Here is a 72,089-nt window from a genome sequence, read left to right as displayed (position 1 = left end):
AGGCTTTGTGTCCCCACCTAAATCTCATCTTGAATTGTAATCCCATGATGCCCATGTTTCAAGGGAGAAATTGGGTGGAGGTAATTGAATCATGGTGTTGATTTCCCCCAAGTTGTTCTCGGGATAGTGAGTGAGTTCTCACGAGATTTGATGGTTTTATAAGGAGCTCTTTCTGCTTCGCTCAGCACTTCTTCCTGCCATCTTATGAAGAAGGTGCTTTGCTTCCCTTTGCCTTCTGCCGTAATTGTTTTTGGAGGCTTCCCCACCCATGCATAACTGTGAGTCAATTAAACCTCTTTCTTTTAAAAATTGCCTAGTCAAGGGCAGTTCTTATAGCAGTGTGAGAAGGGACTAATACACAGGGAATAATTTTTACGACCCCTGGCAATTGACTGTTTTTATTCTGAAAAAGAAGAATAAAAAGGGAATAGGCTAGATTAAAATAATGCTGCAGTACCTAGAAGTGAAGGACAACACGTACATCTTAATACAAAAAAGAATTGAAAGTCAATCCGGAATAAAATTACTCCCTCAGTATTCTCTAGGTTGACTGGATTATAGTTATCTTTTTTATATGTTATACAATCTTATCAAGTAGGGCTACAATCAGAATCGAGACAGGAACTCTGTGTGTGTGTGTGTGTGTGTGCGTGCGTGACTAGTGAGAGTGTGTGAGTGCAAGGGTATGGGCTCACGCCTGTTATCCCAGCACGTTGGGAGGCCGAGGCGGGCGGATCACGAGGTCAGGAGATCGAGACCATCCTGGCTAACACGGTGAAACCCCGTCTTTATTAAAAATACAAAAAAATTAGCCGGGCGGGTGGCGGGCGCCTGTAGTTCCAGCTTCTAGGGAGGCTGAGGTGGGAGAATGGCGGGAACCCGGGAGGCGGCGGAGCTTGCAGTGAGCCGAGACCGCGCCACTGCGCTCCAGCCAGGGCGGCAGAGCGAGACTCCGTCAAAAAAAAAAAAAAAAAACCTCCGCGTATACAAACTACCACTACACCATATTTTGAGTCCAATCACTTCCTGGGAGAGATAGTTGTTTATAAGTGGGAAGGAAGAAAAAAGAGAAATGAGAAAAGTAAGAAAGAAAACGATAAAACAAATTACCACAGGGATGCAGAAATGAAAAGGCAGGGGATGAATGAGAGAAAGAAAACAGAGGAAATAGAAGGAACAGGAGAAGGAACAAGAGAAGGCACTTGGCAAAAGAAACAATGTAGAGGATGTAAAGGAGAGCAAGGGAGGAGAGCAAAAGGTTGCGTTCTTGACAGATTTCTCTATGTCCATGTTCTACCTGGAGGACGAAGGAAAGCGGGAAGAACCGTCTCACTGTGGCATGAAAAGGTAACTGCAACGTCTCAGCACCAGCATCCCTGTGACTGTCAAAAGGCTTTCGGTAATGGTAAGAAAACACTGATATAGAGTCACATTAATAGGCAATAAGCTGGTGGTGAAAATGAAGCATTGCTTCGGTATGTGTTTGCCTATTTTGCTACTGAAAGGGTGATTCAAGAACTGACCAGCAGCATGGAGATCTCCTAGGAGTTTATTTAAAAATAGGTAATTGAATGCCCCACTCTGGACCCACTGAATCCACATCTGTGTTTTAATAACATCCCCAGGTGATTTGTATGCACATTGAAGTTTGAGAAATATTGCACCATACTCTATGCATCCCTGGGGCAACATTAACATTGCTTTACATTCAAATAAATGAGGAACCAGCCACTGGGGGGCTGTAAAAGCAACCTAATAGCTAAGTCAAATGACATTCTTGGGAAGGTGGTAATTTTTGAGAATGCCCTAGAAAATGAGGGCCAGTCTTACCGTATAGACTCATGGGGTTACATTGCCTGGGAAAATTGTTAATGCTTGTTTTGGAAGTGGTAGTGAGAATCTACCGTCAACAATACTGATTTCCATTGCTTTTATATATATACACACACACACACGTGTATGTATACACACACACATTATATATACACAAATATACACACAAGTATATATATATATACACACACACTATATATATACATATATACACACACACGTGTATGTATATACACACACACACTATATATACACAAATATACACACAAGTATATATATATACACACACACTATATATAACATATATACACACACACGTGTATGTATATACACACACACATATATATACACAAATATACACACAAGTATATATATATACACACACTATATATACATATATACACACACACACTATATATACACAAATATACACACAAGTATATATATATACACACACACTATATATATACATATATACACACACACGTGTATGTATACACACACACACTATATTACACAAATATACACACAAGTATATATATACACACACATATATATATACATATACACACACACGTGTATGTATACACACACACTATATATACACAAATATACACACAAGTATATATATATACACACACACTATATATATACATATACACACACACGTGTATGTATATACACACACACACTATATATACACAAATATACACACAAGTATATATATACACACACACACTATATATACATATATACACACACACACTATATATACACAAATATACACAAGTATATATATATACACACACACTATATATATACATATATACACACACACTATATATACACAAATATACACACAAGTATATATATAACACACACACTATATATACACATATATACACACACACGTGTATGTATATACACACACACTATATACACAAATATACACACAAGTATATATATACACACACACACTATATATATACATATATACACACACACGTGTATGTATACACACACATATATACACAAATATACACACAAGTATATATATATACACACACACTATATATATACATATATACACACACACGTGTATGTATACACACACCACTATATATACACAAATATACACACAAGTATATATATACACACACACACACTATATATATACATATATACACACACACGTGTATGTATATACACACACACACTATATATACACAAATATACACACAAGTATATATATATACACACACACTATATATATACACATATATACACACACACGTGTATGTATATACACACACACTATATATACACAAATATACACACAAGTATATATATATACACACACACTATATATATACATATATACACACACACGTGTATGTATATACACACACACTATATATACACAAATATACACACAAGTATATATATATACACACACACTATATACATATATACACACACACTATATATACATATATACACACACACGTGTGTGTATATACACACACACACCCCCATAATCTGATTCTGGGTTTTATTAGCAAATGGTTTTATTACATTTTTAATAGGAATCCCTTCATCTACCAAGAGAGTATTTTCCAGGAGAGTGAAATTAAACTGATGTTGGAACATCAGTCTGAAACTTAAAAAATACTCTATTCCATTGATCTTGTGAGAGGAGAAACACATTACCTTGTTTACCTTGTTCCCATTTGTATAATGACCTTACATGTGAAAGAGACTATTTAGAATATCTTATTATTATGATTAGATTTACAGATCGGGAGCTAAGATCTATTATCAAATCACAGAATGGTCACTTTATAGCTACATTTTTAAATAAAATGAATAGGCTCCAATCTGTACCTCACTAAGCAATTGAAATAATAATGAAAAAGTAGTTCTGAAATTCATGGTGGTTATCTATATGAAAATCAGAATAATTGAATTATTCGATTATTCTCCTTCATTTTCCTATGTGGACACTTACTTTAATTCCAATTAATGACAGTTTTTTATTTATTTATGCACTTTTTTAACTAGAAAATTTGGTAAGACAGTTATATGTGAAGGATCATGAAGAACATTTCTGCTTTTTAAAAATACTATACAATAGTTAATAATAAATATCATTGGTTTTTTTTAAAGCATTTATACTTCTGTGACCTGAAAAAAAGGTAATGAAAATCATATTTTTAGATGTCCATGTGGATCCAAAAGTATTAATTATCACTTAGCAATCAGGGAAGTGAGAATTGCTATGTTAGTGGAAAAGGGAAATTTTATTCTCAAAGAACAATTCTCACCTGCTGACTGGAGACTGAACATTTAATGTCATGTAATATGAAATGCAATTAGACATGGCAGATTATTGTCTGACAAAGGTTTTTACACTATTACTAATCTATTTTCCTAATTGTTTTCATTTATTTTGTGGTTTAGAGAGTAGTAGCTTTTAATAAGCATGATTTTTAAAAATTACTCTGCCTTATGCTATATGTAGGCTTTACCTAAAAATAATTAATCTCTATCTCTATTGCCACTTGATTTCTAGATGCTACTATACTTTTACATAATTTTTATAACTTTATTAATCAAAGTCAAAGAAATAAAATTGTTTCATGAATCATTCATTCTGTCTCAAAGTTATATAATTTTGGGGACAGATTTTTTTTTTTTTTTGAGGGGAAATCTTGCTCTGTTACCCAGGCTGGAGAGCAGTGGCACAATTTCGGCTCACTGCAACCTCTGCCTCCAGGGTTCAAGCGATTCTTCCTGCCTCAGCCTCTCAAGTAGCTGAGACTACAGGCCCCCACCACCATGCCTGGCTAATTTTTGTATTTTTTAGTAGAGACAGGGTTTTGCCTTGTTGGTCAGGCTGGTCTTGAGCTCCTGACCTCAGGTGATCGGCCCATCTTGGCCTCCCAAAGTGCTGGGATTACAGGCGTGAGCCACTGCACCCACCCAGAATTTTTTTTAAAGCCCTCTAACAGGAAATAAACAATATTTAGTACTTGTAAACTTGGACATTTAGCAAGTACCAATAGAAGTAAATGTAATATATATGATTGTATGTATATGAACATATGTAAATATGGATAAACAAAATGTGTATTAAGAGATTCCAGAATATATGTCATATGTCTAAATGATGTGTATATATTACTTGCTTTCAAAGAAAGATTCTCCAGGATTAGATGTCTACAAATTGTATTGGGTCAGGGGTTTTTACTGGAATTTGGCTGATTTATTTATTTATACTGTAGCCATTAAAACTATGTTTCAACAATCTACTCAGAAAAGCAGATTAGATAAGGTAACTTATCAAGAATAATATTGGATACCCGAAAGGAGACAGGGATATGCATTTGAGGTGCTTTTCTATAAAAGGTTCATTTCATTTGCTTTCTGAACTTAAAGTTCTGCTCCCGTGTTCTCTCATTTTGTTTTTGACTAGATCTTCTTTCTTAACTTTAATCTCTTGATTCCCATGTAGTTCAGTATCTTAGTTCTACTTGAAATGTATTTCAGAAATTAATATTGAAACTGGCTCAGAGAAAAGCTTTTCTCACTTACCCTAGCTGCAAGGACATGGCAAACTTGATCTCATTTTGTTCTCATTGAAATGAAAACTTAAGAAATAGTATATTGCATATGAATATTTATAATTTAAAATAATTGTATAATCTCACTAATATATACATATATTTTATATACAAAATTTGAAAACACAGAAAGACAAAATGTGATAATTCTCCTTTCTATTTTAGTATGTAACATTGCATATTTTGTCTTGTGAAAACAGAGCACCCAGATAAGAACAGAGACAGATTGCTATAGCCACCCTGACTTGCATTTGGCAGAGACTCAAAGGCATGCAGAAAAATTAGAAAGGTTCATAGTGACAAAACAAAAAGATCTAGGTATGTTTTGACTGGAAGGCTTTGACATGACAAATTAACTAGAAGAGGGGCTTCTGTGATTCGTTTGGGATGAATCCGACATTTTCTGTTTGGTCCTGAGTTGGAAATTTGGGGGTGAATATAAGGAAGCTGACAAACATTGATCAAATCCGTTTGTATATTGTTTATCAATCCTCTCATTGGTCAGTTTCTCACTAGGAAGAGATTTGTCAGTTCAAAGGCTAGAGATCCAGATCTTCTCAGAGATTGTTCATTCATTTCTATAATTAGTTTTATGATGATTTCTACTTACCTTTTGTTGTTGCATCATCATGTACCAAAGGATGATAAAGAAGTGTTTAATACTCAAATACAATTCAGTGGGCCATTATTAGGACCACTATGACAAAAACAAGAATCATTAAAAATCCAAGTAAGATCCTCTAGAACCAGGAACCCCAACTGTCCAACAGAAAAATTCCAAAGACCATTAGGATGAACCTGAGAAAGCCAAGTAGCTTTTTCCTTAAGGGAATGCATAGCCTCGTCTGCTTACCTGCTTCATTGATCCAAGTACAGTAAGAAATAATAGCCATGGCACACATGTCATCAAGACTAGCCAACAAGAAACCTAGAGCAATGTGTTATGCATCACTCTTCATGCTCTTGAGATTGATCTATATTCCATCTAGGACAGCGGTGTTTCTATTAATAATGTAATAATTTCTCTGCAGTCTTTTCTACTTGTATGAATTCTACCATTGGAAACGCTACTTGTTCACATGAAAAATGAATCAGTTCACATGAAAAAATGAATCAGTAATTTCTCCAGGTAGAGTGCCTGAATAATCAAGGTGACCTCATTTTAGAAATCACATTTGTGTCAGAATTTATAGTTTTGGTGTTCAGAGAAGTGTGGTCTCTTTGTATAGACACATCTCACAATATTGTTCCTAAAGCACACATGTTAGCATGAGGCAAACAGAACCAGATATTTTACCACAAACAAAAGAGTATCCAGTAGGGGTATGTGGGAGATCAAACTGAGGCCTTAAGTTAGCTAAGTTATATATTTGCGTCTCCATTAGTCTGTCCCAGGTGGCAAATGTTTAGTGTAGTACCCTAAAATGGAAGTTGAATTCAAATTTAGCATTACTCAGGGTATGGACTTTAGATTGTGATTATTGGTTCTTTTTTTTTTCTTCTTTTTTTAGAGGGCAAAGGGATACTAGAAAGTCACAAGTTGATTTGTTAAAGGTAATTTGTCCATATCATGAAAGTGGAAATGCCATCTGCTATAGTTTGCTGTGATTTCATTGTATGAGACTGGGTGTTTCTCATGGGAGTTTGGTAATGGGCTAAGACTGAGCGCAGGACTAATGATAGGGATAATCTGAAAATGACATTAGAGTGAGTATCTTCTGACCTAACAATTACAAACATGAAGATGAAAAAAGCAAAGGGTTCATTGTGTATGGAAAACAATCAGAGGTCTATTTAAGAAAAATGTTTATAAGCAAGTGGATATAAAAGAAAACAATAATTAGACGGGGCCTTTGTTCCAATGTCTTGGAAATCTGTCTGAGGCCATCTGCTTCTTCCAAAGGTTTTGCATCACTGTCTGCTTCCAAAGACCTACTGCTTCTAGAGGATCTCTGTGAAGCCACAGTTTGAAGTCCCCAATTGGAATCAACTTCCAGTTGTGTGGTGCTCTAAATTTCTTCTTTAGTTATGAAACGTGAACTAGGAATTGATTCGTTAGAGTTCCACTAATGTATTTGTTATTAACAGTACCTGATGAGATCCACTTCAACAGTGTTCAAGGGACGTTTTTCTCTGGTGCATCCGTCAATAGATAAAATTTCCTGCTTAATAATCATAAAGAAGTTGTTTAGGAAAATGTTGTGCAAAGGTAGCCTTACCCTGTTGGTCATAGTAAATAAATACCTGGTAATACTTTTTCACATATGTATTATATATTATATATACATATGTCTGCTTTTGTGTGTATGTGTGTGTATATATATGATATTAAGATATGATGTGATTATATAATATATGGCATATTATACTATTATAAAATATTCATTATATAATTCTATACAATTTAATATAATATATTTCACAGTATATTACATTACATTATACACACACACACGCGCACGTGCACACACACACATAAAATAAGGAATAGTCTTGTGAAATAATCATAAAGGTTGGCAAATTCCAAGATTTGGAGAGTGAGACAGCAAGCTGGAGGCCAAGGAGAGTGAATGGTTTAGTTTCAGTCTAAGTCCAAATGTCTGAGATCCAAGAGAATTGACGGTGGCATTCCTGTCCAAAGGCCAGTAGGCTTCAGACTCAGAAGAAGTTGATGTTTCAGATTAAGTTCAAAGTCAGAAGAAAGCTGATATCGCAATTTGAAGGCAGTCAGCCAGGAAGAATTCTCATTTTCAGCAGAAGGTCAGCCTTTTTTTTTCCTATTATTTCTTTCAACTGGTTGAATGAGGTTCACCCACATAAGAGAGAATAATCTGCTTTATTCCAGTCTACACATTTACATATGTATTTACTGAGACAGAGTTCTTCTGTGTCACCCAGGCTGGAGTGCAGTGGTGCGATCTTGGCTCATAGCAGCCTCCGCCTCCCGGGTTCAAGTGATTCTTGTGCCTTAGCCTCCTGAGTAGCTGGGACTACAGGTGCACACCACCACTCCTGACTAATTTTTGGATTTTTAGTAGAGATGGAATTTTGCCATGTTGACCAGGCTGTTCTCAAACTCCTGGCCTCGTGATTCACCCACCTCAGCCTCCCAAAGTGCTGGTATTACAGGCATGAGCCACTGCTCCTGGCAAGTCTACAAATTTAAGCATTAATTTCAACCAAAGCACCCTCACCCACACATACATAATAATGTTTGATCAAGTATTTGAGCATCCCATGGACCAGTCACATCAATACATAAAATTATTCATCACAATTCCCACAGATATGCGCCGCAAGATGAAAACACAAAATCAGTCAGCCTTTTAACTACTATGAAGAGTATAGATTTTCACTAAAGAAACCCTCCACCTGATTCTTAAAATAGGTATATGATGACTAAGTCATATTAAAAATCTCTTTGAGGGGATGAAAGTCAGATAAAATTGGCAAGAAAGTGTTCAAGATACTCTTGGGGCTTTGGATTCTGTTCATGTATGTCTTTACAGTTTTTCTTAGGCTGCTGACAAATGACTCATGATTTGAAAATAATGTCAGCTGTCATTTCAAAGTTCCTCTACCAATCCTGACTTAAGATAACAATGAATTTGTCTTTACCATGGTGAGTAATTTTGTGAAGAAATTTAGAGAATATCCATTTGAAATCATTGGGTGCTACCAGGCAGCCATCTTGGGAGGGTCAGAGATTATCTGAGTGAAGAACGCAACCATATATATAAAGATATAATATATCTAATATATAAAGATATAATATGTATGTTATATATATGTTATGTTATATATGTATAACATATATCTCTCTCTATATAATATATATATTCATTCTTTCATTCCCAAATCAACTAACTATTGATATCTTATAATGACTTATTTGAATTATTCCAAAATGTATCCTTTGATGATTAAGACAGAATCCTAACCTTTGATATAGCTACTCGTTGGCATAATGCTTTTCTATATTTCCTTCAGCTTCCATGTGTCCACATCTGGATTTGCCTAGGCCTCAAACTTTATAATGGCCACCTCTCTAAACAGTAGGCGTGCACTTAAAAGTCCCTTAAATTGTTGTCCGTTTTAGATAAGGGTTACGTCCATTGTGTGGACTCTAATTTATATACTTCTCGAAAGACATACTTGTCATCTGTATAGATAATTTTTGACTAGTTGACAAGCTCTAGTATATGCAATAAATGCTGCCATCTCAGCTAATTTTACTTCCATAGAGGGCTATAGTTTAAAAGAGAGCTTGAATTGGTAACTATATCCTGCTTAAAAATCTCAAATTTTAGTTCTGAGATAAGGCCCATTAAAAATATAATATATTATTATTTTCAATGACAGTCAACGATAAATATAAGAGAGGCAAAGAATATTCCGCAACCGAGGAAAACAAACTATTCTGAACTTCAGGTTTTGAAGTGGTGAAGGGTAATGAGAGAGGGAAAGATTAACAGCATCTCAGAAGAGGTTCATGGACTGACTGAAAAGTGCTGTGTCCTTCTCAGCAGTAATATCTGTACTGGGTAAAGAACCATGAGATCAAGCAGGCAGCCTAGCATTGTTTTTAGCAGAAGTACAAACACGTTTTGCACCACTGTTTCTGTTTTTTACTATTTTCCTGAGATAAAAGGTAAACCCTAAGGATTGTCCATGTAGCTCATGGACAAGTAGATTCAAAAAAAAACTTTTGGTAGACAGAGATGCTTAGAGAAAAAAGCTGTTGAAGAAGTCTCTTCGGGTTACCAAAAACATTCATGTTTAGGTTACTATAGGCAAGGGTCTCTTATTAAGGACTTAGTCAGTTCATAAAGAGGTGTTGTAATCTTATAACACCTTGGCACTCATTGCCAATTAAACTTAGAAATCCTATCGTTTATGATTTTGTAATGTGTCTTCAATAAGTTTGGACAGTCTTTGGTTAATTAATAGAGAATATTTCTCCTTCATTAGATAGGATGTTCTCAAATAATGAATTGTGTCTTGGCAAAATTATAATCTCTCTTGGAAATTTGAAGTTTTGTTTCTTCTAAGGTTGAGCCTGAGAAGATGGAATCATTTTTAGAGCCTTCACTGTTCTATGAGGAAAGTAAGGGATCATCTATACGTTACATCAGAATTGAACTAAAAGGGAAATTTAGCTGTGTTAAGTTTTCATTGGGGAGCTGAAAAACTTAGGAAGGAATTTTGGTGAAGCCCAGGTCATCATGTTCCAGGTACATTATTGTCCCCAGTGGGAAGTCAAAGGGATAATGACTGTTCTGATATAGATGTACGTGGAAAAAACACAGGGAAGGTTGACTACAGAGAAACAAGATGCTTTCCACTGGAGTTGCTACCAAGATGATATTCCAGTTATGTACTTCTAGGAGTCTGGGGTAACAGTTTTCTGATGATTCTAAAGTCTTGAAAACAAATACAATATTTTCATCCCTTTGAATTCTTTACTGGAAAAGTATGAGAAATCTACATGTAAGTTCTTCAACTGAGCTTTTCCTTCCTTTGGCTTTAAAGGATAATGGGTAAGTTTGGGCAATAAGTTGGTAGAATCTGTCTAAATTTTAATGGGTTTACTTCACATATATTTTCTGTGTAGTGAAAGGTTTAATTGTGATGTTAGAGTGTCCATTTTAGATCTCTCCTGCTTTCTCTTGTGGGCATTTAGTGCTATAAATTTCCCTCTACACACTGCTTTAAATGTGTCCCAGAGATTCTGGTATGTTGTATCTTTGTTCTCATTGGTTTCGAAGAACATCTTTATTTCTGCTTTCATTTCGTTATGTACCCAGTAGTCATTCAGGAGCAGGTTGTTCAGTTTCCATGTAGTTGAGCGGTTTTGATTGAGTTTCTTAGTCCTGAGTTCTAGTTTGATTGCACTGTGGTCTGAGAGACAGTTTGTTATAATTTCTGTTCTTGTACATTTGCTGAGGAGTGCTTTACTTCCAATTATGTGGTCAATTTTGGAATAAGTGCGATGTGGTGCTGAGAAGAATGTATATTCTGTTGATTTGGGGTGGAGAGTTCTATAGATGTCTATTAGGTCCGCTTGGTGCAGAGATGAGTTCAATTCCTGGATATCCTTGTTAACTTTCTGTCTCGTTGATCTGTCTAATATTGACAGTGGAGTGTTGAAGTCTCCCATTATTATTGTATGGGAGTCTAAGTCTCTTTGTAGGTCTCTAAGGACTTGCTTATGAATCTGGGTGCTCCTGTATTGGGTGCATAGATATTTAGGAGAGTTAGCTCTTCCTGTTGAATTGATCCCTTTACCATGATGTAATGGCCTTCTTTGTCTCTTTTGATCTTTGATGGTTTAAAGTCTGTTTTATCAGAGACTAGGATTGCAACCCCTGCTTTTTTTTGTTCTCCATTTGCTTGGTAGATCTTCCTCCATCCCTTTATTTTGAGCCTATGTATGTCTCTGCATGTGAGATGAAGAGAAACAAGAAATGGGGAAAGGATTCCCTATTTAATAAATGGTGCTGGGAAAATTGGCTAGCCATAAGTAGAAAGCTGAAACTGGATCCTTTCCTTACCCCTTATACGAAAATTAATTCAAGATGGATCAGAGACTTAAATGTTAGACCTAATACCATAAAAACCCTAGAAGAAAATCTAGGTAGTACCATTCAGGACATAGGCATGGGCAAGGACTTCATGTCTAAAACACCAAAAGCAACGGCAGCAAAAGCAAAAATTGACACATGGGATCTAATTAAACTAAAGAGCTTTTGCACAGCAAAAGAAACTACCATCAGAGTGAACAGGCAACCTACAGAATGGGAGAAAATTTTTGCAACCTACTCATCTGACAAAGGGCTAATATCCAGAATCTACAAAGAACTCAAACAAATATACAAGAAAAAAACAAACAACCCCATCAAAAAGTGGGCAAAGGATATGAACAGACATTCTCAAAAGAAGACATCCATACAGCCAACAGACACATGAAAAAATGCTCATCATCACTGGCCATCAGAGAAATGCAAATCAAAACCACAATGAGATACCATCTCACACCAGTTAGAATGGCAATCATTAAGAAGTCAGGAAACAACAGGTGTTGGAGAGGATGTGGAGAAATAGGAACACTTTTACACTGTTGGTGGGATTGTAAACTAGTTCAACCATTATGGAAAACAGTATGGCGATTCCTCAAGGATCTAGAACTAGATGTACCATATGACCCAGCCATCCCACTACTGGGTATATACCCAAGGATTATAAATTACTCTACTACAAAGACACATGCACACGTATGTTTATTGCGTCACTATTCACAATAGCAAAGACTTGGAATCAACCCAAATGTCCATCTGTGACAGACTGGATTAAGAAAATGTGGCACATATACACCATGGAATACTATGCAGCCATAAAAAGGATGAGTTTGCATCCTTTGTAGGGACATGGATGCAGCTGGAATCCATCATTCTTAGCAAACTATCCCAAGAAGAGAAAACCAAACACCGCATGTTCTCACTCATAGGTGGGAACTGAACAATGAGATCACTTGGACTCGGGAAGGGGAACATCACACACTGGGGCCTATCATGGGGAGCGGGGAGGAGGGAGGGATTGCATTGGGGAGTTATACATGATATAAACGTCATGCACATGTACCCTAGAACTTAAAGTATAATAAAAAAAAAAAAAAAAAAAGAAAGGTTTAGTGCATAGAGTGTCAAGTATGGTGTTAAGTTCCTGATCAGGGATGTGTATCACATATAATGGAGAAGCCAAAGTATATCCAGAGCAGAAACAATCCATGAATTGAGGATTTCTAGAGTCCTCAAGAAGTCATTTGTCTGGTGTGCATTTAATATTGTAATTCTATTTATAGATTCTTTGACATTATAGTAAGAAAATACATTTTATTAGATCATTATTACATAATAGATTATTACAAAATGTTAAATACTTCAAAAGTTCTCAAATAATCTAAAATTCTATCTGCCTAGAATGGTCAGGAGTAGGTCAAGAACTGCCAGCTTCCCTATTTTTTGTCTCTGATTCCATCCAACTCAGGATCAACCAGAGAAGCCCAAATATGTTCCCCAAGACAATTACATGGGATCCCTTGCTTGTAGTTAGCCTGCGTTCAACTTCCCTTGTCAAACTCCAGTCACAGCAAACCTGAAACCCTACCTCATTTCACGACCAAACTTTCCCACTCCCTTGCCTGCTTCCACTTTGTGTCTCCCACAGGTGATGATAACTACCTCCATTATACATTAAGAAATCAATAGAAAGAATTACCTTCCTTTTTAAGCTTTTGTGCGTGCATTAAAACAAAACAAAAAAAAATAGGCTGGATATGGTGGCTCATGCCTGTAACATCAGCACTTTGGGAGAGCAAGGCAGAAGAATTACTTGAGTCCGGGAGTTTGAGAGCAACCTGGGCAAATAGCAAAACTCCATATCTATCTAAAATTAATACACCAGGCAGGCCTAGTGGCGTGCACCTGTAGTCCCAACTACTTGGGAGTCTGAGGTGGAAGAATGCACTGGGCCTGGGAAGTGTAGGCTGCAGTGAACTGCGATTGCACCACGGCACTCCAGCCTGGTCAAGACAGTGATACCCTGTCTGAAAGAAAAAAAAAGCAAAAAATTAATCTTTTAATTTATTGAAATGAGAATAACAAGCTCCCTGTTTATATTTACCTATACTATATTTACGATGATGAATAAAATACATCAGCTTAGATTTGTTGTTCAGATTCATCTACATTTCCATTTAACCAGTATTATACTATATGCCTTTTAAAGAGAACAATAACCACTTTATTAAGTTAAACACAAGATGAAATAAAAGGTTACTTCTGGAATCTCAATCACTTACACATAAGTTTCTTTTTCTGTGCTTACATAAAGTTCAGTTAGTGGTGGAGATGGTGGATTGGGAAGAGTTTCTGCTCTGTCCAGTTATTTATGCATACAGGATAATGGGGGCTCTTTCATTTATGCAAAGTGGCCTCCAAGATCACTGTGAATGTCCTCGCTTTGCCCACAAATAGGGGAGAAACAGCATGGGAGATTCCTAGAAGATTTTTCTATAAGTGAAGCCTAGAATTAATAAACTTTCTTTTACACTTGAATTTTTTTTTTTTTTTTTTTTTGGCCAGAATTAAATTCTTCAGTTTACCTACATGCAAGTGGGAATAGAAAGTGTAGTCACTGGCTAGACAGACACATTCCAGAACAAGTCTACTTTATAAAAAGGAACACCTGACCAACATTATGAAATTAAAGACAGGATTCATCATTTAAAAACGTAAAATTATTTCTTTGGGTTATAATACTGACTTTAACACTGGATCAATGTTCCTGTTAGGAGAGTAAAAAGCAAGGCAATTTAACAATTTGCATAGTATAGATACACCTTTGATCACCAAAAACTACAAATGTTACTCTCTAGCTCATAAGATGCCAGTAAAGAGGCTACAGTGAAGTAAAAATATGGACACATATATGGCCACAAATTCCTCACGTCTTAGTTCACATGTCAAAGCAAGATGACTGCCAAGACAGAAGCTTGGATAGATGGGTTAGACGTGTAGACAGAAAAGTTTTAAGAGTACCCTTAATTTTATTTTTATTTTTATATTGTTTGAGACAGGGTTTTACTTGTTGACCCAGGCTGGAGTGCAGTGACACAATCATAGCACACTGTGGCCTCCACCTCCTGGGCTCAAGTGATCCTCCCACCTCAGCCTCTAGAATAGCTGGCACTATAGGTGCCAGGCACCACACCTCCCTAATTTTTCTATTTTTAATAGAGATGGGGTTTCATGATGTTGCTCAGACTGCTCTCGAACTCCTGAGCTCAGGCCATCCACTCACCTCAGCTTCCCAAAGTGCTGGGATTGCAGGCATAAGCCACTGTGCCTGGCCACTTTAAATATTATTAAAGCCTAATAGATGATTTTTAGGGAATTATAAAAATGTAAATCTTTTTTAACATATAGAGTCTGTAGTAAGGACCACAATCAAAATGATAAGGATTATACTAAAACCAACTTAAACAATATTATCAATGCGATAACATTTCCTAATCTTTTCTATTAAAGAGCATGTAAAATAATTTAACAAAGGAAGATAGGCTTTTATTTTAACAATGATAAAAATCACAACATTGTATGATTATCTGTAAAAATTATGTAATTTCTTCCTCAAAAATAATTCCTGTTATTTCCTAGAAATTCAGAAAATGTAACATTTGGAATGACAGACCATCCCTCTATTAGGGCTTGTGTTCATATTACAGTGGTAAAGTGTCTAAAGATTAGCAAATATTATAATGTTAAGCATGTATAAACTATGGGATATTCTATTTTAAGTGTTTCATACAGGAAATAGACAGCAAACATCCTTATGGATTCCTGAATAAATCTTCCAAACAACTAAAAAGTAAATGACTAAATATTCCATTGAAATTACATATAAAGGGACCCACCAAATCACCTGCCTTTGACAAAAGCTCAAAGGCAAGCGTTGTGTGAAAAGCTTCATACTAGAAAACAAAAGAGAAGCCATCAAGTGTTTTCTGACAGGCTTGCTGGCTTAGGAAAGCAGAAGGTGGCTAATGAGAAATTATGTGGTTGGTTTCTGTAGCATACTTGAGTTTCTGTAGTTGGTACTAATGTGAAAATGGACAAAAATTAGAAAAGCTGCCATCCATTTACCAAATCCTGACCTTTGTAAGCTGACTGCTGTAGAAGTTGCATGTCAGAAATCTATTTCATATATGATCGGGTATTGTCCATTTGAATGTTAAGTTTCTCAGTTTACATATTACTATATTCTATATTCATAATGTGCTTTACCAAAAATACAGAAAAATTTGTATACAATGTTACAAACATTTTCCTCAACAGCATACAATTTTCTATTTTAAGTTCTGGGATACATGTGCAGGACATGCAGGTTTGTTACATAGGTAAATGTGTGCCATGGTGGTTTGCTGCACCTATCATCCCATCACCTAGGTATTAAATTCTGCATGCATTAGCTATTTATTTTGAGGCTGTCCCTCCCCCACTTCACCCCACAGGCCCAGGTGTGTGTTATTCCTCTCCCTGTGTTCATGTGTTCATTTACCCAAGACAATCCTAAGCAAAAGGGCACAGCTGGAGGCATCATGCTACCTGACTTAAAACTATACTACAAGGCGATAGTAAACAAAACAGCATGGTACTGGTACCAAAACAGACACATCAACCACTAGAACAGAATAGAGATCTCAGAAATAAGACCAAACATCTACAACCATCTGATCTTTGACAAACCTGACAAAAACAAGCAATGTGGAAAGGATTCCCTGTTTAATAAATAGTGCTGGGAAAACTGGCTAGCCATATGCAGAAAACTGAAACTGGACCCCTTCCTCACACCTTATGCAAAAGATTTTCTTTAATAATCCCTTATGCTATTATAAGCTCTCTTCCCTAAAATCTGCATGTGATTCCTGTGGACGAACATATTGTAATGTATAGAACTGATTTCCTACTTGGACTGTCTATAACTTTTGCTATGTAAAGTTTGCCCATATACTCTCTCATAAACTGTGCATAAATTAACACCCATTTCCCTACACTTTCCTAATACATGACATTATCATTTTAAGGAACTGGGCCTTAGACACATATAACACTGTCATTTCCAAAATACACAAATGCTAACCACTAATGACTATGTTTCAAGATTACAGCTCCATTTCAGAATCATCAATTAAAGACAGAGACTACAAAAAAACTTTTGAAAATAAAAACTAGCCCAATTTCTTACTTCCTTAATATATTCAAACATAGTTCTAAAAACTAAATTAAGAAGGATCAGAAAGGATATTTTTAAAAACTTATATTGTAGTTTAGATACAGTGTATTTGGGAGAAAAGGAAATTTCCAGAAAAATATATTGGCGAAATATTTTCTATATTAAGATGTTCACAACAATCACTATCTAAAACTGATTTTCCCTTTGTGTTTCCATTAGCTGCTGGGTAAGTGTCTAATCACTAATCTTAGGTAACCATGAACTATTTTCTTTTTTACCTTCAGTGGGTAATGTAGTGGCTTTTTCATCTCTACCTGCTCAGGAGCAGCTCGAAGTTGGTCATAGGTTAGTGGCCATTGGGTGTATGGGTGTTACCTGAATGACGGAATCAATATATAACTGAGAAAAAAAGAAAATATTTTGAGAACCCTAGTATTTATTTTTTACTTTTGACACACTTCCCAAAAACTGTATGTGTGTGTGTATATGTATATATATAATATATGTGTATAAAAGATATATAGATGTGTGTGTATAAAAGATATAGATACATGTAAAATTCTTAAAACTTCCTGGTCATTGATTCTTTCCAGTAATAAAATTGAATCCTTTAGTTTGATCTTTTACATATGTCTACTATTCTCTCAAACAAGACAATAACCAAATTTGAGCCTTTTTTTTTTTAAAGGTGGGGGGGTGGTTAAAAAAGGGAAGAACAAGATAAAAGCATGGATGCATCATTAACCAGGTCAATTTTTGCTTAAAAGGAAATTTACTATATGCTTTTGAAACTGCTATAAACACTGACCAACTTTTCATTTCCCTCACGATGAGTTTTTAAGTTGTGAACTAAATTGCCTTTTATATGTTTCGTACCCATGAATTTAGTTTGACAAAGCCACGAGACGGCAAAATGGGTTTTTCTTTCCAAGTCTTTTGTATAACTTTGTATCAGTATTTAGACATTCTTACTTGAAATAGCATGCAAATTTCTGAATTTTCCAATATATTCATTCATAAAGTATGAAATGGATAATGAAGAACAATTAAAGTATAATAGGTTTCTATTCCTGTTTCACCTGTGCAGGGGCCATTGAAAATAATATGCTGAGAATAGATAAGGCTCAAGGACAGTATCTCTAGCTAGTTGCATTTTCAATGAACTCCAGTAGTCAAGGACAGTATCTCTAGTTGAACTTTTAATGAACTCTAGTAGGCGCCAAGAAGGCAGACAAAATAAGAAAGAACTTAAGAGACAAGGAACTAAACAGAAGGTTATATCTGGGTGCAGAAAGTTTGTTTTGCATTGTGTTATTGTTGCTGACGTGGGATTTATGGAATATAAATAAAGTGAGGCGGAGGCTCTAGGCGCGGCCGCCATGTTCTCTGTTTGTCTTTGTCTCTGGTGTCTGTTCATTCTCCACCACCCCCGGCGCGGGCCCCAGTAACCTGACCTTAGCTCTGTTCCTCAGCATGGCAGACAGGAAGTCATTAGTGCTGTGAATGTCACATGACCTCTGACTCCATCCCCTGCAAGGTACACTGATTGACTTTCATTAAGTAGTCCATGAATGTAATTTGATGAAGGTAATAAACTACTATGGACTTAACAGTTAGCAGCAACTCAATTGTTTAGTTTCAACATTGTGGAAAAGTCTTGAACTTATACAACTGAATACATAAATATATTTAAAGGTACAAACATATCTGCCTTTGATTCAAATCAATGTGAATAAAAACCATTTATTTTATTTTTCATGCTTTGTTTTCTTCACTTTTTGAAAAAAGATATAGTTAAATTGTGAAATGCATTTTTAAAAAATTACATAATTGTAAGTAGTAATTTTCATAATTCAAAGGGATCTTCTGACATCTCACGCTATCAATCTATCCATCTCTCTCAATATCTCCCTATGCTAAGAGACGTTTAATATTGGTTTTACAGGACATACAGTAGAATTCTTGTTAATGTTCCATTAAGAAGCATCATTAATTAAAATAAACCATTTTTAAATATATCTGACTTTTCAGCAGCTTTCATGTGTAATGTTGAAAAGCAAAACTTGGTTTTGGTCAAAGCCAACCTTTCATTTCTAAAATAGTGTTGTTTAATCAAGAGCACTTGACTCAAGGCAGAAATTGGAATGGACTTCTTGTGGAAACATGTTATGCTGTTTCTGCTCAACCTTTCCAGTTAAGCTTCAATCATTTGAAATCTTCAAACTCTTGGTATGAAGGAACTGTGGGAAAAAAGAGTGGGTGTAGTTTTACCAGTTCTGACATGAGATACTGAAGAATATAGGATAACAAGTAAAAATTAGACATTCACAGACATTACCATTACTTCCCACTTCACTAATTGATAGTGTTACTAGTTTCTGACATGCTAATTTGTAATGACAAGGATGACTTTTGAAATGATTTAGTATTTGGTGTAACAGCATTGAGCTGACTGGTTAATGCATTGAGCAGGCACAAGATAGCTAAACCTCAGTGCTACCTAACAACGCATTGCTGGAGCAATGTTTCTATGTGGCACGATCAATGCACTGTAGCTTTTTCAGGTAATGCTGAACCTCACTGACAAGCTGACGATCGGTAGGCCAGGTCATAGCCTTGAGAGCCACCCTCCAACCAATCCAATCAAAAACGTGCAACCCTGCAGCATGACTGAGAATGGACTTTAGAAAGTTTGTCTGAATCAATAAATACTCTTACACAATACCTCTTAGTGCCTCTTCTAGGCTTGCTTGTTTCCCAGTGCACTCAAAGCAAAGTAAGAGTTTATGAGACAGGAAAGCTGTCTCCATATAAATAATACACCAAAACTTTTATGATCCATTTTATGCCACAACTTAAATATGCACTTAAAGAGGGCAATGCTTCATCTTGATGGCAGGATAGTTTGACTTTGTATCTATCTTTTTATTGATTTTCTTCTATGATATCCAAAAAGAATGAGGCTGTAAGGTTCAGAAGCATTTGATAACACAAAACTATTCTTGCTTCTGTATATTCAATAAGAAATGATGAAAACGTCCCTCTAAACTAGAAATCCACTTTATAAAAATAATCTCAAATATTTATAGTCCCCAAATCACTCTATTTTATTACACTAAGCAGTCAATTGCTGAACTCAGAAGATTATAGTTAACATGAACAAATGTGAATGCAAAACAAAATATGAGCAACTTTACTCAAAAATGACTTTTTCTATTCTTCAATATAGTTGTTCCTCAGGGCTTGTCATTCAGCTTTTTTCAGAATTTCAGTTGGCATTATTTGTTATCATCTGGTGTCTTATATAAATGGAAACCCAGGAACAGTAAAGCATCATTCTCTAAGAATTTGCCATTGCCTTAGTGTTCGACCTTCCTCATGTCTGCGCTAAGACCATCTCCTCAGCTTTGCTTTTCTATTCATTTCATTGTCTAATGAAAGCAAATATTGCCACTTATTTTTATTTATAGTTTTGTGTCTCATTGTTTTCACCTGTTCATAGTTTCTTTAATAAGGCTTTTATGACATTTTTATATCAAAATTCAGGAGGCTGCATGAACATTAAAAAAATGAATATGAGGAAAGTAGGTAGGAAAATATGTCACTTTTCTTACCACGGAAGCAGATACACTTGGGAATATATTTCTAAGAGATTAGGGTGCTGATATAAGGAGGTGAAGTCGGCTTGTGTAGAATATAACAGACTTAGACTTATAATTTTTAAAAAGTTTACTTTTGGAAAATAGAATTTCTAGATTTTTGGATGACTGATTTAAAGTGCAACAAAAATATAAATATTCCAGAGATGATACGGTTGTTTAGAGACTTGCTTCTTATAGTGTCTGCAAACCGCTTGCAAGAGAATCATCTTGGATGCCCATTGAACAGCTATATTAATATATGTTGGGATATGGGTTCTGAAGCTTTATGCTAAACAATCAGGCTTCAGAAAGATTTTTATAAAACAAGAACAGAATACAAAAATTAGCCGAGTGTGGTGGTGGGGCGCCTGTAATCCCAGCTACTCAGGAGGCTGAGGCAGGAGAATCACTTGAACCCTGGAGGCAGAGGTTGCAGTGAACCGAGATCACACCACTGCACTCCAGCCTGGGCAAACAAGAGTGTGAAACTCCATCTCGAAAAAAGAAAAAGAAAAAAACAAACAAACAAAAAAAACAGTAAACTACCCTGAAAGACAGAATATTAAAAATATTTACTTAGCTATTCAAACATTTGACCACATTTACAATATAGTAAATGAATTTATCCCCTGTACAATTAGAACGGCCTGTAACTTCAATTATTTTACATTTTTACCCAAATTTAATTTGGATACTGGCTATCAGCACTGAAGTGAAAATCCTATTTCTGTAAAGATTTTTGTGCAGTGAAAAGTTGTTGTTACTAGAATAGTTAAAATATTTGTGTATGCTCAAAATATTAGGGAAAATAGATTTGTACAACTATTTTTGTTTCCTCACTAAATACTGGGCTTTTCATCTTCTACCTGAAAATGAAATGGTTGTTTCTACATGTAAGTTACAAGAATTTGGAAAATGACAGAGGGATCTGTTTTAAGAACACTGGAATTAAACAGTACCTTAGTGCAGGGGGTAAAAAACTAGAAAGTGTTATTCACTGATTTAAATAATAAAAGTCAATTTTATTTTTTTTTCAAAATGCACAGAGCTCCAGATCAAAACAAACAAACAAAAAAAAAAAACAAAACGCTTTTACTCCCAAACTTACATAGCTCAGTGTTATATATTATGACCTAATATCTGAAAGAAATTTTCTCCAGGGGCACAGTGTTGTATAGATAAGAGACCATGAAGTGTATTATAAACACATAGCAATTCAGAGACTACACTAAAGAATAAATAATAACAATTGTTCTATAGACTCTGCCTACTAAAGAATCCCTGTATTATCACGAGTAATGCTGTTAAGTACAATGATTAATGTTATTAGTAGATATATATTTGACCAGTTTTTTAACCTGCCAGAGCTCTAGGGACACTTACTGTGGATGATATATAATAGTCATGAATTAATTAGTGTTCTCAATGCCAAGAAAAAAAAGAGATGGTGTCAACAAATGCAATATATAAAATGGTAACCATATGATAAATGGGTCATTCAATGTTTTTTATTAAATTAAATACATCCATGACAGAAGCCAACACTGCAATATTGACTGAATAATTTAATCTTGTCATTTTATGGGGTAGGCTTCAAAATAATAAATTGTTCAGGCTGAGTAAGCTATTGAATACTTTCAGACACAAGAGAGTTGTGGGTTTAAAACAGACTCCTGCTACCTCATTCCTCAGAGCTGACAGATATTAGAGCATTCATAATAAACCTGCCATTAGGTGTACTCATCTTTTCTTTTTTTATTTCACTGACAGAAAAATAACCATTTTTGGTTGAAATATTATCTTTCAAGAGGCCTAATTTATGAGTACCAAAATAACTCATCCCAAAAGGTCTACTTACACTTTATTTATTGGAAAATATTACAGCTTTCATGACATTTCTTGAATTATGTTAACTAACATAATGGTAATGAGTAAATGATAACACAAGGTAGATTAGAAGAAGGCTGAGAAAAGTGAGTGCAGTTAAATGATTATAAAGTCCAAGATAAGAGTAGGGTTTAAAACATAGATTTATCTAGTTAAGCTAGAGATTCAATATCATCCATTAGTAATTCTATATGAGCCTCAGCTTTTCCATTATTTTCTTAATAAAGGAAACACACTCAATTCATTAGAGGCAGAAATCAGATGCAAACATCAGCATCGGGGGGAAGTGAAAACAGACATACATCTCTACAATTTCCAATGTTTAATGTACTTCCATATGACCCCTGGAGCATTGCAAATACATACAAGCTTAGCTGTAACCAGGTGGACAAAATTTCAGAGGGCCAAAATGAGACATTTTCTAGTTATTCCCTTATTCTAACTATGATGCTATAGTTAAAGAAGGGGATAATAAGCTAATAAAGGAACTATTGGGGTAAGATTATCTTTGCAGAAGCAGAACACTATACCTATGAAATGTTTATACATGTTCAAGTATACATAGAAAACAATTCTTTAGAGCTTATTATTAGCAATTCAATGATATGATTTGGATCTGTGCCCTCACTCAAATCTCATGTTGAATTGTAATCTCCAGTGTTGGAGGTGTGGCCTGATAGGAGGTGATTGGATCATAAGGGTGGCTCCTTCATGACTGGGTTGGCACCGTCCCTTTGGTGCTGTTCCTATGATAGAATTCTCAAGAGACCTAGTTGTTTATAAGCGTGTGGCACATCCCCCATCTTTCTTTTCCTTCTGCTCTGGCTATGTAAGACGAATCTGCTTCCCATTTGCCTTCTGCCATGATTGTAAGTTTCCTGAGGTCTCTCCAGAAGCTGAACAAATGGTCAAGATAATACTTCCCGAACACCTGCGGAAACTTGAGTTAATTAAATCTCGTTTCTTTATAAATTACCCTGTCTCAGGCATTTCATTATAGCAGTGCAAGGACAGACTAATATAGCCAGCATGATAGCAGAAAAGCAAACTAAGATATTAAAGGCATACTAAGAAACCAGCACTTCCTCCTTCCCCGGTACCTTCTCTTCCATACTTCTTTTCTTCTTTTTTTTGCCCAAATATTTGTTTATGCCTACTATATGTCATGTACTATTCTGGGTCTTGGTAAATTATTTATGAAGACATGTAAGACTCCTAACTTCAGGTAATATGTATTCTAATGAAAGCAGAAAGATAATAATTAAACAAATGAACAACAGATACATTTATGTTTGTAATAATTGCAGTGAAGATACAAATAGGGTGATGTAAAAAAATAAAAGAGGTAGATAATAGGAATTTATTCGAGATGGCATCATCAGGAAAGGCGTTTCTTAGAATGGGTCATTTAAGCAGAGAGCAGGGAGTTGGTATTTCAGATAAAGCAAGATGCAAATGCAAAAGGGACAAATAATGAATATTTATTACTGTTATCTAATGATAAAGTGAACACATGAATCATGATAGATATTGAGCAGGTAGTTTAATATTAAATAAATTGTAAACATGAAGATTTAAGGGAGGTAAATGTGGGATGGCAAGAGATGGAATTACTGAGACAGAGATCACATTTTGGGAGTGGGGAAGCTTATGTAACAACGTTAGGGATTCATGTTTTTTTGTTTGATGTGGAGATATGGTATATTTTTAAAGTAGGGAAATTAGCTATTTCTATTACATTCTAGTGACTCTGAAAAGATAAGAACACTTTAGAGAACATTGTAGCAATTCAGATAAGGCAAGACATAAACCTGATTCCATTGAATTAGCAAAAATGGAAAGAATTACATTCATATAAAAAAGAATATTGACTTTTTCATAGATGAGATATGGGTACAACACAAGGGGAAAACAGAATTTATGGACTCAATCATGGATGGTGGTACACTAGTATATAAGAACATGCTTCAGAGAGAAGGTAAAGTAAGTGTGGTCTTGGAGACATTGTGTTTACAGTTTCCATGAGACACGTAAGATGAAATACATGTAGGTGGTCATTAGGAGACTGAGAGTATGTAAAATTAGACTGTGGAAGCCAAGGTAGTCTAGAACTAGTGGAAATCAACAGTGCTGAATGCCTGAGAGAGCACGTTGAAGAAGAAATTTGAAAGTGTTTCAGTTCTAATTCTTACCCACTGTGTTGAACAATTCTATAGTATGTTTGAACAATTTAAGGAAAATCAGAATCACTGATTAGCAAAAGGCAGTTAAAAATATAAATAAATAAATACATATGTTTGGAAATGTTTAACATCATTCATCTTAGAAACAAGCCAGATAATTATTCCCCAAATGATATACCTATGACGTTGCTTATCATGATTTTTTTAAATTCAAAGAATTGTTTACTTTTAAGTCTTGAAATTAGCATTTCAAACTTCTTTCCTTAGTTCAAAAATAAATTAAGTTTTGAGGATACTTCGTTTTCTGAAATAGAAAAATTGTATATGACCTTTTTAATTTTTCAAAAAGAATACCTAAATATAGAATCATCACACTGAATATGAAAAAAGCTTCTTTAAAAATTAAGTATTTTTTTCTGTTTGTTATTTACAAAATTTGCACCCAGTAAAATTCACTGTTAACATTTCTGAGTTCTCTGTCTATTAACGAAAAAATGGAGTGATGTGTCTACGACCCCAGCACTACACTGAGCACTTCCAACACTCTAAAAATGTTCCCTTGATACTCAACTCCTTACTTTATCCCCAGTAACTGGCACTATTGTGATTTGTTATATGTCCTATGGTTTTACCTTTTCTAGAAGTGTAAATGAAACTATGACAGTATGTCACATTTTGGGTGTGACTTCTTTCACTTAGCAATATGCATGTAAGATTCTTCCACTGTATCTGAGTCAGTAGCTCTCCTTTTCATTATTAGTTAGTATTTCATTGTACGGATGCACTGCAGTTTTCTAATCCATTTACTTCTTAAGGGATGTATGGGTTATGTCAATATCTACTGATTATAAATAGATTTGTAGGCCAAGGTGGACAGATCACTTGAGGTCAGCAGTGACTAACTAGCCTGGGCAACATGGCGAAACCCTTTCTCTACTAAAAATACAGAGGTTAGCTGGGTGTGGTGGCAGGCACCTGTAATCTCAGCTACTTGGGAGGCTGAGGCAGGAAAATCAGTTGACCTGGGAGACAAAGGTTGCAGTGAGCCACGTGTCACTGCACTCTAGCCTGGGTGATAGAGCGAGACTCCATCTAGAAAAAGAAAAAAAAAAAAAAAAAAAAAAAAAGAAGATTTGCAATGAATATTTTGTGGGAAAATATTTTCAGTGAATTTGGGTAAATATCTGCAAATGAGGTTTCTGGGTCATGGATAAGTGCATTTTGACTTTCTGAGAAGTGCAAAATTGCATTCTAACATTTCTATAGCATTTGACTGACATTTCTACCAGACGTATGTGTGCTCCAGTTACTCTTTAATAATGTCAGCCTTTTGTATTGTCAGCTTAGATTTTAGTCTTTTTAATAGGTGTCTGCTGATATCTCATTGTGACTTTAATTTTCATCTACCTAATGTTTAATAATGTTGTGCATTATTTGATGTGCTTATGTGATATCTGTGTCTCTTTTTTAGTGAAGTTTCTGTTTAAAATTTGTGCCTTTCTGATTTTTTTTGTTTTGCTTTGCTTTTTTAACCCATTGAGATTAGCGTACTTCATATATTCCGAATATCAGTTGTTTATCAGATAATCTATTTGCAATAGTTTCTCTTACTGTGTGCTTGTCTTTTCATTTTGTGAGCAGGATCTTTCACAAAGTACAATTAATTTTGATAAAGTTAAATAAAATACACACACATATGTGTGTATGTATATGTGTGTGTATGCATATATATGTACATGTGATATTGTACCTAAAATATCACCCAAATCATGGGCACAAAAATGTTTTTCTATGTTTGTGCTCTGGAAGTTTTACATTTATACTCTGTCAACCAATGAATCAATCAATCAGTCAAGTTTTCAGTTAAATTTCCTATAAGGTCAGAAGTATGTCTCTAGGTTATTTTCATTTAATTTATCATCATTATTATATTTCTTGCGTATATACTTCCAAATGTTGCAGAACTATTTGCTGAAAAGGCTATCTTTTCTGCCTGTAACCGTCTATGTATTCGATTGTCTATACTAATGGAGGTCTCCTACTTGTTTTTCTCTCCTGTAATATTGATCTGTTATATTTAATGACACTTTCTCTTTGTCACTGTAGCCTTTGTAATAATTTCTAATATAAGGGAATGTGAAGCATCCAACTTTGTTCTTTTTCAGAAATGTTTTGGATATTCTAGTTCCTTTGCTTTTGCATACAAAGTTTGTAATCAGCTTACTTATTTCTAAAAAATACAATATTTGCTTAGGATTTTTAATTGGATAATGTTGAATCGATAAATCAATCTAGGAAGAACTGACATTTTTAAAGTGTTTATTTTATTTTATATTATTTTAATCTTACAAATAGAGTCTCATTTAATTCCACTTTTGTCTTTTTTTAAATTTTAAGACATTTTAGATATTTATCTGTGCTTTACTGTACGTTGTTCATTATTTTGACTCTATATTCAAATATTATAATACTACTTTACATATAGAATAAGGACTTTATAAGAATATATTTCCAATCCCCCTTGCCATTCTTTGTGATGTTACTGTCTTACTTTTTACTATTACATTGTTGTTGTTATTTTCTTTAGACAGTAAGAAATATTTTTAGGCAATTAAAATAGAAAAAAATTACTATTTTTTTTTCCTATTTTTCAATACTCTTGGTTTGTGCTGATCCACGTTTCTGACTGATACAATGTCTCTTCTGTCTGGAGAAATTCTTATAAAGTAGGTATTTTAGGAACGAATTTCCTCCTTTTTGTGTTTGTCTGAAAAAGACATTATTTCTCCCTCAGTGTCAATGGTAATTATACTGCATAAATAATTCTACATTAGCAAATTTGTTTTTGTTTTTTATCCCCATTGTTGTAGATTTCTGCCGGTGTCCTTACGTGAGAGTTTTTGTTGGTCTTTCCTCTGTAAATTAAATATTTCGTTCTATAGGGGCATGGAGTAGCTATGCTAAATCAGATGTTAGCACTGCCTGCTGTTTTCTTCTCCCTTTGCAGCACCATGAAAAAAAAATCAAGATTCTTCCCTGTCTTTCCTGTGAGCTTCTGGCTTGATTTGTGTGAAAGAAAACCCCCCAAAATACGTGGATTCCCTGTATTTTCGACCTCTAGAACCATCATATATTTAAAAACCTCACATCCAGCCTTTAGCAATTCATTCAGAATTCTTAGCTCCATCTTTCCACTGACTTATATGGCATGTGTCAGCTGAGCTGGCTTCATGGGTGTGTGATATGTGCAGTCACCAGAGCCTCATGTTTAAAATGGCCCACACTTAATCAAACCATCTGCAGTTTCTGTCTTGAAATACTTAATAATTTGTAAACAAGGCCCCTGCATTTTCATTCTGCACTGCACAATTTAATTAGCTCAATCTGTCTGGAATCAAATAGTTGGGATTTTGGTGGGGGGGGGGTCCACATAAGTGCCTGTGTCTCTTCAGATTTCAGCTTACTTGGTTGGCATGCATTCTCAATTTTCTATTGGCTTAAGAAAATCACTAATATGCATATTGCCCAACTTCTTTTCACGTACTTTTTGTATGAGTGGGAGCAGCACTCTTTCTAGCTTTCTACGTTTCTGAGCTGAAACTGAAAGTCCAAAAATGTTTAATCCCCAAGATACTTTGAATATGACTTTGACTGAAGTAGTTTTGATTCCTTTTATTCCTCAGATATCTGTTAAAAACACACTTGACACACTTATTTTCATAAAATAAGATGTATTTTATTATAGGATCTAAACACTAACTCATAGAATGAAGTCATTTTCAGTGGAAATAAAATAATCTTTATCAGTCCTTTTGTTTTGACATTCAAAAACATGTCTCATTGCTCAAGGCACTCTTTGTTGGCTTCTAAAAGATAGATTCTGCCTTAGTCAGCTCTGGCTGCTATAGAAAAATACCATAGATCAAGTGGCATAAACAACAGATATTTATTTCCCACTTTTCTGGAGTCTGGGAAGTCCAAGATCAAGGTGCCAGCAGTTTCTGCATTCAGGGAAGGCCCTCTTCCTGGCTTACAGATGATCTTCTTGGCACCATGAGCTCACATTACCTCTTCTGTGTATTCTCAGAAAGAGAAGCATCTTTTTTTCTACTGATTTAAGGATACTAATTCCATTATGAGGGGTAGAGGAGCCCTCATCATGACCTCACATAAACTTAATTACCAAGCCCTTATCTCCTATACCGTCACACTATGAAGGCTTCAACTCACAAATTTGGTGGGGCCACAAACGTTCAATTCATAATAGAGGCATTCTCAAATACACTTTACACATTTAAGTGGAGGATCTCAAGGACTCAGTGCACTGACTGAATGAGTAAATCCACTGTAGTGAGAAGCCTCAAGACACAGGCTGTGCAAACTCTAAGGAGCAAACCGACATAGAGTCGTACTCCTCAAGAGAACCAAGGACTAAAATACATAACCAACTAATAATATTTTATTTATAAATTATTTATGTTGAGGAGCAATGAACGCATACGAATTGGTATCTGTAAATGACATTACAAATAATGTTCTGCACCAGTGATTTTATTAGCAACTTGATACCTGTGTAAGTATATCCAGTGCTATAATTCTCTGTGTGTTGCTTTCAGCAGTTCAGAATTTGTTTAGAAGTTAGATGTTGCACGTGTTCTCATGCATGATGACTGGAAGCTGCCTGATTCCGGTAATTTTCATCTTTGCTGTTTCTCCTAATAGAATTGTTTCATTTGGTTAAAATTACTATTCAAGTTGTTGTTAATACAGCAAAGAGTGTTACTTAAATCATCAAATCAAATTATATGGGAATGGGCTGGAAAACAACCAGAATATGTCACAGCTATCAAGCTTATGTAAGTGCTTAGAATCTCAAATTAATATTGTACACGTCTTATCAACTGCTGTTCCAGATTATTTTCCAGTGTATCCATTAAGAAAAACATTCCATAGAATAAAAAGGTGGAATCAAAGCTGCTCTTTAATCTGTTCATATGGATTATAACCTGATCCACTCAATACAGAAACTTGTTAGATGTTGTATTAAATATGACACACACTCAGAGAAATGCACAGATCATAATGACTTCTCACAAACTAGACACTTTTCTGTCATCAGCCCTCTTATCAACACAGAGAATTATTAGCACCCTAAATCTCTTTTGCTGTTTCCCACCAGGCCTCATTTCTTCATTGGCCTGGTGATTTTATGGGTGTGTTTATTATGAAAAGAGGCACTAATACAAATATTTATAATGTACACGACTTTTTGTATCAGTTATACTTCAAGACAAGAGATTTGTTTAAAAAATTAAAGACAAAAAAGCAAAAATGAAAGGAACATTAAACAATAAAGTATAGAAGTCAGAATGTGAAAGTGAGCTAAGTAAATGAAAGTGAAGAAATTTTTTCATATAATAATGAGTCTACATACATACAATACATAGTATTGAAGTGAAGAACCATACATGTAAAACCAAAAAATCAAAGAAAGTCATCTAGGAATAAACTAGGATTTAAAATTACGAATTAAAGTCCTATCATGTTTTACAAAAAAATCAGCTACTAAAGGATAAGTGCTGATGCAGACCCTAGGTCAGTTTACTCATTATTAAATATAAAGTAAAAATTAACTTTAGAAATAGACAAAAATGTAAAGTATTACATAAATAGGGATTATATGTTCTGATGTGCTTGAGTTAGCACCAGGCATGCTGTTTCCTGGTGCAACCATTGGCACCGATCCTTTCATTCTCAGCAATGTCCTGGTGTACACAAAAATTTGTCTAGTCATCTTTACTGATGACAGGTCAAAGTGAAACCACTTTCAGATATTTCCAAATTGACTTTCACTTCTCTAGGGTGTTAAGGGTGCCCATGCAACGGTGCTCTTATCTCCAAGCATTTTTTAGGAAAAATATACTGTATGTGTGAATTTACCTGTGTGAATAGCATTTGATTTTAGCCGAACCATGCTTGAACTCATTTTTACTTTTCTGTATGGCTACAACTCTGAGGAAATGGTCTCATCCCTTCTTCCTTCCTAGGTGTGTGTCTGCCTGCATATTGCCCTTTCTTTCTCCACATAAAGCACATGCTTCACTCACGGACAAAGCAGAGTTGAATTCTCATGAGAGGGGTTAGCCACCTCTTCTCTTTTCTTGGTGTTTTATGTTTACTGGCTCTTTTAGCAGGTATTGTAAATGTAGGTGTAAAGAAATAACAAAGAGGTCAATTTTCCAGTCTTGTTTTCAAGATAAAAATCCTCTCTAATTGGAACTGATATATATATATATATATATATATAGCGAATAGAGATGAGCAAAGGTTTAAATGTCTTGCTCTCAGAAAAAAATTTTAAAAAGCAATGTTATCAGTAGCAAGAGGAAGTGATAAATACAATAGCTCAGGCTTCAAAAGCAAAATGTTAGAATTGAAACACTAAACTCTAAAGCACAGTCTCAAATGTGGCTAATGAACTGCTCAATCCTTTGCAACAGGCTGCCTGGCTTCTATTTCCAGATTATCACTTCTGAATAGTGCAGTCTTGAAAAAATTACAGATGATCTCTTTTCCTTAGTTTCCTCATTAGTAAAATGGGAATGAAAATGATGGAATCACGCTCATACAGGATTTATATGAGTTAATATCTGCAAAGCACTGGAAACAGATTCTGGTCAAGTATGCGTGCAAAATAAATACTAGTAACCCTATGAGCACGTCTGTGACTGATTTAAGAAAAGTGAGGATAATGAGTCATACATTATAAAATATTAAGTAATTTTGACACCGTAGATTTTTTGAGATAACCCAAAATGTTAGTACAACATAGATCATGTCTCTTTCTCAGGTAAATTCTGAATCATTGGGAAATGTGTCAACATGGGCACTATAATATCACTTTGATTAAGTGAGAAAGTTGACATTGGAGGTTGTAGCTTACAAGTATGGACAAACAGTTTTCTAATATTAAACTCAAAATTTTGGCAGACTATTCACCCTATCATCTATAGTAATAGGAACGTTTCTGTTGAGCACTACAAAGACTGATCTTAAAAAGTACAAGGTATCTGTACAATTTCATTCCTAAAACTTGAAGAAGAAGGGCCAAGCATCCTTATTTTTGGTCGCCAATTACCCCATTAGGATAGTATGAGGGGACTTTTAAAAAGTTTATGAAAAACTGGAATTATAAGACAAAAATGAAAATGTAAACTTTCTCAACATAAGCTCCAACAAGGTCAAGACTCTTTTGTAGGCAGTGATATCAGCCCTTTAGCTCATTCCTAAAGAACAGGGGATTCTGGGGATTCGTATCAATGCAGTATTTTTTACATTATTAACTGATGAAAAGTGGGTGCCCTTTACAGATTTGTTTTAAGATTAGGAAACAAGAAGTCAGAGGGATGAAAATCAGAACTGTAAAGTAGATGCCTACTGATTTCCCATCAAAACTCTCACAAAATGTCCCTTGTTCAGTCCAAGGAAAGAGCAGGAGCATTGTCATGGTGAAGAAGGACTCTCTGGTAATGCTTTCCAGGTATTTTTCTGCTGAAGCTTTGGCTGACTTTCTCAAAATAGTCTCATAATAAGCAGATGTTACCATTCTTTGACCGTCCAGAAAGTTAACAAGCAAAATGCCTGGAGAATCTCTTTGCTCTTGACCAGGCCTCTTTTTCTGCGACTGGACCACTTTTGCCTCTTAGTAGTCATTGCTTTCGTTTTGTTTTGTGTTGAGGATAGTACTGGTAAAGTTGCATTTCATCTCCTGTTACAGTTCTTCAAAGAAATGCTTCAGGATCTTCATCCCATTTGTTTAGTTTTCCACTGAAAATTCTGCTCTTCACTGCAGCTGATCTGGTTGCGACACTTTTGACTCTCATCAAGTGGAAACTTTGCTCAGCTTTAATTTTTCAGTGAGAATTGTGTATGCTAAACCAATTGAGATGTCAATGGTAACTGGCCTTCTCCTATTAGAGCACTAGCAAGATTAATTTTTCCTCTCAAATTGATGTGGGTGGTCTGTGGCTTCAGGCTTCATATTCAACATTGTCTCCTCCTTTCTTAAAGTGAGTTGTCAATGATTAAACTGCTGATTTCTTTGGATACACTGATTCCATAAACCTTTCCTAAGCATCTATTATTTCACCATTTTGCCACCCAAGCTTTACCATAAGTTTGATGTCTGTTCTTGTTTCAATTTCAGCAGAATTCACATTGCTCTGATAGGGGCCTTTTCAGACTGATGTCCTGTCCTACTTGGTGTCTAAAACTAGATCGTATTCAGATATGTTATAACTAGTTAGTAAAAGTTTATTTTGATGCAAAAACATTTTAAAAATCCATGCAGTTTTTTTCATAGCAAGCTTTATCCATGGACTTTTTGAAGTCCCCTCGCATATTCTGCCCCCTATAGGAGGAGGTTATGTGAGATGTGACAGTGGAGTAAGTGAGCAGGAAGAGGGGATTCCAATAAATCAAGAGAAAGTCCAATTGCTAGCGGGGATCCTCCCACAAGAAATGGAAAAGGAAGAGTGAGGATGTTGTACTCTAATACAGTAGTAAATATTAATGTATTAATGTTATTGACTGTTGGATAGGCATTGAGCAGGATAGGCAAACAATGTGAACAAAAGGAAAGATGTAGACATTAAAAGAGACACATATTGAATGGATTTAAAAATGTGACATATATAGATAGTGTGTGCATGTGTGTTTGTGTGTATATATACAGGCAATGGAATATTATTTAGCCTTATAAAAAAACAAGGAAATACTGTTTTGCAAAACCAGGGATGAACCCAGAGAACACATTATGCTAATTAAGCCAGACACAGAAAGACAAATACTGCATAATCTCACTTATACGTGGTATCTAAAAAATTCTAACTTAAAGAAACAGAGTATATAATTTTAGTTTTTATAGGCAAGAGGAGGATTATTATATAAATGGATAGACGATGGTTAAAAACTACCAGTTTTAAGTTATGCAAGATAAATAATTTCTGGAGATCTAAGGAATAGCCTCATGACCATAGTTAAGAATACAGTATTGTATATCTGAGCTTTGCAAAGCCAGATGTGGTGGCTCATGCCTGTAAACCCATAATTTTGGGAGACTAAGGCAGGCAGATTACTTGAGGCCAGGAGTTCGAGGCCAGCTTGGCCAAGATAATGAAATTCCATCTCTGCTGAAAAATACAAAAATTAGATGGGCATAATGGTGCACAATCCCAGCTGCTTGGAAGGCTGACACATGAGAATCACTTGAACTGGGGAGGTGGAGGTTGCAGTGAGCCAAGATTATGCCACTGCACTCCAGCCTGGGCAACCAAGGGAGACTGTCTCAAAACAACATCAACAACAACAAAGGACAACAACAGCCTTTGAACCTATGAAGGGAGATGGAAATCTTTGCTGCATACCTTGGGTAATTCTGCTATTCAATATGTATTTGTATACTATATATTTTTTTCCTTAAATTACAGATGGGAACTAAGTGGCTAAATTATTCTTCTTTCTTCAGGTGTTTCAGAGTAAAGTTTCATGGTGACTCTCAAACAACATTGCAGTTTCTGCTATGTTGAGAAGTGAAATAAGTTATGCAACTGTTTGAACATTTATTTATGTGTTATTTTATGTGCCAGATTTATACACTCAATGAAAAGACCTAGTCCTGTGAATAAATAGGGAGAATCACACAAAAGAGAAACACTGATCACCTCCCCATGCAACCCAGATGGTCTGCTGTGTGCAGGCTGAGTGTTGGCTGGGACTGTGTATTACAGTGGATCCCAGAAGCCTTATAAGTCTGCTTTAAATCAGATCCTAAATCTTTATTTTCCTGGAGTGCTTGACAAGTACAGAAAATATGCTTTAAATAAGTAGTTTTATAAGTGATCTGTAATGTTTTCTTTTTATAAAATAAAAACTGTTCTTTAGTTTACAAGTACAGAATATAATGATTTAATATTTATGAAATGCTAAATAAAATGAGAAAAATCTAAACTATTCAACATAATATCAGCAACATGGTGTCTTGTGCCTCTGTTACAATTATTATTTGGGGCCAGGCATGGTGGCTCACCCTTGTAATCCCAACACTTTGGGAGGCCGAGGTGGTGGATCACTTCAGGTCAGGAGTTCGAGACCAGCCTGACCAACATGATGAAACCCCGTCTCTACTAAAAATACAAAAATTGGTCAGGCCTGGTGGAGCGCCTGTACGCCCAGCTACTAGGGAGGCTAAGGCATGAGAATTGCTTGAACCCAGGAGGCGGAGGTTGCAGTGAGCCGAGATCTTACCACTGTACTCCAGCCTGGGCAACAGAGCAAGACTCAGTCTCAAAAAAGAAATAATAATAATAATATTAATAATTAATTGGGAGGTCATTAGACTGAGGTGGCTCCAGTGCCCAAAACAAACTGAAACCTAACTCAGTGTAACTAGTAAAATAAAACTTAACCAATCAGAAACTACCAAGTACATTCTAGCTCTGGACTTTCCACTAGAATGACCCAAGTAAGGCAACTGCACCACTTTAGTTAACCAAGTAATTGTTCTGTTTGATGTTCACCCTATACACGCTCTCCACTTGCAGCTCTTTAGTGGAGCTGTGAATCACCTGTGTTCTGCAGCCGCCCGGTTAATACATCACTGTTTGCTCAAATAAACTGTTTAAAAATTTTAACGTGCCTCAGTTTATCTTTTAACACCTCTCATGATCTCAAGGCAGACATATATTTGTAGTTCATACGTCTATAGAAGGCACCCCTAGGCTGTATATCACATAAAGATTGATTCTCAAAGGAATTGTGGAGAGGAAGCTCAGCACTTGGCTTGATAGGTTGGGAGGAGAAAAAGAAAGAGTGCAGGAAGGATCAGGAGATTCGCTCACTCAATGGGGTACATTCATGCTTCCAAAGTTCAAAGTAGTATTTAACATAATTGAAACGTTACATAAAATACTCTTCAGAACTAATGTAGAAATGAATGAGTAAGTAGAATCGCTGAAGCTAGAAAAGCAGTGCATTATCAGTGATGCAAAAACTCATCCACATTCCAAACAGTCTGAGGTCTACTGAGTCTAGGAGGATTTTAATGTAGCTCAGCTCTTCGCCGAGAAAGTCAGCACTGTTTTGTGAGGAATAAATGAGCATATCATGTGCATGCAGGAGTATCAAAGGCAAAGCAGTGAAAGGAATGGAGTATAAGGCTGGACAGCTTATAATTAGAGAGTGGAGAATATTTTGGATAAATATCATTTCCTCATTCACTAGTACAGTGTCTAAATAGATGCTCACAATATAGAGTTTTCAGAAATACGAACATTACTTGAGGACAGAACAATAAATTGAAATCACCTTATGTATTATTTCTTTCTTTGTAATGAAAAGGTTAGTAAAATTGAGAAGTGTAAGTAAACATGTAAAAAATGTAGGCAGATTCATGTTCCTAGGTCAGAATATAATACATTTTATTTTGTTTTTGGTCCTTCATATAATCCCTCAAATAAGGAGTTCAACTCTGAAATAAATAATCATAAGACAAATGGAGAGGGGAAATGTTAGGTAGCAGAAAAGAGAATTATTTTTGCCTTTCATTTTTAAAATTTTTTAGTAATATAAATCCACATATTAAATATAGAATTTAAAACTCCTCGGCCGGGCGCGGTGGCTCAAGCCTGTAATCCCAGCACTTTGGGAGGCCGAGACGGGCGGATCACGAGGTCAGGAGATCGAGACCATCCTGACTAACACGGTGAAACCCCGTCTCTACTAAAAAAAAAATACAAAAAAACTAGCCGGGCGAGGTGGTGGGCGCCTGTAGTCCCAGCTACTCGGGAGGCTGAGGCAGGAGAATGGCGTGAACCCGGGAGGCGGAGCTTGCAGTGAGCTGAGATCCGGCCACTGCACTCCAGCCTGGGCGACAGAGCGAGACTCCGTCTCAAAAAAAAAAAAAAAAAAAAAAAACTCCTCAATAAGAATGAGTAGACTTCTAAACACTTTTCAGATTAATACCCAAAATGTACATCTTAATTGTATACCTAGAATATCATCAGACATATTAAGATAAATTAGAATTTGGGCATTTCTCTTATATTTTAAACATCACAAATACTAAAACGTATATGTAATTCTGGAAAACAGCAAATACTTATTACTTACACTTAATACTTCCAAAAATATATACCTCTCCTTAAGAAATTTGATGTTACCTAAACAAATGTTATCTGAATTAATAAAATTTATGAGGAATTGTTGAATTTACTTGGTTTCATGGATACTATAGTTTAATTCAGAATATAATAATAGTTTTGTATTCCAGAAGTATACACACATATACACATATAGTAAACATTTTAAATATGTCATTAAAGGATATCGAATGAACAATGAGGAAATCATACAAAAGCTTTTAGACAATTTATACAGTTATACTTTGAAAGTTACCTCATAACTAGAGATCCAAGAGAAAAGGAAACCAATTATGAACTTGGCAGTTACAAAGCCAGCCGCAGGATAATGTCATTTAAACTAGTATTGAGAGATGATCTTCCATGGGTCCTTGCACTCCTTTATGTCTTGCTGCATATACCGGTAACACAAGTCCTTTCTTCAAGCTGTGATTTCAGTGAGCAAGCTTGAGGAATTGGTTTACCTCTCCCCTCAAACATTGGGTTTGCTTATTTTATGGGCTGCAAATGAGGACAAAGTTTCCTCTCCTGAAACACAACCCACTGCATATGCTGGATGCCGTCTTAGTCCACCTGTATTGACCAGGTAATATAGGGCTCAGGAAACTGACGCCACCTCTCTGATATTTCGGCAACTGCTTTTGCCATAAGTAAGAAAGTCTGTAAACTAGGAGTGTTGTGTCTTTTCTTAGCATCTGTAAAACTGTTGCAGGCTAATGTGTTAGCTTGCAGTAAGATAATATCTTGAACCTTTCATAATCCTCAACAATTAGAAAGAGATTTGAAGCAATATCTATCAGTACAATACATTTTTCAGAAATAATTAATTACATGTGGACTGAGAGGAAGAGGGAGCCTGCAGTGTTTAAGAATGGACAAATGAGAACCATGGAAGCACTTATACCAGGATAATCAAGCTTAGAGGAATACCTGGATATTTGCCTCAGCATTCACAGGCTCATCAATTATTTTCAATCATTTCCTGTAATGAAAACTGTGGGTTATTACAAATAAGCAGTAAAGGGCTCACACTTGTGAAAACTTTGTAAAATTCTGCTATGAGAAGTACAAGGTGACAGCCCTTATATGTCCTAGGTAACCTTCCTCAACTACTCTAATCATTGATGATGCATCTATTACTCTCCTTCTCATGTATGGAGATCTTTTAAAATATAAGTTGAATTAGTATTTACTTTTTTCTCTATGGCCTGAGCAGTGATTATTTTATCTGCATTTTCCCCCGCTGGCCATAGTGTAATTTCTCAATATATAAAAAATGAATTGTCTGCATTAAATTTAGTTGACTAAATTTAGATGATACAAAAATCCCTCTGTAGTTGTTAGGTACTGAACTCCCATTCTGGATTTCAGAAGCTCTCTCCATTTTTTTCTGTTGGTTGTACCAAGAAAATGAACTGTGAAGGGATTTTCACAGTCTCTACCTGAAAAGAGAGATTTTGAAGTAATTTATGTACCTTAGAGAGTAGTTAGTGTGCACTGTGCTGTAAGTTTGAGTCATGATTAAAGCCGGCAGGGAATTGATGTCACTAATGACCAGTTAATTATGGGCATCAAACAGTCCTTAAAGGAGATTTGGAATATGTGATATCATTAGGCTGAAATGTAATTCTCCAACTTTATTCTTATTAAATTGGCTTCATATATTTTCTATCTTCTTGTATGTGTGTTTTTAATGAACCACAGCATATATTTCAGGACACTGAACAAGGCTGAAAAATGCAATATAATCTAAGATACTGTGGAAAGTGCAGCTACTAATAATGTGCTTATGTATTTCTGTCAGTTACACTGGATTTACTTTAAAATGATTGATTGATGCTTCTAAAATTAGTAATGTTATAGGATAGATGATGACCTAAATACTATTAGCATTTTCTATCACAAATTTTGTCTACAAATGTGTAGAATTTCCATGCATGTTACTCACTTCACACATTTTGCAATCAGTGTCCTATCTGGTTGGTAGAACAATCACTTTGTATGCATGATGAAGTTTCTTCTCTGATGGGAGTAAGTAGGTGAGTGTAACTATAAAACTATGGCAACCAGTGTCATCACAATCACATCAGTTTGTACCTTCAAAACCTTAAATGTACAAACAATAAGGAAGATTCTAAATGTGTGCTTAATGGAACTTCTGAAAGGAGAAACCACGTATAGATTCAATACACACCAAAAACGCTTGCCTGTAGTAAGAAGAAAAAAAACTGTTTTATTAATATTGTTTCTCAATAATTTGGGGTTTGGTATTTTTCTGGTTTGTTTACATGACTCATAGCTCAAAAAAAGAGAAAGGAAGGGAGAGAGAGAGAGCACACATGTGTATATACACACACACAGACACACACACATATATGTGTGGTGAACATCTGGGAGGGAAAAAGAAGATGAAGGAACTGGAGACATTGAGAAACGTTTTCAGACCACTATGCTATTCTGAACCCTGTGAAGGAGAAGGGGTAAGAGGACAAGTTGGGTTTGATGGTCTAGAACTGCAGCAGCACAGTTCTAACAGGGTTTTGACTAAATCAGTGCAATGTGTTCACGCTTCAGTTGCCTATCAGAAGGCAAGAGGGAGCCATTCATTGCAAGAGAGAGCCTGACTTGGATCTCTGCTACATTGAGTCATTGGCTGAGCACAGCCTGTAGAAAGCAAAGCCTTGTTGTTAACATGGTGATGAGCATGAATCTGTTGTTAACATGGTGATGAGCAGAGAATCCGGTGCTGTCTCTAAATTGTGCTTTGTGTGGCAGCAAATCTGAGTCAGCAAATCTGAGTCAGCAAATCTGAGTGTTGTCATGGTCATCACTGTTCCCCAATACTTCCTTGCACCACACAGATCTATTTCTCTACACAGGTTCAGGGAGCAGTTTCTACATTGGGTGGGAAGGAGTTGGACTTGGAAGAGAGAGGTTCGTGGGAGATATGACAGCCCCATCATCAAAGTTGATTTGGGGGCTGTAACTTGTATTGATCCCTTACTTCCTCTACTATTTATTGTTAATTTCTCTAACCCTCAGCTATCAACTGAAAGACCTTAGCTCTCGACAATGTATCTCTGCTTGGGGTTGCTACATGTATTGTTTCACAGCTATGGTAGGATAAGAGAGTTCTAGGAGCACCCAAGGTGATCGTCTCAACTCCACATATATTCCTGCCCGTGGGTAATGTGGAAGGTAGCCCCACCTCCTCTTATGGATCAGGTCAATAACCCTTCCCAATACAGTAACTCATGTTCTCATGTCTCATGTCTCTTATACAAGAGTCTTTCCTGTCTTCTCACATTATCCTGTTTGTTTAATTATTAGTGAAATATGCTTTTGTTGAACTCATGTTATTTTTTGTCAGTAACCTCCATTTTTATATTATCCTGTAATCTTAATGACATATTTCTATCAATTTATTGAGTCCATGTTGTTCAAAAGCATAAAAGTATTTATGGAATAATTCTTCTTTCATTTGTTTCTGGACGGTAAAATAAAACATATAGTTGTCTCTATCATTCTAATGGCCAAGTTGCAACTATCTATTCAGTGATCCATTTTAAAATGTATATCGGCTGGGTGTGGTGGCTCAGGCCTGTAATCCCAACAATTTGGGAGGCCGAGGCAGGTAGATCATGAGTTCAAGAGATCGAGACCATCCTGTCCAGCATGGTGAAACCCCTTCTCTACTAAAAATACAAAAATTAGCTGACGGTGCTAGTGTGCACCTGTAGTCCCAGCTACTCAGGAGGCTGAGGCAGGAGAATCGCTTGAACCCAAGAGATGGAGGTTGCAGTGAGCCGAGATCGTGCCAGTGTACTCCAGCCTGGTGACAGAGGGAAACTCTGTCTAAAAAAAAACAACAACAATGTGTATCAAAAACATATTTGCAACCAAGGTGATGTCAGACAAGATCGACAAAGTGTCAGATTAGCAAGGCTTTTATGCAATCATATGCCCATTTTTATCTTTTCATGATTTTACATAAGTATATTTTTATTTTCCACATATTTTTTATTGTTTTTACATATTTGAATTGTAGAAAGTCAAACAAAAAATATATATTTTTTGTTTTAGTCAGACTTTAGCACACAAAGCCTTTATACTAAAACTATTTATCTTAATAAATAGAAACGTTTAAAAAAAATTATATACTTAAGGTTTTTAAAAAGAGAAAACAATAATGTATCCTTCCAGCCCTTAACTTAAATCTTCACCACAGTTAAGCTTACCAGATTTAATTTTTATAAAGTACAATAAAACTAATTTGGAAGACTTTGGGGGCCACTTTCTTTTATTTTCTAAATTAATTTTCTCCTAACCAGAGCAGGCAAATAGAAAAGTAAAATGTACAGTAAAAATAAAACTGATTTTTAAAAATATCTTCATAAAACTTTAAAGTTGCTCTCCAGAGTCCTTTTTAGGCTTGCAAAGTATGGTTTTAAGGCAGGAACTTTCTTCTCATCAAAATTTTAATTTAAAAAGTTCAACCAACCACCAACAGACAGATAAACAAGTAAGCCCAAAGGGAAAGCCTGCATAATTACAAGTGCTCAGAGCCTGAGCTATTTCTAAACACTGGCACTCAGCTCCCTGGAGTATGTTTCACACCTGCTTACTCAAATAAATGCCCATTCTAGTTTACTTTCCCTGTGCCTCTTTCACACTAAATCACCAGCCCTTTTGTGTACAAATGTCTTTTTCTGGATAAAACGTTCCTCTTATACCTAAACTTCAATCAGCACAGGCAAGAGTGACTCAAGATATTTAGTAATTTTATGAGCCCTTTCCCCAAGATTCTCATTGCTCTAATAGCAATTATGTTTGTTTTAAATACGATCAAGTTTAAAACTTCATTTCTTTTCCCTTTTCCCTCTGTTCTCTCTTTTCTTTTTTCCTTCTGTAATTGCAAACTCCACCTCATCTATATTGCACAAATATAACTCAAGATTATGGTTATGCAAATTAAGAAACATTAAAATAAAACTATTACCATCTCTCAGTGCTTCATTCTGAAGCCACATGGCAGCCTTTAAAATTTTGTGTAAAAGTCACTGACCCCCTCCAACATGAGTCAATGTATTGGTTTTCCAAGTAATGCAGTTGTGGTCATGATATTTAATATGATTTCTTAGCAATCATGAACTGAGAAAAAGCTGCTAATTGTTAAAACAGATATTTTCATCATTATGTTTATATCCCATTTAATTCTGCAACAAAGAGTTATTTTCATCTTTACTATAGCTCTACAATTGAGATAGGTAAGAGAGCAATTTCCATCATGGATTACTGACATAGATTATCAATTATCATGGCACTACACAGCAGAAAAAAATAATTAAATGACCTACAAATTATAAATTTCAAGATGGTCTCTGGTGGATATAACAAATGAACATTATGCAATCTATTATCAAACCAGTGTATTTAAAATTTTATTTTAAAGCCTTTAATTACTATTTAATAAAGCTGTAATTTGAGAACCCATTTCCTAGGGCTAAGAAAATTGTTCAGACTATTACCAGGTTTCTCATCCTAAATCAAAATGTCACAGAGAGAAAAAGCAAAAATCTGTATTAGATAGAGGAGAGGTTAATACAAAGAAGGCATAGAGGATACAAGATGTATTAACGTAAAACTGAGACAGGAAAAGGATTTCATCTATAGTTTTATAAGTTTTCTCTATTAGACATTGGACTTGGGAAGGCCAGTGTGATAGCTGGAGATCTTGAACTGAGGAAAGCCTGATACTGAGATGTCTGATTTGTGTCGTGTTGGATAATCTAATCTCATATTTAATTTAAAAAATATATCTTTTTTGTTTTTTTCCTCATCTCAATACTAATTCATACCTAATATTGTTATACCTTGTTCCATATATGTAAATTAATAAATTAAAATGTTGCTAATATTACTAAAATTCTTAAAGATTTCAGCTTGATGAGATTGCTACTTATCCTTTTTGGAGTATATAATGTATCTCTATCAGTTTAATTAAATGTATCTTCTTTCATGCACAATTAATAAGGAGAGGAAGACAGGCATAGTGACTACGGATGTTGAACATCTTTTCGTGTGTGTATTTGCCATCTGGATATCCCCTTTGGTGAAAGAGCTCCTCATGTCTTTTGCTCGTTTTCTAATTGATTTTTTTTCTTACTGTTGCGTTTGAATGTTCTTTATGTTTTCTAGATACTAGTACTAATATTGTTTGGATGTTTGTCCCCTTCCACCTCATATTGAAATGTGATTCCTAATGTTAGAGGGTGGGGTCTTGTGGGAGGTGATTGTGCATATTGGGGGCAGAACCCCCATGAGTGGCAGAGCAGCATCCCCTTAGTGAAGAGTGATTTCCTGCTCAGTCAGTTCGTGTGAGATCTGGTTGTTTAAAAGAATCTGCGATGTCCGCCTTCTCTCGCTCACTCCTTCTCTTGCCGTGTGAGGTGCCTGCTCCCCCATGTGATGGGCCTGCTTCCCCTTTGCCTTTTGCCATGGTTGGAAGCTTCCCGAGGCTCTCATCAGAAGCAGATGGCAGCACCATGCTTTCTGTACGGCATGTAGAACCTGAGTCAATTAAATCTCCTTTCCCTATAAATTACTCAGCCTCAGGAATCATTTTATAATAGTGCAAAAGCAGACTATAAGCATTTTGTCAGATACGTGGTTTCAGGTATTTTCTCCCAGTTTTTAGTTTGTATAATACTTTCATCTTCTTTAGAGGATCTTTACTGAGCAAAGTGTTTTCTGCCCTCAGTACTTTGCTTATCCTTAGATTCCAAGACCCTCTCATTTTTTTCTAAAGGTTTTGAAGTTTTATGTTTACATCCATAATCCACTTGTGTTCATTTTTGTATAAGGTGTGAGACTTTGTTGAAGTGTATTATTCTGTCTACGGCTGTCTAATTGCTCCACTCCCAATTGTTGAAAAGGCTATCTTTTCTCCATTGAAATGCTTTTGCAACTTTGTCAAAAATCAATTGGGCATATTTTTGTGGTTCTATTTCTGAGTTCTCTCTTCTGCTGCATTGATCTATGTGTTGATCCTCTCTGGAAATACCCTCGATTACTCTAGCTATATAATATCTTGCAATAAGGTAGATTGATCCTTCCCACTTAATTCTTTTTCTTCTCTCCAAAATTGTTTTAGCTGTTCTAGTTTCTTTACCAAATTTTATAAATTTGAGAATAATCTTATATATTGCTATTAAAATCTTACTGTGAAATTTTGGTTTTCTAAATACACTTTTTATTTAAGAATAGTCTTAGGTTTGTTTGTTTTTTTTTTTTTTTTTTTTTTTTTAAAAAAAAGGGAAGATAGGACAAAGAGTTCCCCAGATACACCACATCTGGTTTCCTTGATTATTAACATCTTGCAGTAATATGCTACATTTGTCACTGTTGATATTGTTACCTAAGGTCCAGGCTTTATTCAGATTTTTTTCCTGCTTTTTAACTAATGTGTGTTTTGTTTTGTTTTGTTTTCTGTTCCTGATTCTCACTGGGGATACCACATTACATGTCATTGTCATGTCTCCCTAAGCCCCTCTTGCTGTTATAGTTTCACAGGTTTTGCTTGTTTTTTGATGAACAGTTTTTAGGGAAACTAGTTAGACTGTCCCTCTACTGGAATTTGCATGGTCACTTTTTCAGGATGAGATTGGCTTTATGGACTTTTGAAAGACAGACCACAGAGCGAAAATGCCATTTTCGTCACTTCACATCAACAGTGCAGACCAGGGATGTGAATTACTGCTGCTGGTGCCTGCTCACCTGGCTGAGGTGGAGCCGTCTGCTTTCTCCATGCTCAGCAGCTCTTTCTTCACCCTTTTCCATGCTGTGTTCTTTCAAGGAAGTCACTATGTGCCGCTTGAACTGGCCCTTGTTCTTCACCTTCTCGAGGCTGGAGTATCTGCACACACTATTTAGAATTCTTCTGCACAGGAGATTTTTCTCCCCCACATTTATTTATGTATTCAATTATTTGTTCCTGACAGTTAAACTCATGGATATTTGTATCATACTTTGGGCTATAATCTACAACCACTTTATCTGTTTTGTTTATTAAATTGGTCTCGCTTTGGCCATTGGGATCCTTTTCAGCTGGGCCCTGGGTCCTGTTTGTATATTTCCATCATGGTTTGTGCTTGCTTTATTTACTTTGTTTTTCTGTTAGAGCACTTCCTCACATCCTGCCTTTGCAAGATCCTCCAGACTTATTAGATGTATTTGCTACCCTATTCCTATCATCAGCCATTTCTCTAAAAGTCCGGAGCATTTTCCCTTTGATTAAATAATGGTATCATAAATTGATCAGTGTTTTTAATTTTAAAAACAGCACAAATCTTTTTATTCCAAAATGAACCACAATAATTATTACTCAAAGAGTCTCAGCAGGGGTGAGATTTAATCCCTCAAGAAGGGATAGTTTAGTAGAAAAAGCATAGTAGAAAAATGTGTTATACTTATTGAAATTAAGGGCCTTTTTTTATTCTTCGACTTTAAGCTATTGATTTTCGACTTACAGGAGTGAGTCACACTTTATATTGTTCATAAAAAATGTTAAGCTTTCTATATTGCCTCAATAAATTTGATTTTTGCCATTTACACAGTGGCGAGAACCATGATGCCAGTCCTGCAGTGGAGGTGATGTACAGATGGACTTTATTATTGACTTCAGGTTTTTAAATTCCACCACTACATGTAAAAATAACTTTCTCCCTGTAGTATAACAACATCAAGTTCAAAAAGCCATAGCACCATATTTTTACTTTTATATTAGTACAGATTAATTCCTGTTTAATGATAATTAAGATATCTTTTTCCCCAAAATAGTTTTTCTCATGCCAATAATCCATTGTTATTTAAAACACATAATTTCAATATGATTTAATTTAATTGATCAGATAATTAAGGTTTGGGTTATAAAAAGTCAGTTTCTAGAGTTCCCTTCTTAATGGAATTTAGTCTTAAAATCACAGAATTTAATTTTTGTCCAAAATTTCTATATGATTTCATAGCATTATCAAAATTCTACTTTAATCACAGCTTATTTACTAAGTTACTAGCTGTAATACTGTAAAATATGTTTGCTAGAAAAACTCAAAGTAAGATGGAAATTTCTCCGCAAACATTAATTTGATGTCATTGAGGAAGTTAGAATATATATATATGCATGTTTATATCTCAGTGAATTATATCTTCTAAAATAGTATGTTCTTAAGCTTACAAATGAGTAAAACAAAATATGATTAACTTCATCTTAAAGGTTGGAACATTGTTAAAGCATAGTTTATTTTAGTTAATTTAACATTTAGGAAGCAACTACTATGTTGCAGAAATTGTACAAGACTCTGGACGTGAGACAAATATGGCAACTACCCCATGGAGTTTGTAACTTGTTAGAGGTCAAGATAATGCTGTTTTATATCAGGTGCAAGGGTGAATCTTAACAAAAATTAATATAGGAACATATTTTGTTAAGTTAATCTTAATTAAGCAACTTAATTTTGCAAAAAATATTAATGACATATTTTTACTGTCAAAACAGGGACTATGCTATTTTTAAAATAATCATCCAAGTTTTCTAGTTAATGCTGTCCATTTAGCACACCCTCAATAAAATTTAAGGCTCTGTTTGTACAATATGAAAAACTTGCTTTTCTTCTAATTCATTCAAGTGCCATTATCTTAGTAGTTTAATTTAGGAGTTACTATATTTCATGGTGTTTAACCCCATTGTTGTGGGTATCAGGCAGATCAGCATTTTATTCTCAGTGCCAGACTTTACCAGCTGTTGTGACTCCAAGTAACATATTTAATCCTAAATTTGGTTTTCACATCTGTAAAATGAGAAGACAGTGCCTGCTCACATGATGCTATGAAGGTTAATGTTGACAGTTTAGTGTCATAATCAATAACTGTGCTATTGAAAGACAATCAGGCCAGATAATTTTTTTCTAAATCTCATAATTATTTTGGGATTCAACACCAGGTTCTAACAGAACGATTTATTGCAAGTAGTGAATAAAAAGGCCTATTTTTCTTTTTTCCTTCTTGTATATTAATTGAATGAATGACAGAAAAATATTATGGAATAGTCAAATGAAGTCAGATAATTTCCTAGTGTTTGATACTCACATTTGGACCAGAGAGTTTAAATGACAACGAAACAAGATATGTTCCCTTGACCCCTTCACAGGACTCATGAAGGGATTAACTTGCTTCAGAGAGTCCAGCTCTGTTTCACAAATATTTCTTTCTGATGAAACCACATTAATGTTTTAATTATTTTTAGAATATCTGTATTGTCTCCTTGAAAATCATATGCCAACTTTCCCAGCTTTTGCTTTGTAATTAAATTTGAGTTCTGAAAAATCATTTTATCAGATTTAGAATTCACATTTCTTTTATCAGTGTAATAAACACATCATAGTGAGTTCATTCTGTTTTTTTGTCACTGTGTCAACGAATTCTTAACAATTTTCTGACACCTCAATTTGCCAGACAGTGCTTCTTGTGTTTCAGGTGAATGGAAAGTGAATTTGCAGCTGCCTGAAAGCACAGGGATATGGTTCTATATATATAAATATATACACTTGTGTATCGATATACAAGAAAGCAGCTGCACTATAGATTCCTTTGCTTTTATTGTTTGAAGTCATATTCACAATTCAAGCCAAATAGTTTCTTTTCAAAGTTAATGCACTCAAGTGGATGCCAGAAAAAAGAATGCTGTGAAAGCTGTCATAAATCTTATAATAGTCTATAAGATTTTTGGCAATGTGTGCATCCAAATAAAGGGTTTTTGTTTTATGTTAAAGGCATTGCTTATAGGTTGATAAATGGTATGTGTACTAAAACCCACTTTGTGTCACTCTTACGCAAAATTATCTTTTAGCAAAGTAGATGGCTGTATTGTTACAAAGTTTAAAATAGAAAATTTATGTTTGTAGGCTTCATTTCCCCTTAGGATTAGGGGTAGAAATCTTTCCCTACCCTAATAATGAAAAGGGTAGCCCAGCACCAGACAAGTAAGGAGATTCAATAAATACATAGTAAATAGATAACTAGTTTATTGATTGCAAGACTGATGGAATTAATTAAATAAATAAAGATAATTAGCCTTTTACCTAAAGGCTGTGATCCAAACATGATCTTGCTTCCAACTTCCAAACACTAATTCTGTAATTAGAGCATTGAATATCAATGTCATTATATGAGTAATTTATTTTCTAGTTAAAAGGAGTCAAGGGTTAATACCGTATAACAAGCTCTGACAGCTAATTGGGTCATATATGGATTTAGTTCCCACCTCATTAGTGGCCCTACCCTTGTTTTTATTTTCTGACTAAATCAAACCTATGACGGAGTATATGCTTAGACAGTTCAGGATCCTAACCATTTTCCCCAGTCCTTAGGAAGTTGCCTGTTTCCAGGTTTACTTACATCATCTCCTAAAGCTACACATGAGAGTAAAAATTGTTGCCCTTCAACTTACTTATCAATTTCTCAGTCGCAGCCTTTTCTGGTTAAAAACACTAATTTGATATATTTAATTTTTGCTAGATTTCCTTAGATTTAAATTGGTCCTCAAGAAATCCATGCTATCTTCAGGCATATTTTAGTTTTATAACAATAAACTGAAAGTGAGGCTAGACAACACATAAGTTATTTTTTTCTCTAGCAAAGTTTAATTGCACCAATGCAAAACAACATAGGAGAGTTCAGTTTAACCCCCATTATAGATAACCAAGGAATGATTTGTAGTTCTTAGCAACTGTTTGCTTCAATTTCATATTCATTTGCCTCCTTTACTGTTAATGTGACCCCATCCTTTCTTTTTCATCAGCTGTGTCTATTCAACTAAATAATCAACAAGAAAATTTCTTCATTTTTGTTATTATTATTATCTTTTAAGAATTTTACCACTCCCCGACAATGGGAGTTCGTTAAAAAAGCAGATGTTGAAACAGATTTCCATTTTGCCGATTTTCAAACATTCCCAGACTGGTCTCACCATATCTCCTCAGAGATACCAGCAAACCTGGATAGTTTTCATTACTCAGAGGTCTGGATTGTAGCTTTAGGATCTCTCTTTAACCTCAGAAAAAGAGAGAGCTATTACTCACATAAAGCAAGGTGAGGAGGGCGTCTGTTTGGAAGACATAATTTGGCTTGTGGTGTGGGGAACCAATGAGAATGAGAAGGCCATATGTACAGGTGAGCTGCCTAGCTGCCTAGTGTTAAGCATCAGAACCTGAACACTACAGGGTACAGAACACACATGCAAGAGTGTGGCATAAGATATCATAACAAGAATGAGATCATTGGGATCAGTCAAAGGAGCATGCTTTTTATGGGATGTCAGGGCTCAAGCAGATTAAGGAGGGGTTTTGGGGTCAGATGTAGGATGGATGACAAGTGATATCCAAACCTGTGTGGACTGATAATAGTTTCTAAAGTCAGGGAGACATAGCCCTATATGTAAATTTTCTTTTTTTTTTTTTTTTTTTTTTTTTTTTTTGAGACGGAGTCTTGCTCTGCCACCCAGGCTGGAGTGCAGTGGCCGGATCTCAGCTCACTGCAAGCTCCGCCTCCCGGGTTTATGCCATTCTCCTGCCTCAGCCTCCCGAGTAGCTGGGACTACAGGCGCCCGCCTCGTCGCCCGGCTAGTTTTTTGTATTTTTAAGTAGAGACAGGGTTTCACCGTATTAGCCAGGATGGTCTCGATCTCCTGACCTCGTGATCCGCCCGTCTCGGCCTCCCAAAGTGCTGGGATTACAGGTTTGAGCCACTGCGCCCGGCCCCTATATGTAAATTTTCATCAGAAGAGTGTGAAGCCTGTGATACACTGATGTTACCCAAAATCACAACAAACCTCCCACACAGTCCAAGTATCATCTAGATCAAAGGAAACTCCTGCTTTACAGGCATGAAACAAGAACATGCACATCTAGTAGTATTAAAATAAGTTTTTTGTCTACTCTCTCATAAGATATCTGCCTTTCAAAAAAAGATTACAAGTATACGAAAATAAAATAAAAAATAAAAACTATAAAGAGACAAAGCAGTTCTCAGAACCATACAGATAAGACGTAGATGTTGATCATATCCAACAGGAAATTTAAATAATTATCACTTATGTGTTAAAAGTTTTAGCAGAAAGCATAGACATTATGTATGATAATTTCCACGAAGATATGTAAACTAAAAGAAAGAATCAAATGTAAATGAAAGCACACACAAAAACAAAGATGAAGAAAATCTTCAATTAAGTCATCGGGGGACTAGATACAATTGAGGAAAGAATCTGTGAGCTGGAAGATCAGTCAAGAGAAATTACTCAAACTGAATTATAAAGAGAAGAGAGAGAGAGATTTTTTAAAAACTCAGTTCTAAGACCTTTGGGACAATAACAAATTGGTACACAATATTGGAATCTCAGAAGGAAAAAATAAAATGGGCCAGAATAAGTACAAAGAAAAATGACAGAGCCAAAATATCCAAACTAATAACAGATAACAAACTCACAAATCTAAAAATCTTACATACTACAAAAATTCTGAAAGTACATCATATTTCTTAAACACACACATCTACACATACACATCTAACCATGTGCAATTCAGTCTGTTCAAAACTGAAAACAAAGGGAAAATCAACACCAAGGACAAAGCAAACAATCACAGAAAAGAGACGTTATCTACATCTAGATGAGGGTAAGTATTAAAGACTTCATATCAAAAACATGTAAGCAAGAAGATACACATACAAGAAGAGTAAGATCAATTTAAAATGTAAAAAGAAAACTTTGCCAAACCAAAATCTATTTCAAGTGACTATATTCCTAAAAACTTAATGAGAAATTGATTTTCTCAAACAGATACAAGGCAACTCATTGCTAGCTGACCTATCCTAATATCTATGTTAAATGATTTTTTTTCCAGCTGGAAGAAATATCATAACACTCAAATTTGAATCTATACCAAGAAATAAAGATGGGTGAAAGGTGAGAAAATAAAGATGAAATAAACCATGTTTCCTTTTTTTGTTACTAGCTGTAAGTTAAGTGACTGAAGAATGGTAGTGACCATGTATTTTGAGTTTATAACATACGTGAAAATAAAATACAATAGTACTTCGTGATCCATGGTCTTACTTTCCACAGTTTCAGTTACCTGCAGTCAACTATGATTCAAAACGATTAAATGGAAAGTTTCAGAAATAAACAATAAGTATCAAATAACACTTATATGTTTTGGATATGTCCTGACCCAAAAACTCATTTTGAATTGTAATCCAAATTATAATCCCCACTTGTTGGGAGAGAACTTTGTGGGAGGCAATTAGATCATGGAGGCAGTTCCCACATGGTGTTCTCATGATAGTGAGTGAGTTCTCATGAGATCTGATGGTTTTATAACGGATTTTTCCCTGCTTTGCTCTGCACTTCTCCTTCCTTCCACCATGTAAAGAAAGATGTGTTTCTTTCCCCTTCCAGCGTGATGATAAGTTTCCCATGAAGAACTATGAGTCAATTCCTTTATGAATTACCCAGTCTCCAGTATTTCTTCCTAGCACCATGAGAACAAATACAAACACATTGCTATGAGTACTGTTATAAAGTTTCATGCCATCCCACTCCATCCAGTCCAGTACTTGAATTATCCCTTAATGTAGCTATATACACTATCTACCTACTAATAATATTAAAAAATCAGTGTATATAGGGCTTGGCACCATCCAAGGTTTCAGGCATCCACTGGCAATCTTGGAAAGCATCTGACAAGGATAAGGGGGGGATGATCGTATATGAAAACAAAAGAACAAACCATCCAATTTAGATCTCGGGAACAAACTCTTCAAAGCATCTTATATGTCAAATGAAATGATAATACTTGAGGATAACACAAGTTTAATTCAAATGATATTGTGAATCCTAGGCTAGCCAGTAAAAAGTCTTAAGTATGAATGATTCAGAAATGTAGACATAATAGAATTTTTAAAAGTCAAGAATTTTGGAGCATTTGATATTTTACTGTATTTGTAAACTAGTAAGTTAGCCAGCCAGTTTTAAGGATGCTGATAGAAGACATGAGGCTCATTCTTGAGAGACAAGACACTTTATAACTCATGTAGTTGATGACACACAGTAAGAGCAGTAGCCATGGGAACAGGCACATCCTTCAAGCCCTGATTCCCATAGAACATTGTGTCAAATGTTATTTAGTAAGTGCTCACATAGCAGGTTGTGTTAAGGAGAGGGACCTTGAGTATGAGAACCCCCAGTCTGTTGAAGAGGACTGCCACAAAACCTGCCCAAGCTTTGTTTTGAACGAAGACAAGTTTTTATCATATGAAATGTAAATTTAAAATAACAGAAATCATGCAAATTAAGTTTTCAAGGCATAATGGAATTTACTTAAAAATCCATAGCAATAAGATAACTTAAAAAGCCTGAAACATGTGGAAATTAAATGATATACTTTTAAATAACCCATAGATAACAGAGAAAGCTTAAAGCAACGTTATCAGAATATTTTGCCTGAATGAAAATAAATTATAACATTGAAGAATTACATTTCTGGTTATTATTCCAAAAAGATAAAAGCAGTTCATGCACTCGTCAAACGTGGATGCAAACCAAAAGTCCACCAATATGTGAGTATACACTATATATCCACACATTGAATAACATTAAACAATAAAAAGAATGATGTATTTATACAGGTTAAAACATAACCTGTATATGAGTGAACATAATTAAGGTTTCAGAAAGAAACCAGGCAAATAGATTCCATATTTCATCATGTACTTTTAATGAAATTCTTGGAAATGTAAAATAATGTACTCTCTCAGACAGGAAGCAGGTTGAGGATTGGAGTTCGAAGGAGAAATATAACATAGGTCAGGGTGATAGATATGTTCATTGTTTTGATTTTGTAGTGATATTGCAGGTGTATAAATATGTCAAAACATTTTCAAACTGTATCCTATAATTACATGCAATTAGTTGTATGTCAATTATACTCGTTGAAAGTGTTAAAATAAGTAAATGAATAAAGAAACAAATACATAAAAACCTTTATTTTGTGTCACATTTCAACATATCTGAAATCAGGACAGTTTTACAATTGATGACACGATTTGTGTGCCAGTTATTATGTTGTCTCCTGGCTCCAAATCTACCCTTCTGTACTCAGCTTTATGATGCTCAACTTCAGATTTTGTAAACCACATTGTTGCTTTGCTGCTGAGGTCATATTAGGATTTATGAACAGAGTGACACAGAGGAACCTTTTAAATTTCACTAGGGTTTTGGAGCAAGTCTATTGCCTCTTTCAAAGATCAATGCCTTCTTTAGGTATACATTGATAGGCACCAGTGGCTCCGCTTACCATCATGACCTGTGTTTATTTAGCCCATGTATTATATTTTGTAAACACATAAAGGGTATTATTATAAACTGAAATAGTATATAATTGGCTTAAGAATGCCTGGAGGCATAAGTCAGTTACATGGCCAGGTGATCAAACTCCTACCTTTATACTCTTCATGCACTGTATTCTCTCGTTAAATTCACATCCTTAGCCTCATGGGGGTATTCCTTATCGGCAGTTGATCTAGGAATAAAACAAAACAAAAAAAGTGCTTGGGCCTGGTTCAGAGATGATTGAGCAAAATATATTTCATTGATCAGGAAAAAAAAAAAAAAAGAAAAGAATGACTGGATCTCTATACTGCAATTCAGTGAAGGCAAATTCTCCAAGACAAAGGTAATTTAGGTAGTGTATTTGCTTGTCCAGTTTTTTCTAAACACAGAAATGGCCAGAAGTAATGATAGACGTTGATTCTTGTGAGACTGTTAATGGTGAGGCTCAATGTTCTGGAAACTGAAAATAATTAGGATTGCTTGATTGGTGATTGATAGATCAGAGGCAGGGTTAAGTGGCTAGCCCTCCCAGCAAAGGGTATGATGCTGTTTGCATCTAATGTGAATGTCACCAAAGGGCGTCCATCACAGAGGAGTTTCAGTCAATGGAAAAGATGCATATTCTTTTGATACATGAACCTCTCTCATCAGCCACCTCATTATTTGCTCAAAGAGACTCTATACAAACAGGTCATGATAGTGGGAATGAAGACTATTCATGGACTCAACAGCAAACACTTTCCCTCCCCAAGTACTATTTGGGTCTTGCTAGTACTGCTGAGTGACTAATTTGCCACCAGCTGAGATCAACAGTGAGCTCTCAACAAAACATCGTATGGCGGGGTAGGGGAGCAGGGGAGAGCCAGCAAACACAGGTAGCTAATGAGCACGCTGGACCACATTCACCGTGGGGGAAGCAGAGATATGTCTTCACTGAAATAAATGTTATGGATATGGGGTTGCTTCCCCTTCCCATAACACTTTCTGCCAGCACCTGCCATGCACTTGGGTATGGAATGTCTTATTTACAGTCATGGTATTACTAACAACATTTCCTCTGATGAAAAACCTTATTTTGCAGGAAACAAAATATGCCTTCTCCTCAGAGGTGTAAGTCTCAGCCTTGTGAGTCCCTTTTTTGAAATTTCTAAATTTTAATAATTCTAATTTATTCTCATTGTTTTTCAGCCATTTTTGAAATTATAAATATCTTTAATAATAATTTAAAGTTATATTTGTTTATTTGTGTAATAACTTTATGATCTAGATTATCAAATAATTTGAATAAATTATTTTATAATTAGTTGTCCAAATAATTGCTGCTATTTTTGTTTTTTCAGAGGACTCTGACTAATATATCATGTTTTAATGAGTGGCATTTTTTTGTTCTTGCTTTGCACACAAACTTATGTCTCTCTTATTGATGGCAGCTTAATTTGATGATATTGAACATTTAGCACAATAGTATTAATTCAGTTTTACACAGTGAATTGCTGATACAAGGACTAAGTATTTTTTAAATGACATGGGAGCAAAAATATAGTGAATAAGATTGAATATTTGATAGCATAACAGTGTGACTGTAGTCACTAATAATTTATTAAATATTTTAAAATAACTAAGAGAGTAAGATGGGAATGTTCCTATTCATAATTATTTTGGCAAGAGTGCAATTATGGCTACTCAGATAGCTAGACATGAAAGCAAAAAAGGGATACATTAGAATTTTAAATTGTGACATAATTTTATTTTTAATATGTAAATGACAACTAACTCAGGATAATAATCTGGCCAAAGCTCTTTACTATACTGTATCTCCATTTCAAGCTTAAATAGAGTCATCTAGTATGTCTAATATAATGGCCAGTTTTATTTACAATGGAAAGAATATTAATTAGAAATTTGACAGCTCATTGATAGACAAAAATTATACGTTTTAGAAATGAGGTAATAAAATAATATTTTTACATTTAATCATAAATCACATACTTCCAGTAGTTTTATTAGTAATCATAATTCTGTTTGGTATAATTAGTTTAGCAATAAGGCAAACACACAGCTGAATTATGAGAGGAAATTACTTAGGAAGAGCATTTATATGCACTGAAGAATCTTATTTATTCAATAATAGAGCAAATAACATGTAACTGCTCTCTGTGATGCAGATTTTCCACAATGTTAGTACGTGTTAATCCCAGTATTAAACTTAGACACACTTTTAGAAGCAGGTACAGTCCATTTGTGCCTGTGTGGTGTGTGTGTGTATATGTGTGTGTGATATATATATAATATATGTATTTTATATATATGTGTGTGCACATAAATACATTTTTTAATTTCGTGGAGTAAAAATATACCCTTATAATAGATAACACAGGTACAACATATGTTTTCCTTAATGGAGCATGACACTGCAAATCAACATGTCTTAAGAAATGTAAATTTTTTTGACTATTTTATATACATTTTTAAATGACAAATTTACCTTAAATTGTCTGTTAATAAATAGATTATTCATTCAGAGTTAAAATAGCAGTCATAAGTTTCATAAAGCAATTGGCCTTTTTTCTTCTCAGAGTAGCAGTCTCTGATACAAATAATTTAAAATTCCATTTAGCTTATACTTTATTCAACAGTATGCCTTGCCTTGCGTAGCCAAACAATTCAAGCACTATAAGAAAAGGTATGGTATTACACCAATTATCCCCAAACTGTAATTACTGAAACTGACACAAAACGGTTGATTTGTGGACAGCTATGTTTCTCTAATGGAGCTTGTTAATGGAAGTGAATTCTGTTCAGGAATGTTGTTTAATGCCATACCACTTATATTATGCTAAATTAGTGTCAAACCTAAAACAGGAAACAGCCTCTATTGAGTCTTAATTAATCAAAACTATGTTGCAAACTTTTTGATTTGTGACTCCATACAAATTGGAGAAAATAAATGTAAACTAGTCTACTGAAATGTAAAGACATCTGTATATTTTGGCAAGTCAGTTGATGGATTGCAGCACACAAGAAATTAAAATATGTAAATATGAAAACATCTTCAACTTACAAAGTACTTTAAATATTTTTAAATGAAATATAAAAACTTGTTTTGAGACTTTTTGTTTAGCTTCTTTTTTGGAAGTTTCTTCAATCTAATGTATTAAACACAGAGTTGATTTATAGTTGATTTACAATTTTGAATATTTTCTTTTAAATAGATATTTATTTTTACATTTAACAAAAATAGTATCTATCCATTAAAGACCAAGTGAAAATAAATATTTAAATTTGAAAAAACTCCAGACATTTATTTTTTCCTCTTTTAAATTGGAATTAAACCACAGTACTGTTTTGAAGTGTACTTTATACCTGATATACTATGCATATTATTTCATAAGCATTTTATATTGATACAAGCTATATTTTCTTGCAGATGTGCTGTAATTTGTGTGCCCAAATTAATTTCATTAGACATTTAGTTTCCACTGCTCAAAATTAGTGATAATATACTGGAAAAATTTAAATACTATGTTAATTTATATTGAACCTTTACAGAGCAAGAGTAAATATTCAAGGGCTTTTTTTTTTTTTCTGTTTGTTTGCATTTTTTTTCCTCAGCATGGGCAAATAGTTGGGATACATTCCCAGGTTTCACATATCTAACAATGTGCATATCACGTGTATGTTACAACATAAATTACTATTGATATTTTGTACCCCAACTTCTTTATTTTAATCTCTGTATATATTCTCTCAAAATATTTTAATATTGTCAAAATAGAAATATCTGAGGCCATTTTTAGTTTTCTTCCACTAAAATTATAACTTATTTTATGTTATTATGAATTAGAAAATGTATTTATTCATAACTCTATGAATGGTTATTGGAAATGTCCTTTAATCTTGGATGTAAAAATATCACTGCATTATTTTTCAGTGTTGTCTAGGTCCATGGTTGTGTTTCTGTTGTTGGTGTTTTATATCATCCCTCAGATTCTTGCCTGTTCAGTTCAATTATTTTCTTTAGGGATACCATTTTTCTTACAGTAGATTTTATGCTTAGGTCTTTTATGTCACATTCCTTCATTTTTAAAGACCTGTGATTTGAATACTTGTGATTATTTCAAGGCTGTCTTCCACACTGCAATTTAATTATTTAGAGATTTGTTTGTTTTTACAATGATCACTGTAAAATGATCAAAACTGTGTAGTCTTAACCTAGTGAATAAGTAGAACTTTCCTATGACAATAAAACGTCACATTCTGCATACCCAATTACTACTCTTTACATTCACAAAAATAAACCAGATCACTAATAGCACAGATTTGTTTGACCTCACGTATTAGTTTTCTATTGAGGCCATAAAAAATGAATACAAATTTAGTGGCTTAAAATAGCGCACACACACATAATCTCACGGTTCTACGGATCAGAAGTCTGAAACTATTTACATTAGCTCAAAATAAGGTGTTGTCAGGCTGTCTCTCTTCCTGGAAGCTCTAGAAGATAATCTGTTTATTCTACAGCTTCTGGAAACTTCTTTCATCCCTTGGTCATGACCCCCTTTTCTCCATCTTGAAGACCAGAAATGGCAGGTCAAGACTTTTTAACGGGATCTCACTCTAACTGTTCTTCCAATGTCACATCTTTTCTTAATTCCAGTCAGGATAGATTCTTTGCTTTTTTAAACAACAAAAAAAGTATATTTAAGTTCTGGGATACATGTGCAGAATGTGCAGGTTTGTTACATAGGTATACACATGCCATGGTGGTTTACTGGACCCTTCAACCTATCATCTACATTAAGTATTTCTTCTAATGCTATCTGTCCCCTATCCCCCCACCACCTGGCAGGCCCCAGTGTGTGATGTTCCCCTTTCTCCTTCCATGTGTTCTCATTGTTCCACTCCTACTTATGAGTGAGAACATGTGGTATTTGGTTTGCGTTTCCTATGTTTGTATGCTGAGAATGTTGGTTTCCGGTTTCATCCATGTCCCTGCAAAGGACATGAACTCACTTTTTTTATAGCTGCATAGTATTCATGATTCTCATACTAATTCATAAGGTCAAACAAATATGTGCAACATTTTCTTTATCCATTCTATCATTGATAGTCATTTGGGTTGGTTCCAGGTCTTTGCTGTTGTGAATAATGCTGCCATAAACATACGTGTGCATGTGTCTTTATAGTAGAATGATTTGTAATCCTTTGGGTATATACCCAGTAATGGGATTGCTGAGTCACATGGTATTTCTGGTTCTAGATCCTTGAGGAATTGCCACACTGTCTTCCACAATGGTTGAACTAATTTACACTGTCACCAACAGTATAAAAGCATTCCTGTTTCTCCACATCTTCTCCAGCATCTGTTGTTTCATGATGATTGCCATTCTAACTGGCATTAGATGGTACCTCCTTGTGGTTTTGATTTGCATTTTTCTAATGACCAGTTATGATGTGGCTTTTTTCATGTTTGCTGGCCACATAAATGTCTTCTTTTGAGAAGTGTCTGTTTATATCCTTAGCCCACATTTTAATGAGGATGTTTGCTTTTTTCTTGTAAATTTGTTTAAGTTCTTTGTAGATTCTGGATATTAGCTCTTTGTCAGATGAAGAGATTGCAAAAATTTTCTCAAAGACTTGAATATAAGACCAAAACCATAAAAAACACTAGAAGAAAACCTAGGCAACACCATTCAGGATATAGGCATGGGCCAAGACTTCATGACTAAAACACCAAAAGCAATGGCAACAAAAGCCAAAATTGACAAATGGGATCTAATTAAACTAAACAGCTTCTGCACAGCAAAAAAAAACTATTATCAGAATTAACAGATTCTTTGCTTTTTAAGGACTCATCCAGTTAGATTGGTCTCACCCAGATAATCCATGTTAATCTCATATCAAGACCTTCAACTTAATCATAGATGCATATTTTCTTCTACAACGTGAGAAATCATATTCACAGATTCCATCCATTCCATCTTTATGCAGCCTTTCTTCTGTCTACCTAATATTCTATTTAAATAGTTGAACAAACATAGGGTTTTTATTACTTTTTTTCATTCACTACAAGATTTATGAGATACATCCCCACTGTGTTGTAGAAGATTGTTCATTTTCATTGCTATAAGATGTTCAAATGTGTAAAAAAAACTATGGTGTATTGATTTACTTTACCATTGAGAATACTTATTTTCAGTCTAGTTTTGAGCTATTACGAAGAATGCTGTTATGACATTCTTATTATATGTATTTTGGTGCAGTCATATCTGTTGGTAGACTTATGGGAGTATATATTTGTTCAGTGGCCACATAGTCCTTAATTTGAACTCCACAGCCATACAAGAAGGTTCCATTTCCTCTCATCCTCATCAATTACTGCAACTTTTAGACCTTTATTTCCATTCTTTTGTTTAAATTTCACCATTTAGTAGGTATAGATTGACATATCATTATGACTTTTCCATATCATGAAGTTAAGTGTGCTGCAAATATCTTCTTCTACACTTACAGTTTGGGTTATCTTTTCACTCACTTGATGCTTTGGTGGTAAAAATTTTAAAAACTTTAATTATTTTTATAAAATCAGATTTATCAATCTTTGTCCTCACTGATAGTGCCGTTAGTGTTAAAATCATTTAGTACCCTATCTTCATGAAACTATTCTTCCATGGTATATTTTCTAGATTTTTGTTGTTTTTTATATTTTAAGTCTTTTATTTTAAAATTTATTTTAGCTGATATTAATAAAGCTATGGAAGGATTTTATATTAGATTTGCCTAATATGATTGTTTTCTAATCTTTTATTTGTTTGGACTTATGCTTGAGGTATGAAACTTATCAAAACAGCTATATGAATTGTACTGTTTATCTGTTCATCAATATTTGTCTTTCAATTTGGATAATCATATGACATAAATTTTGTAAACTTTGAAAATAGAAACACTTATTTATGAAACTACTGAAAACTAAAACAAGGGTGATTTTTTTCTAAAAATAAACACGAGGCACAGTTGGTTTTACTGAATAGTTCTTCAGTTAAAAATAGAAAGTCCGGCCGGGCGCGGTGGCTCAAGCCTGTAATCCCAGCACTTTGGGAGGCCGAGACGGGCGGATCACGAGGTCAGGAGATCGAGACCATCCTGGCTAACACGGTGAAACCCCGTCTCTACTAAAAAATACAAAAAAACTAGCCGGGCGAGGTGGCGGGCGCCTGTAGTCCCAGCTACTCGGGAGGCTGAGGCAGGAGAATGGCGTGAACCCGGGAGGCGGAGCTTGCAGTGAGCTGAGATCCGGCCACTGCACTCCAGCCTGGGCGACAGAGCAAGACTCCGTCTCAAAAAAAAAAAAAAAAAAATAGAAAGTCCTCCCAATGTTATATGACTAATACAAAATGAGGAATATAATTTAAGTCTTAATATGAGGCCATATGTTGTGCATAGGCACAACAAAACCATTAAATGATAAATATGGGTATAAGATTTATAAATGAAATATTAACAAACTTTATCTCTAAAGCCTATACCTTTTCGTGTTTATCCCCAAAGAGTAAGTAGAATTTAATAAAAGAAAATTTATAAATGTAATTCAGCACATTACAAGATTGAATTAAAATGATGAATTGAAATTTTCAATCTCTTGATAAAGTTCAACATACATTAGTAACACAACACTTGTTAACTCAATGAAGTTAATTAAGCATAAATATTAAATTATCATCTTATATAGGAAAAATACTAGAAAATTCCCTTAAGTGGACAAATATGGTAAAGATATCCAGTATCATTTTGACTCAAGAAAGATTTTTCTCCTGGGCACAGTGGCTCATACCTGTAATCCCAGCACTTTGGGACGCCAAGGTGGGCAGATTACTTGAGGTCAGGAGTTTGAGACCAGCCTGAACAACATGGTGAAGCCCCATCTCTACTAAAAACACAAAAATTACTGGGGTGTGGTGGTGGGCACCTGTAATCCAGCTACTAGGGAGGCTGAGGCAGGAGAATTGCTTGAACCCAGGAGACAGAGGTTGCAGTGAGCCGAGATCGCACTGCTGCACTGCACTGCACTGCAGCCTGAGAGACAGAGCAAGACTTTGTCTTGAAAAAAAAATTTTTTTTCATTTTTCTATGGTTCAAAGATAGTAAAATTAAAGAAGATGAATCTGGATCACCTGATTGTTTATATAGACAATTCAATTTTTTTATCTCAAATAATAAAACAATTTAAGATGATGTTTGATATAAGATTGATATTGAAAATCTTATACATGTTTTATATCAGCAAGAAACAGAAAATGTTACTAAATAAATTACACCACATACAATAATATCAAATACCTCAAGATCATTCTAACTGAAATGATATAAGATAGCTACAGAAAAAATATATATTTATGTGTGGATGTATATATATGTGTGTATATATATAACTTTATATAAGTTAGCTACAAAATATATATATTTCTGTGTGTATGTGTATATGTAAATATATAACTTTAATAATAAAGAAGACCTAGGTAGATTAAAAAAGTGCAGCATTTGTGTCTAGAAAGACTAGATACATGTAGATTTAAATTCTCCCAAAATTGCTTAATTGATGTAACCTAAAGAAAATTCCAATGTATTTTAATACAATTTAAAAGACATATTTAAAATGTATTTGGGTAAAATAAAGAGATTTGTTTTCTGGAATGGCAGTGTGATCAGCTCTATGTGTCCTCTCTGCAGGAAAATTAAAATAAAATTCACCATTGAAAATTGAAAATTATTTTAAAAAACAATTTAAAGTCTCTGAAACTTGTCCTAAATGTATGCAGCAAATGGGAAACTTTAATTTATGAAAATCTACAAAAATCTGGGTAGAAGTCTGGCTCATTTGAGTCAGGACCTGCTCCCCACTCCTTAACTCCAAGAGATGGAAATCAACTCCAGGCACCTACACCAGGCAGATTCCACCAGGGAGACAGGGGTCCCTTCTCCTCTCTGTTCCTAGCCTAAAGCTATGATGTCACTGGGGAGGAACAGGCCTCCAGAGTCTCTTATCCATCTCCAGGCCTGTCTTATGGAAGTAATATTCTGGGCAAGCATGACTGAGTGGACTAGCTTTATTTTCTCTAACCCACCTCCCACTCATAAGGCAAAGGTTCTGCTTCAGATAGGACACCCCAGACACTCAGACCCTTATCTCCCCCATACCCACAGGAAGGGTAGAGCTGAAGACCAGGGTGACCATCCCTCTCTCTGAGCACCCACACATACAGAGCCCAGGCAACCCCATCTGGCAGGATGGGGCCACACTGCTCCACCCCAGGTCTACTGCAGAAGTTCTTCCTAAGGGTAAAAATGTGGGCTATAAGGATGGAGAGCTTCACAATACAGCCTAAGGGGACTGACTTTATGTAGTACTAAGCCCGGAGAAGTTTATATGGAGGATCTTCATAGTTGGCAATAAAGAGAAAATTGGTAATTTTCCATATGAATTGCAGCATGTGAAATGGTAGACTTGTAAGTTTAATATAGACACTAATAGAAAAAACACAAAAAGAATCCTCCTGGACCCCACTTTTTCCTGAGGTCCAGGAGGCTGGGTACATTCACTACACTATATGTCTCTGGACCATGCACCATGAGAAACAGGGCAGACTCGAATTCATTCTGCACTTTACACACAGATTCATCGGAAAATTCTAGAATACTTACCGGATTGCGGTGCTTACACACAACTTCTTCTAAAACACCAGCTGAGCCATAAGCTACCCTGAGCCAGCTGTACCACCTGGAAAGTTAGATTTCACATAAAATCACACTAATTCCTGGTTTTTTGGAAAACAGCATATGTGTCCAAACTACTACATGGGACGAAAGACCAGAGAAGGACCTCTGAGGTCACAGATCTTGGCTCAATGAAGGTTAAAACCGTAACCTTTCTGAACTGTGGAAGCTATCTCTAAGTTGCACATACATTCAATGTAAAAGGGTGAACATCTACCTAGCTAAGGGGGACTAAGCACCTACACCAGGCAGATTCCACCAGGGAGACAGGGGTCCCTTCTCCTCTCTGTTCCTAGCCTAAAGCTATGATGTCACTGGGGAGGAATGGCTTATGTTGATTCATTAGCAATGTTTAAGAAGCCAGAATACAGGCTTAAAAATACAAGATAAAATAAAGGCAAACATCTGAGCACAAATAGCAGAGAATACAAATTTCAAGGAAAACATTTCACAGCCAAGTTACTAAACAGTCAAAGGACCAAACGAATAAAAACAGTCCCAGAAGTGAGGAAAAGTGAATCAAGAGATTTAACAAGAGAAAGTCAAGAGTTGGAGCAAGGCTCACATATCATCAGCACCCAACATGGGGCCCTTGCCAAGTGACTGAACTTTGTTTGCTTCAGACTGTGGAGCGATGCACATGCCGGAGTGTTGTGGAAAACAATAGGCCACTCGGCTAGCAGTCACTGGAGGATAATAGCTGTGTGTGATGCCAATGGAGCCAGGCAACTCAGAAGCTTCTGGGGAAATCAGAGAAAATACATTCAAAGTGAGCGCAGCTAAAAACTCCACTTGTCCATCCTGGTTGTGATGCAGGCTGTGCACCTGCCCCGTGTGTGCCATCTGGGGAGAGAACAGAGTCAGATATCCAGAATCTGTGATTCCCCAGTTCCTGCCTGAATAACGGGTAAACTCACAAACCTCCTGAAGTGTGGGGTGGTCTCCAGGTCATGCCCAGAACCAATGATAAAGGTGGAAACTTCACTGACTCAGGGGACGTAAACCCAATCAGTGGCTGATCACTAAACGGTTCGAATCCAAGGGTGTAATTGGAGAAATGGCATCTGGGGATGCACTGGACTTGTGCAGTCAAATCCCTAAAACAAACAAGCAGTGGCAACTTTAAATTCAAAGATAAAAATAAAAAAGATATGCCATGTAAATAGCAGCCATGAGAGATAACAAAAAATATCCTGTTTTATGTTACCACAGTGCTTGTGATTCTTCTCTGACTTATAAAACCAATCTTGGTAAAAATTTTGTTGAAATTTAAACAAACAGAGGGTCACCTCCAAACTATAGAATAATGCTTCAAAAATAAAATGCATTGAATAAACTCATTTAAGCACTACTCTGGCAGTCAACTTGTTAAGTATGACAAATACAGAGATGGAAATAAGATGATGCTGATACTGGCATTGTAATAAGCCTGGTGAGGCAGTGGCCCTACCAGTAGTGCACTAAACAGGTCTTAAGAAAAAAGCTGTAGCTAGAGGAGTGACCCTTTCCACCACGTCTCTGCAGAGCTCCCTTGCTCTTGACATTTATCTCATAATGTTTTTCCGGTTTTATACATTTCCTTCTCAGTTTCCATTATTGGGCTTATTTTCTTCACCCTGTTCTGTCAGTCATCCCATGGGAATGCTTTTCAATTCCGTTTATTCAGCAAATCTGTTGACAGTACATTTAAACACTCTCTCATGTTGGACTCTTGGAAAAAGAAAGTATCCTGTTGCATGTTACCAGAGTGCTTGTGATTCTTCCTTGAGTTATAAAACCAATCTTTGCAAAAAAAATTTGTTGAAATGTAAACACAAAGTGGGTCACCTCTAAAAGTATAGAATACTGCTTCAAAACTAAAATGCATTTAATAAGCTCATTTAAGCACGACTCTGGCTGTCAACTTGTTTAATATGGCAAATACAGAGATGGAAATCAGATGATGCCAATACTGGCATTGTAATAAGCTCAGGAATGCAGTGGTCCCGGACAGTTTGATAAGCACTTTCTGCTGTAGGATCTGATGCCACAGGAGGATCGGACAAAGAGACACATTAAGAAACAGTAAAATAAATGCTAGGATTGTACATCAACTGAAATTTGTATGTTTTCTAAAAAATCTCTCGTCTGATTCCTCCTAATCAAAGTGTCTTTTATATTTATATCCTCCTTTAGAACTAGGAAGGGAGTAGGCATCACTTCACTTATTATAGACAATAACCAAAATCAAGTAAACAGCATTAGTTGTTCTCTGCAGGTCTCTTGTTCTACAAAGAGCATGTTATTTTTGAAGTTATATTAGCTCAATATAGTTTAATGTTTTAAGTTCTTAAAACATGTATTTTAACATATGATCATTATAATCAGAATTGGTAAAAAATGACTTTCTAAATCAAAAACAAACTAATTCCTTAAATGGTTTAAGAAACAAACACAGTAACATGGATTTCACTGCTCTTCCGAGAAGTTATAATGGGAAAAATACAGAACATTATTCAAATAAAAGGGAAATGTAATTTTCAGCCAATAATGAGAAGAGGGTTGGCATTCTTTTCTGTGCTGATGAAACGATTTTGTAATTATGTTCCAAGGGCTCAAACACTAGGTGATCCTTTACCCTGAAATTGTACTCCTTTAAAATTATTTTACATATAATAAAAGATACTACTTATATATTATCTATTAATGGGATCCAGATAAATATTATCTAGATTAATACTATTAATCTCTATTAATATTATTTTATATATTAGCAATATCATCAATATAATAACTAATTTATATCTTATTTAGTATCATCTATATATTATCTCTTATTATTATTCATTACAATTATTATACCCATTAATGCAGTATCAGATAATAGATATTTTAAATAATGTGATGAATACATTTAAATGAACATTTGAGCAAAGATATCAATGATAGAATTATTAACAAAAATTGGTTCTCTATAGAATATGGCAATTTCTAAATATGTGGGGTCAAATTGGTGTAAAAGAATACCAGACATCCAGTTAAAAATATTTTTAAAGATTGTTTCATTCCAAATAGGGCATAAATATTTAAGTATATTCTATATTGCATCCATTAATAATGTTTATTTGTGAAGATACTTTTCCTGTTAATGAAAAAAATTTAATATTGACAAATTTTTTTCTTCTTCCTAAAATTTTAAATTTGTACTTTTCTCATTGAAACACATTTTATTTTTAAATTGCACTCACTTGTATATAGTATTTACCTGTTTTGTCCTGTACATAGCTTAAATTTACAGTAATTGTCTTGAGACTACACTTTATCGATTACACTCTGTTAGATCCCTCATAGCTGATACAATGTTTTGTCCACAAGCCTATGTCGACATTATCTGCACGAAAACCAGGACTGATGTGTGACTGAGAACAGTCTGAGGCAGCCAGAGTGACACCTGGGGAATGACATTCATTCTCATTTTCTTGTTATGTCAAAACTGTTATTAAATATCCTGTGTGTTATATCACACATAAAACTGAACATGTGTGTCCATCTCAGAGATATAAATATATTTCAGAGGTGGAAAATACTATATTATCTATTTGGCATTTTCCCCTATAATTATATGTATGTCTATAATGTTATCTTTCTATCTCACTATTTTACACTCTATGTTTAATCTATACTTCTGTAACTCTTATTAGTCATGCTTTTCCTCAAAAAACCATTGCAATTGTGGTATGAGGTAGGAAACAAGTCCTTTCACAGACAGAAACAAGTGCTTTCAAATACATCATATACAGAATGCCATCCGTGATGCCTATGTATTATTTATCTTTTCTACTTCTCCTTCCTCTTCTTGTTTTTTTCTTCCTCTCTTCCTTCCCGTCTTTATTCCTCTTTTCCTTTTCTTTTCCTAATTTGAGAGAGTTTATGAACTTTATATTTCTACCATAATATTGGTGTTGCTAGACAATCTATTTTGCTGCAAATTTCATGATAAAATAAAGGATGAATAGTAAAGATAAGATTGAGGCAGTCACTCAAATACATACATCTTGGTTCACAGAGTAACAGAATCAATAAAATTCTAGTTAAACTAGTGCCACAAATTTTAAAAACACAATTTTAAATGCCTAATAATAAATAAACCTAAGGTAAATACATTACTTTAAATCAAAGTAACTATCGTGATGAAAATACATATTAGGTCGACATGAGTTTACCAAGCTACGGAAATTAAATTTGCAGATAGAAAAAATTTTTGACTTTGCATAAACTGTAGAAGACCAAAGATGGCTTTGTCTCACGTCATGTCTTGGTCTCTTTCAGCAAAGGTTTGGAATTACATCAGATTTAGCACTTCCAAATTACAGTATTTGGCTAAATTGAGGACTGGGTTTTATATACATTACTAAATTCTTCACAGCTTTCTACATTCAGCTGTAATCATATACTTGGAATTTGGCTGCTATTTGGTTCTACTTAACATGTTGGGAAAACTTACATACTTAAATATGTTTTAAAATATGTGTCTGAAAAACGTATGCATTTATCATAATATTTAATTTGCCATATTTTAAAATGACAAAGGCAATTTATACGTCAAAGTAAAAATAGAAATTGTGCTTTTCCAGCTTTTAGTTTACTTTCTTTCAAGACTCATTTTTCAATTGTAGAAAAACAAAATTCTATTACAAGTAGGAACTTGACATAAATTTATTCACAGTATATATTAATCAATTTTGTCAGCTTAAATTGTTCCTTGTGCTTGGGATGGCAAACTGAAACGAAGGAATAGAAGATGGAGGGAGGGAAGGAATGAAGGAGGGAGAGAAGAATGGGAGTAAAGAAGTAGGGAATGAAGGAAGAAAGTGAAGAAGGAGGGAGGGAAAGAAGGAAGAAAAAAAGAAAGAAGGGAGACATGGAGGGAAGAAAAGAAATAAGGAAGGAAAATAACTTTCAAAAGTTGTAGTAAAAACACTTAATATGATAAATACCCTTCTAAAAATGTATAAATGCATTAGTTATAATGTACTTAAAAATAAATGTAAGTACATTTGTACAAATGTAAGAGTATTAGCTATAGACACAATGTTGTACAGCTTGTCTCTATTACTTATCCATCTCGCATAAATGAAACTTAGGCACTTTCGTGTTTATAGCATGGAAATGAATTCTGACAACAACATGAAGGAGCTTAGAAGTAGATTTATCCTCAGAATCCCCAGAAAGAATCTTAGCCCTGTCCACACCTGGATTAGGTGAACCAATGATATTGTACTGGGCTTTTGACAGAGAACAGTAACGTAATAAAGGGGTGTTGTTTCAATCCGCGAAATTAGTGACAATTGATTATGGCACCAATAGACATCTAATACACTAACATATTCAAAGCTAAAGCTATGATCAGAAATGCCTCATCAGTAACTTTGGCAGTCGTTTTACTTTGCGATATTTGCATTAGGGATATTTGCTAAGGTCTGGAACTTCTAATATAGAAGAATTCGATTACTCCTGGTAGAGTGTATGCTTTAGTTTTTAATATTTAGACTATGGGGATTTTTCTTCTTTAGAACCCTTTAGATTGGGGTGAGTGTCTGAATTATTGCTACCCAATTATGTGCTCTGCCTTAAGTGATGACCTACAACACCCATAGACTGAATTAGAATGTCCTAATCAATTATTAGGCCAGATAAATTTTAAAACAATCTGTAATCACAAAGACATGAGGTAGCCGGTCCTAGTGAGGGCAAGAACTTTTTAGAGGAGGGAGATTTGAAGCAAACAAACAAAAAAAAGTGATGAAGGAGATATGTATTCGTTAGAACATACCATGAGATGAGAGAGAGAAAGACACAGAGGCCATACTCATAATTTTATGTGGCTTAGACACCCTATTATATATCTACCATTAAGTGTCTGGAGGTATCATTTCTTAAATACTGTATTTCACTTCTCTTAAGTATCGTCTGAACTACTGTCATCATCTGTCAACCATTTTCCCTGGTTTTCCTCTTGCTTTTCTCAAGTCTTCCTCTCTATATGCGCTATGCATAATGTAATATGTATAAAATGTAAAATGAATCAGACAGCCACACTGCTTCAAACACACCAATGCATTTTCTATTCAACCTGAATAAAATGCAAAGTTTAACCATGACCTACAAAACCTTGGCAGCTTCTCCTTTTCTCCTCACATCCTGTGTGCCCACCATGCCAGGGTTCTATCTCTTTCTGAAGCAGACAACGCTCAATTTCTTCTGGTGACCTTTCTCTTTGCTTTTCTCACCATCCAGAATATTCTTTCTCCAGATTGCCACATTTCTACGTTTTAATATTCCTTTTCTCACCTAAAATACTATCTCCTCAGAAAAGATTTTTCTTTTCAGTCTCTCTAAATTTACTATCATGCCAAACCAAGTCCCAAGTTTTAATTATTTTTGGGCTTATGTGACAAAATGTCATAAAAATGAGTGGCTTACAAACAACAGAAATTTACATCTCATAGATCTGGAGGCTGGGAAGTCCAAAATCAAGGAGCCAGCTGACTCAGTGTCCGGGAAGGTTTGCATCCTGGTTTTCAGATGGTGTCTTCTCTTTGTGTCCTCATGTGGTGCACAGGAGTTGTCCAGGGCACAAACCTCATTCTTGAGGGCTCCCCACTCAGGAGCTTATTACTTTCCAAACCTCCACCTCCTAATAGCATTACCTTGAAGATTAGGATTTTAAAATATAAATTTTGAAAGGACACAAACATATAAACCATGGTAGCCTCAGTCCCATTACCCTATGTCACTTTTGCCATGGCACTTATGGCTCCAAAATCACTTGACATAATTAGTTTATTATCTGTATCTTTTCTCCCTAAGCCATATGGCTCTATAATAATAGTGACATTTTTAAAATTTGGCACTGATATTCCCAAGTGCTGATATCTAATATGTACAGGATAAAAATATGTAAATTAATAATCAAAGATCTCTGACTTAATTATATTTGTGAAAATTAGAAGTTTTATAGCAATGCTTATCTAACCCACATGATAAATGAAATCTCTTAAAAGGATCCCATGTAGAACTATTTACAATCTCATACTTTCAAGAACAAAAAGGGAGTTAATAAATTATCCATTAGCACCTGATTTCTTGCATAAGTTTTCAGTATCTTGGGATTCTAATGTGTCCAAAAGGGTCCCATGATATCAAGAATGCATGCAAGATGCAAACACAGCTATTATTTCAAAACTTTGCTTTCTTTTATTATGTTACCCAGATGTCGTAATGAACTGCAAGCAAATTCCACCAAGAGCTGATGTAGCCAAAATCTCCAGAAAAACATAAAGCTGCAATAATGAATAAAAAAGACCAGAGGATGCAAAATTCCACAGGAATGTCAGGTAAATCTTTGACCTAAATATATTCATTTCACAATTAGTAAAACAGGAATGACAAATTATTCATGAGTCAGGCTGATATCTTAGCTTCATATTTAATTTCTCAGGTTAGGTTCAACTATCAACAAAAACATAAATCTGTTATTTCCATGAATAAAATATTGATATCTAAGTGGCATCAAGACTATTGATTAGTATACAATAGAGTAGAACAGTTATTAGTGATTATTTATAATATACACACATACAATATAATACATCATAGAAATGCAGAGATGAAAAAATTTAGATACTTACAAAGGGACTTTATTTTCCCTATATTAGCTAACACTACAAAATATATACCTTCAACTATTACACATTTACATAGTCTTTGTTTTGAACAGTAGTACATATATCACAATTATTTTCCACCCCAAAGACTTGAAAAAAATTTTGAGTTTTTCTCTGTAAAGACTCAAACAATGTCATGTGAATTGTCCCTCAGAAGATGTTTTGTGGTATATGGATGGTGTCAATGAAAGATACACACAGACAGAGTAACTACAGACTTGGAAAAGAGGAGAGAGTATAGTTATAAGAAAGGTGATCCCTGTTTCTTAGGCTATTCAGAAGTAAGTATAACCCCAAAATGTAAAATTTGATAGAATGTTTTATCTTTATTTTTTGTCCTTGTGTTCAGCCTATTACTTTCTTTTGTCCACATAAAGTTTTCTCCAAAATATCTTGGAAGCCTAGAATCCACATGTAAGATTTCTATTCTGTAACATATAATTCAAGTCCTTATTATTTGCCAAATTATCTAGAAAACAAAAAATTCTTAAATGACACCTTCATTCATGGAGTTGCTTAGGCCAAAATTCTCATATTCACTGTCACTGTCACATTGATATAGTCAACTGTATTCACTACTTACAAAACATATTCCAGACACTCCCAGTTCTAGTTCCTTTGTCACACTTTCAATGGAAACCACCAGTCCCTCTTCAGCCTGACCTTTTGGATTGAGCTAAAATGTCAACCTTTTCAAAAGGAGCCATTTTTAAAATCATGTTATCCTAGTTTATTTACTATTTTATTTATATTTTATTTTCTTCATAGCATTCATGACTATTTAAAATTATCACTGTACAATTGCCTTAAATGTTATTACCTGGCTTCCCAGCTAGAATGTAAGCTACAGAGGCCAGGAACTTGTCTTCTAGAACAGTGATTGACATGGTATTAATGCTAGTAGTTATTTGTTGACTGATTTGTTGTCTAAGCATAAGAAAAGATTAAAAGGAATGTGTGAACATTACTTTCTTATGTTGAAACTTTACTGACAATATTGTACTTCCTATATATAAA

This window comes from Trachypithecus francoisi, unplaced genomic scaffold (assembly GCF_009764315.1).
Source record: "Trachypithecus francoisi isolate TF-2019V2 unplaced genomic scaffold, Tfra_2.0 Contig01474, whole genome shotgun sequence".
NCBI classification, from domain to species: Eukaryota; Metazoa; Chordata; class Mammalia; order Primates; family Cercopithecidae; genus Trachypithecus; species Trachypithecus francoisi.
The sequence above is the reverse complement of the archived record's forward strand: the minus strand, read 5'-3'. Positions refer to the sequence as shown.